The sequence below is a fragment of the Vairimorpha necatrix genome, chromosome 5 (genome assembly GCF_036630325.1).
Source record: "Vairimorpha necatrix chromosome 5, complete sequence".
Lineage (NCBI taxonomy): Eukaryota > Fungi > Microsporidia > Nosematidae > Vairimorpha > Vairimorpha necatrix.
In genome coordinates this window covers 895,036-955,983 of record NC_088820.1, presented here as the reverse complement: position 1 = coordinate 955,983, position 60,948 = coordinate 895,036, and the positions used below count along the sequence as shown (strand labels likewise).

Here is a 60,948-nt window from a genome sequence, read left to right as displayed (position 1 = left end):
TAAACTGTCTTGCATTTTTATATATTTTGTGATAAAAATTTTTATTACAGGACCTCATGAAATTATTTAAAACTTTAAAAAATTAAATGCAAAAAAAATAATTTTTTACAGAATATCAAGATGATTATTACACAGCGTACGATTGATTTTAAAGAAACTTGTTTAATAGTGTTCTATTTTATTTAATTATGGTCTAAATACACTTGAGTTAAAGAATTTTTAAATGGTTGTTGCAAAAATATCATAAGAAATTTAGTTTAATAGAAAAAATTATTTTTTAGATTTTCTTATCGAACCAATAAATAAAAAATACGGCTAATTTCAGCATTAGTATAAATGTAGAGAAGAAAAATTTTAAAAAAAATGTAAAGGAAGAGACAATTTCAGAAAAAAAACAAAATGCAATAAAATTAACATTAAAGTAAGTAATTAATATCAAAAACATAAGTTTCTTATTTTGCTTCGATCGTGTTTTACATTTATTATCTTTTTACTCATATATAGAGTTAAATAGATTTCTGCTAGTTCATATGTTCTACAACTATTGTGTATAGAGGCTTTTAAAGACCTCTAATTCTCTTCGATTGTGTTTGTTTGACACCTGTATTTCTGTCTTTTAATGTTTGACTGTGATTCACAGTTCTATGGTCAGCATAATGACTTTTTAGTCATATATGCCTTCTACATATCAGAATGTATGATTGATTACAAATTAACATGCCTAAAGATTAGTGAATGCTACTTATCTTTCTTATTTTATTTTTTATTACAAAGATTATCTTCTTTGCTTCTGTTCTTTCTACCATTCCGAAGCACCAAACCCCCTTAACAACCATTCCCTTGTGCTATTTATTTTTATTTAATTTGCTCTCATTAATCTCAACTAAAAAACCTTTGCCCGCTGTTTAATTGGTCTTTTATAATACTGCTCATAATTTTTTTCAGGGGTGTAGCCTACTTTTTTTATATTTCATCCCAAAAATTCTTGTTGTACGAATTACCTTAGAACCTATTTCCACATTTTACTATTTTTAACATAAGTAAGCGTTCTACTTTAGGGTTTAAAAATAATTTATTATACAAAATTGGAAAATTTATCTCTACACTTTGCAGCCTTACATCTTAAGTAAGCTGTTTAGTTAGTTATACTTGTACGCCAAATCAGTTTATACTATTTTGTTTGTATTTTTTTATGTAAGTGATATATAAAAATCTATAATCTCGTAGTTACTCGGCATTCTTTTCCTTTTTTGAAGAAAGGGCAATTTTTTAAACATTTTGACCCCCAGTTTTTTTACACTAAAGGTGAAATTAGCCAAAAATGCAAAGCCTATTAGTATATCAAGAAAAGTAAGTGTTTAAATGATTAAAAATCAAATAAATTTGTTTATTTCTGTTTTTGTCTTTCAAATACAATCAAACTGTTTTTTTATAAGATTTAATTATGTTTTATTTCAATTTTGATAATTCGTATCTTCAAAACACATTTGGCCGTACTAAAAGTTACTTTGCGATAAAATTTCTTTAAATTGAATATAAATTTATTTCAAATTATGTTTCTGTAACTATTATTTTTTTTTGTTTTTTTAAATTTACCTGTCAAAAATCTAATATACCTTATTTTGCCTATTGCAAACATAAAATTTTACTAAAAAACTATTCAATATCGAAATATTAAAAAAAAGTTTATAAAATTTTTAAAGTCAACTTAATTTATAGATAAATATTTTTTTTTTTCTACTACCCATAATGAGATATCCATTTTATGTAAATGCAGTTATATTTTTTATAAAATCTATAAAAACTAGTATAAATGTTGATGATTGTCTGAAAGAAGCTGTTAATAGCCCAAATGTTTGTGAACCATTGGTCACACAATTGTATGTAAATTACTCGTATGATTTAAACGCCCAAGTTTTTCACGATTTTATTTGGAACGCAATTACAAATCATGAAATAATTGCAAGAATGACTTCAAATGACACTTCAGAAAATAGTTTTGTCAATAGAAGTAATATAATGAAAGAGAAATTCTTTGAATTTTTAATATACGGCGATTATAATCCTAATGTAACTATTTCGAAACAAGAAAAGGATTTTTTAGCTGAAATGATATCTGATTCTACAATATTATATGATATATTACGTACGTGTTATAAAGATGTCATAAATGATGCCAGTTCTACTACAGAGACTATTAAAGAAATTATTAGACAACATACTTGTTTTATACAAGATGGCATAAGTGCTAAACTACCTTTGCCCGTTATAAAATTTTGTAAAGGCCAATTAAAACCTTCTGATGATTGTCTTAATGATGCGGAAGATTGGGATTGTTTTAGAAAATATTTAAAAATGAATGGTGATCTATTAACCAAAGCGGAATGTACGAATTCAAATGCATCTTTTCTATCAGATGATTTTCTATCTAAATACATTAGAGAAAATATGATTGAAAATATTACTGCTGAATTAGATAACATTTATGGGGAAGTCGATAGCAAATGCGGTAATTTTAGTAGCAAAGAGACTCTTACTACTGAATTAAATAAGATTTCTGTGGCAACTAGTGAAGAGTTTGGGCATGTTACTGAAACAAATATTGCGGAAATAAATAATATAAATGAAATAATCGATGAAAATTATGATATTTTTACTGAAACTATAACTGCAGAGCTTTATAATTTAACAGAAACTAATGAAGAATTCCTTAATGTCACTAAAAATATTTTTACAGATATTAATATTAGTAACCTAATTGAACAAAATGAAAGATTAGAAAACATCACTGAAACTTTTAGTATCGAGACACAGAAACTTTCTGAACCAATGAAATTAAAATCAGAAAGTCTCGTTTCCGCGCATGCCCCAGAAATTAATACAGTAATAAATGAAAAATCTTCCAGACTACAAACAATTCAAACTACCGAGACACCTAATACTTTTGATACAATTGCTACGGAATTTAAAAATATAATTAGCTATATGGGAGTTTGTGGATCTATCTCTGCTTTGATTTTTTTAATTTTTATATTATTTGGCATATTATTTATGTTATTTAAATACAAATGTCGTAAGCGTGGACATTTAAAAGAAAACATAGTTTCTATAAACTCAAAAAGTTAGGCTTTGAAATATTTATCTACAAGGATTCTAAGCATATTTAAAATTTTTTTAGATAAATAAACTTGTATATAGCATTAATGAACTTTTTTAAAAAAACAATGCAAAATTGAAATTAATAGTACCTTGTCATTCTATTGTTTATTTTTTTGTCTATTAACGAATTAAGTAAGAATAATTACAAAAAAAATGATGACAATTCTGTTTGGAAATATTTTTATTCTTTTATCCAAAAAAATGTTATACCCTTAAATTACTTTTAAATAAAAGCGCATAGTTTTAAGGAAAAGGTCTTTTTGTATATGATGATGTTGTTAGTTTTGGCTTAGTATTAAAATTACAAAAATAAAAAAATTTTAAATAATAAAAAATTATGTTCTATAAAAAACATGGCTATATTACAAATTAAAAATTTATATGAGCTCTTAAAATAAAATTATTGTTCTCTAGGTCGAAATAATGCAGTTCTTTATACTATAACTATAGATTGAAATTTATACATTCTTTGAAGATTTAGCCTTTATGCATTTTCTCATATAAATGATCTTATATATTTGCTTAAAATATTATAAGTATATTTCAATAATAAATAGTATTTTTTAAAATTTTGTGTACAAGTCCTTAACTATTAAATGATTTTGATTTATCATGAAGATAATACGTTAGAAAAGATTTTATAATGTCAAATTATTGAAGAGTGTTCAATTTATATTTATTATGTTTTCAACATTCAAATATCAAATTAATAAAAACAAATTTTTTGTGTCCATTAAACAAGTTACCACCAATAATTAGGAATATGCACAAGATTTAATCTGATAAAATTTAAATAGTAGTTAATCAATCATCTATAGTAATAATTTTATCTTTTAAAACAAATCTATGCAATGTATGGTTGAAAACTATAAACAAATACATAAAAAAACTAAGATTTTGCTTTTATTTTTTAGATGCTAAACTTTTTAAAATTTTTAAGAAAAAGTTTATAAAGTTGTTAGTTTAAAATTAAAGCCTTATGAAATTGTTTATAATTTTTTAATATTTTAATAGTATTAGTATTTCTTCTTACTATTGTAAGGCGCAATTTTCTATCAAGCATCTGTAGTTTTATATGATATCTATCTGAATCTTCAATTGAAAAAATTCTTTATTTCGAGAAATATCTAAAATTAACAACTAGGTTATATTTTTCATGCAGTATGTCATGTTAAAAATTTTGCATTTTTATATAGTAAAATCTATTATAATAATATCCCTGGCGACTTGTTTATTTATTTACTTCGTATATAATTTTAAAATTATGTAAATGAATAAAAAAAAATTATGTATTTTATTGTTTGTTTTTAAAAATGAACCATATTCAGGTTTTACAATATCACAAATCTTTTTTGTGTTATTACTTAATTTATTTGGTCTTTATTCTTCTTCTATGCGAACATATATTTTATTAGGGAATTAAATTTACTTAAACATTTTTTATGTCATAAAAAGAGAAGAGCAACACATAATACATATAAGCGAAAAACATGTACGTAATAAATACTCATGATAACTATCAAAATGGAATTTTAATGAGTTTGTGTGATGATTATTCTTGAAATTATTGAACTCTGAATAAATTTTATTGATATTAAGGACAAAACATAAAATAATTTTTTTTGGCGGCGGAAAAAGAACGAGTACTTATACATGAAGTGTTTTAAATGCGATGTAGATCATTTACTAGTCTATTACGTTTTAAAAATTTTAATGAAGTTTTTCGGGGATTATAATTTTCTAAGTTTATTAAATAATAATGTGATAAATACTTTATGATAAAAAAAACTTTTGATTTTTTATAAGCTTATAAAAAAGCTTAAAATAGATTATTTGCATTAGATTCTTTAGTTTTAGTCAAATTGTTATAAAGTGTTTTTTTAACATATTATCACAATTTTTCAAAATTTTTTTTATTATCCAATAAATAACAAATTTGTTTATCTTCCAAAAGTGTGTAACGGTTACAGAACAATAATCAAGTAAGCAATGTCTGAGTTTCACAAGTAAATAATAAAAAAATTTCATTATGTTTAATAGAAGACTATAGTTGCTAACATATGGTATTAGTTCTCTTTGCAAAATATTACAGTAAACTTATTAGAAATTTATGAATAAATATCTACTTATATCTAGATGTTTCATTAACACGATAATTATCTTACATCATCGTTGGCTTTCGCCATAAACTAGCTTAAATTTATACAAATTATAATTATTAGCATATTTTTTTTTTTGCTGGCATATAGAGATGAGTATTGTTCATGAAAATAGAATAGTACATTAAATTCTAAAGAGATATTTATTTTATAATTTTCCAACAACAATAGAATTGAAATTTTTACATATTTTAGCATTTGAATATTTTGGTGTAAAATATATTTACTTTGATTTTTTTTGTATAAATAATTATGAAATTGTCTATAAAAATACTATGTATTAACCTATTAACGATATTTCATTTTTAAAATTTTTATAATGTAATTAGAAACCATTAGCATGTAATGTATTGTTATTCTCGTTCTGAATAAGTGAAACATTCAATCTTAATATATTTAATTTTTATGATTTGTTTTTACAATGACCGAATATCATAATCATTTAACGTTAATTAACTTTTTATATGTAAAGAATAAAAATAAGAATAATTAGAAAAATCATATTAGTTTTGAAAAACTGGAACCCGAGAAAACTTATTTTTACGCATTATACAAGTCATTAAAGATTAATAAACTAATTTTTCAGAATGCGGGCTGTTACTAATAAAAAAATCAAAATAGGATTTGTCATACACTATGAGTTGATACCACTAAATGTAAAAAATAAATAATAAATTAGTTCAACGAAAAAATAAAACGTAAAAATTAATACAAAAAAAATTTACAATGCCCATTCATAATTACTTTTTATTCTAATAAAGATATATTTGAGATAATGTCTAAAATTAGTACAATATTAAAATTGGTATCAAATGATGCAAAAAAGTGAACGTAAATGATAAAAAAACATAAAAAATAAAATTTTATTTCTATCATAGAAAATTTAAGATTCAAATACTTATCACATGTCAACAGTTACGTTGTTTTTTATAAATTCCCCAAAAGGTTTAAAACTGATTATACGTACATTTTTAATTTCATTATATAATTCATGATGTATCATAGTTAAGTTAGGAATTATGTCAAAAACACTAGAAATGTTAAGTATTTTAATATATCAAAGTACTTTGACGTGTCTTTTTTGACTTAAACAACATAATTTCATGTATCTCTAACATATAATAAACAAAATCTTAAAAATGTCTACCTCTGTAAGTGTTTTCATATTGACTTAATTTCAAAATTCGGAACAAAGCTCATTAGATACATAATTTCAAAAACTAGTTAAAAAAATTACTTTTATTCTTAATCTTCATTGATGTTGATTTGTTAGAAATTATTTGATTCATATGAAAATATTTACTTTTATAATAATATATAATATTTTTTTAAGAACTATAATGAATATTTTTTTAATTTATATCAGGAAATAATTAATTTCTCATACACTAAATATTTGTTATGTCTACAAGATATTTCAAATGCGCTTTAAATCAAGTCAAAAATCGGTAACAAAATTTTTACATTGACTCGTCAAAACACACGTCGGAAACGTTACTAATTTAGTTTTACAACAAAAACACTTGTAAAATTTTAGAAAAAAACAGTATACTTTGTTATCAGATGATGGTTTTTTAATACATTAGAATGTAAATTACAAAGTTTATATAAACATATGATAATATAACCAATTATACCTGTTATATATTTATTTGAATCAAAAGTTATTATGAGACTTACTAACTTTTAATATCGATGTACTTACACTAAATCCTCTTAAATTTATTATTTATGGAAATTATGACGATTCGTGATATTCTACATATTTGTTTAAAATAATTTCTTTTTTTTTTCTAAAAAACATTTTCAAGAAATCAAAAAATGTCTTCAAAAACTTCTAATGTTAATTTTTATGTAATTTAAATTTGTATTGTAGTTTACTCTACATGATGAGTAGTTTTTCACATAAAAGATGTTTGATATTTCACATAAAAGATGTTTGATATTTCACACGTTTTTAAAAGTTCTTGTATAATTTATACAAAAAATATCATAATTGCATTTGTTTATTATAGTCTGATGCTAAATTTCAAAATTTTATTAATTATATTGCAAAAATAATTTGTGGCAGGTTTTTTATGAATAAAATATAATATATGTTTACAAAAAAAAAAGTAAGAATATGTCTGCTGATGCATCAAAACAAGTTGAACAATCTTATGAGTGTAAAACATACTTGTAAAATATTTAAATACATTTAAATTAGTTACTTTGATTTTTATACATGTCAAATCTCAATCTATAGATTAAGCTATACATATAACAATAGTTATTTTTGTAAATTATATTGTAGTACATAGTTTTTATTTAAATTTTTTATTATTTATATAAAAAAAATTATGTCCCTTCATGATTTGTTCTAGTAATATTTTGTATTTACTATTTATGACAATAGCAATTCAAACTATTAATAATGAAGAATTTGTTTTAAATTCTTTAGTTTTTTATAGTAACAATTGTGATGATGTAGTAGATACACAGTACAATCTTGCATTGTCAGAATCAGATATTCAGATTTTTTATGATCTTATTTGGAACATAATAACGAATCATTACATTTTTAAAAGAATAACACAAAATGATACCGCGGAACATAGTTTTGTTGTCAGAAGAGACATAATACACAGAGCATTTGACCAAAAATTTGGTAGAAAAATAGTTGATTTCAGTCTATGGAAACAGGTTATCGCCCCCGAAGAATTATTTGTTAATGAAATTCTAAAAGTTGTTGATAAATTTTATATAATGCTACGACTTTGTTATAAAGATACAATAAAAAGCGCAATGTCTGCTAAAAATGCAATAAAAGATATAGTTAGTAGAAATATTTGTTTTATACCAAAGGGTATAAATGAAAACTTGCCAACTATAGTTTATAAAGAGTGTAAAAATCTTACTTCTTATTACGATGATTGTTATTCTTTAAAACATTTTAAAGAATTTCAAAAAGAGATACTTAAAAATCAAAATCTTTTACTAAAGGCAGAATGTTCTAATGTAAGTAATAGTTTTTATGATTTTACTACTGAAATTTATAGTGTAAGCGACACTACAATTTCTAATAATAACAATACTACCTCTTTTTTCAATGATATTATTAATAATAATATAAAAAATATCATTATCAACGAAAATTTATTTGCAAAAACTCATGATTTAGTTGGTGTATTTGCTATTAATTCTAACAATATTACTGAAAACGATAACATAACTGATACTGTATTTCAAAAGACTTCGGACATTTCAACTGTGAACATTGGTAGTGACTTGATAATTGGCATTGTAAGTTTATTTATTTTTATTTCCTTCTTCATTTTTTTCGGAATAATGTGTTATAAAAGAAAAAGATCTCAAAGAAACAGTGATTCTGAAATAAATTAAAAGGCCTTTTAAGTTCAATCTTTATAATATAATTAAAAATAGAATTTTTTATTTTTCTCAATAAATTTATTCTTGTTCTTCATGAAAATTGGAGGTTTATAAAGTTTCAAAATAAATATCAACACTGATGAATATTGAATAAAATTCCATATATGATAAAAGCTATTATAAAAAAAAAGTATTTTGCAAAAAACATTTTAATATTCAAAAATTCATGTTTATTTAATTAAAAAAATAAAAATTAATATATATTTCATTTAAACTATTAATATAGATTTTCAAGGTCTGTTTTTTGTAGGAAATTGATTGTAGAGTATATACATATAATGCCAACCATAAAAAGCAATCTTTTTGTTTACAAACATTAACAACAGTCTTTTTACTGCCTCGTGCTTTATCATTTTCCGTAAATTTATGTTATTTTTGCATGATGTTTTCGCCATATTGAAACAAGATGTTACTATTATTTTTCATTATAATCGACTTTTAGAATATAGCCCGATTCATAACTTATAAAATTATAAAGATCATATAAGTAATATATGGTATTTGTAAAACATTTACAGGGCATTAATTTTATACATAATCTTGAAATATAGTGTATAAATCAATTTCATTAAAAATGAGTGTTTTTTTGTTTGTTGATTCATCAAACACATTCTCCAAAATACAAAATACGTTTTAAAAGAAGGTTGAAAATATATTTGATTGATTTGAACTTTGATATCAAGCATATCAAATCAGTTTGACAGCTTTAAATTAAAAAAAATTAAAAAAAATTAGTAACAAAAGTACATAAATTCAATTGTTAACCATATTTTTTCAAGTTATTTTTTTTATGTTTAGACCAAAACACATCAGAAACAATGAAACAATGCAATAGAAAAATGAAAAATTAAATTTGATAAATCACTAATATAATCATTAATAAGAATTTTTTTATTTTACTTTTCTTTTTTCAAAAAATTTGTTTCAGAAATAAATATAAATATAAAATTTTATGTAAATAAACATGTTATTTGTAGTCCTGTTCTTAATTAAAACTGTCAGCATAAGGAAGCTTTTATATCCTCCTACAGAGATGGATTTGGGAATAATTCTTTTACAAAAGATACAAGAAGAAAAGAACGAAGAAGTGTGTGTGGTAAGATTTGAAGATCAAATCTATGTACTTCTAAGTAATTCACCATTAGATTGGAAGAACATTAAGCCGAAGAAAAAAGTTTCAGAACCATTGCCCGGGCACTTTAAAAGATTCAGAAAAATCGTCTATGAGAATATAAAGAGAATAAGAGAAATAATTTCTTTGGTATTAAGAAATGTTTGGTCGTGGATTTCTCATATATTTTCTAAATTTAGATGTAAATTATCGAGTCTATACACCAATATTTTATCATGGTCTTATAAACATACAAAAATGCGCTACAAGACATTTATACGGGGTTATGAAGTGTGCAAACAAAAGTTTGAACAAGTGTTAAAAGTTCACAAATATATAAGAGATTAAAACAATAACTTTTCTATAATTAATGTGTTTCTTTTTTTTATATTGTGTTGTTTTATATGTAACATCATGCTGATTCTTGTTTAATATAGCTATACATAAAAAAATTAAATTTTTATCGTTATATTTAGATGAATTAAATAATTTGAAAATATTGCAAAAAAAAATTGGATATGTGTGTCTATTACAGATTTATATAATACAGTAAATATCGAAATATAATTATTTAGGCCCTCATTTTACAATCATGCCAATTCCCAAGCAATAGCTGCTTTCTGTAGGATAGAAATATTTTCTGTGTACAAGAAAGACAATGCCCAAATTTTGGATCTCATAGGAAGACCGTAGATCAATAGCTACCAATTGTGATCGAATGTTGGACATTAATTATATAAAAAGAAAACAAGGGGTTAGATGTGTCCATCTTTTACTATGTATTAAATATGGTTTTAAGAAGAGCAGAAAAATACATGGAACTTAGTAAAAGAGAAAATAGAAAATTATCGTGCAGAAATAGGAGTAGATACGAGAACATCCAAAATTTTAAAGGCGACCCATAAATAGCCTGATATAGTTGTGTTTATAAAGAAGAAAAAAGAAATTTTAATAGTTGAAGTAGGTATAACTAACCATTATCGACTTACTATAGTTGAGAATGAAAAACTAAGAAATTAAGACCTTCTTGCAAATGAACTGGGACTAATACATAAATCCCGGACAAGAATAGTTCCTTATATAATGACGTGGAGTGGTGTGGTGACCAAATATCACGGAAAATTATTAGGATGCTGAAATACAATTCTCTTCTTAAAGCATATACCCAGTCTATTGTGATGAAGAAGACTCTAGAGTCCATCTATTTGAAACGATGACGAGGATTCAATCAGGAGGATGCAGGAGAAGAAGAAGTGGCTAGAGCTGTATTCGCACTAGCAAATATAGCGTCTGTTAAGAAGTAAGTCATTGAAGGAGAATGAAACCAAAAGTTTGGAGTTTTAAAGCGAAAATAATTCCACAGAAACCAAAGTCTGTGAGCGGCTGAATCCCATGAGCGATACCGGGGCAAGCTATGTTGCAAGAATATGAGCTCAATGAAAAATAAACTCAATTATTAACTATACCCTTCGAGTTTTGTTTATTTTTTATACATACTTTGTTCATTTTAGAAATAAATAATTATGAGGAATTTATAAAAAAAATAAATGAATTTAATTAGGGTATGCTTATTGTAGTTTATATTTATAGTTTAACAAGGATAGGTTCCGCGTTGGCGTCTCCTGCTTGTAGGTGGCTTCTCGTCTCCATAGTTCTTTCCACATCGGCTTCGTCTCCTCTCCTTCGGTAGTCCAGAGAAATGCTTTCTAGCGTCTTCTTTGCGTGATCATCTGGATGTACGCTTCTACCTTCTTAGGGATTTCAAGTCTTGTGGTATAAGATTTGTGAAACTTAGTCACTATACAGTCCCAAGTGATTACGTAGGGAATTATTTCTGTTTATAAACCATATATTAGGCCCAGTTCGTTCGCAAGGTGAGGAATTTATTAATTTTATAAAAAGAGTATTTCTAATAAATATTCGAAATAAACAACTTTTAAAATTTATTTGAAATGAAAACAAAATTCTATTTAGTGATTAACTCTTATGAAAAGTACAATATATTATCGTTACATATAAAAAAATAATGAGCATAAAAAAATAAAAATTTGTTATTGATACAGAATTGTCATTGAATTTTCTTCAAGTCTATCAGTAGTGTTATGAGCTATTTTAGTTAGTACATTTTCATATAAATATACTTGTATATTGTCAATTAAAATATAAAAAAGAAATAATTATGATTTTTTGCTCCTGAGTTTTGTTATATAAAAAAAATTTAAACTGAGTATTCTAGGCTATTATTTTTAGATTTTCTTATATTTTGTTATTTTAAAAATTTTGTTTTTTTTAGTGCTAATTGTTACAAACAAGATAAAAGTTTTGTCTTTTACATAATTATTCTTCTATTTCAAGATTCAAACCTTATTTGTTAAAAATGAAAAATTTTTAATCTTTTGTTGTTGCTGATTTCATTTTATTGGCTTAATATATTATAAATATTTTGTAAAAATTGAACTTTTTATTATACCATGTTTTTTTATATGTTAAACTTTAAAAAGCAAGTTTTCTAGTTGTGTACTCTACTAGATAATTATTTATAAAATCCTAATAAGTTAACATATCAAATTTAGATATTAGGGCTTAAACAATACGTTTGCTTATGTAAATAACACTCTATAAAAATTTTTACATATTTGCTAATTATATAGTTTATGATAACTACAATAAAAAATTAATACAAATTATATAAGGCTTCTATTGGAAATAAACAGCTCTTTTATGAAATATCTGTAGCAATAATATATGATGATTAAACTAAATATTATGACAATTGTAAGTATTAGATATACTTTATACTACCAAATTCAGTATCAATAGTGGTGGTATTCTTTGTTGGAGTAACATCTAATATATAGGTACTAATTATATCAAATAAATTTTTAGAATCATATTTATCATTAGTACATTCTGCTCTTAACACTTGCTCGTGATCATATTTGATCTTGTTATAAATGATTTTATTACCAATCTCTTTATTACATTTATCATAATATTAAAATTATTTTCACATTTTTAATAAACCAATATATAGATTTGTTAAATATTTATGTCGCATATGAAACACAAGTCGTTTTAATAATGTCTTAAATTGATTTTATAAGAGATTTTGAAGTATATAAATATTCTTTATAAATAATCCGTATTTAAGCATCTAAAGCATATTGTTAATTTTCCAAGTAAATCATTTTATGAAATGAAAAGAATTCATTATTTCCCAATCCCATTTATAAAAGTTTGAGTGTGTTAGATAAGCCATTTTTATTAGCATTTTTCTATTAATAAAATCATATTCAGAAATATCTTTTTAAATAATTTTATTAAATATATCGTGATTGCTCCCATACAATTTCGTAATAACTTTGAACAATTTATATAATGTTTTATTTAAGTTATTACATATTCTATCTGAATCACAAATTACACCGTTAATGATAATTTCATTGAACAAACTTTCAAAGTGATACTAAATTTACGTATACCTGGGTGTAAAACAAACAAAAAATAATTAGTATATTCATTAATAGGGTAAAAATTTTATAATCGAACATTTTCAATCCTAACTACAGGAAGTTGTTTTTTATTCCAATTCAAAATTAATATTGTTGGTATTTATATTTGAAGTTTTATGTGTAATAAAATATTAAGTACATTAAAAATGACACAAAAATAGTTTCAGATATATGAAATATAAAACTAAATGTTAACCAGATATCAAAAAAGTGTAGTGTTTATGTTACTACGAATTAAAATGAAATTGAATATTATATTAAATTTTTTAGTTGTTAATCTACATCTTCAAAACCACACAAACATACAAACAAAAACATAAAACGTATATATTGTTTTTAATAAGACCTTAAATAGCATCAGCAAAATCTTTAAGTTTTGAATTACAAAATTTTGAGCAAATTTGGTCTTAAATTAAACATAAAAATCGCATTATATAACTATCAGATTACCATGGCATTTGAATTACGACAATTTTAGTCTTAAAAGAATTGTGAATAATTCTGCTTTGCAAAACTGTGATAAATAATTGTTAGTGGCTACTTAATTTGTATGTATTTTAACCCAAAGTAGTATAGGAAGTCTATATAAAAGATAACATTTTATTTTGTCTACAATTTGTCAAAATAACATTACTCTCGTTTGCCCACATTATTTTTATGACTTAGAAAGTATTTAAGAATCTTTTTTAGTCTTTACATCGAAATTACACATTTATAATTATTTAAAAAAGTTAAAAACCCCAATTGTAATAGTTTTAGAGGAGTGTTGTAAATTTGTAAAGGTTATTAAACTATTATCACATATAATGATCACATGTTTTAGTTAAATTTTGGCCTGTTGAGGTAATAACTTTTTTAGCCTGTATGTAAAGATTTTTTACTACGCAAAATTATAATGAAACTGTAATTAAGCATGTTTAGGTAAAAATTTGAAATGAAAAAGTAAAAATGATCAGATTGATCAAAAAGATTTTTTATAATGATAATGGGTTATTTGAAGAATATTGAGATGAAAAATAATAACACTAAAGTAGATCTTATGATTCATTAGTTTCTTTACTTATTTCCTTTAGTATTTATCAACGTTTAATTATTTTAAATTTGCGTTATTTATTAAACATTTTGTGTCTTGCCTGTATCTATTAATATTGTCTGGCTATAAATCTGCTTTAAAATATGAAAATTTGATTAGAATCTTTTTGCGTATTCTTAAGAATCCCAAGAATTTTTATAAGCAAAAATTCGATTCCGTTTCTTCAAAAAGATAACTAGATAAACAACAAAAAATTATAATTTTTTTTATAATGTAGTTATGAGCACAAAATCGATTTTAAATAACTATTTTTGTGCAAAAAAAATTATATACGCATCATACAAATGTTTAATCTCTATAAAATCATTTCTTCTTTAAAGATAATTCTGATGTAAATTATAATATTCTGATTATATTTCAGATACTTCGAATAAAGATAATATATTTTTAATATTCTTAATATAATTAATATTAATTTTTTACTACTATATTTAAAAAATATTTTTAAAAAAACAGGTTTTTTTATATATTCATAGATAAAAATTTTAATGTTTAACTTGTAGACGTCAATAAAACTTCATTTCTTTCAATCGGCTTCTTCTTCCAACATTTGTATTTTTTAAACATAAACATTATGCCTAATATTATAAAACATACAGAAATTACAGCAGCCGTTAACCACCAAATTTGTAAATTACTTGTCATATTCGTTTCCTCAGTAGAAATTGTATCAAAATAATTGTTTGTTTTGGATGTATTCAACGCATTTATCTTGTCAGTTTGTTCTTCGATAAATTCTGTTATATTATTTATCTCATTTGTAAAAGTTTCCGTATTATTGTCTTTTTTTGTAGCAAATATATCAATTGTGAGATAGTCTTCGTTGGAATTTATACATTCTGCTTTTGATAAATTATCGTGATTAATTTTAATGAAATCATGGAAATAACTTAATCCATCTTCTCCATAACAAAAATTAATATTAGTTATTAGGCCTTTGCATATTTTATAAACAGGTAGCGGAAGTTCCTTACTTGCACCATTAGGTATAAAACATGTATGTTGTCTAATGATTTCTTCTATATTCTTTATTGCAGATACAGCATTGTTTATAACATCTTTATAACATATACGTAGTATGTCATAATACTCTTCTGTTCCAAATAAAATTTTTTCAATAAATAATAATTCTCCATTTGAATATTTGCTACTTTCATCAGTGTTCAGTTTGTTAATCCTCAGGGATTTTAAGAATTTGTTTTTCAAAGATATATTTCTGTTATTAAAACTGTTTTTTGAAAAATCATTTTTGGTCATTTTTAAAAAAATTTCATGATTTGTTATTGTGTTCCAAAAAAATTCATAAAATATATTAAAATTTTTATCTGACAATGGATTATCATAAATTGGTCGAGTAAATGGAATACAAACATCCATACTGTTGACAACTTTTTTAAGGGAATCTTCAATATCTAAACTGGTTTTTATGTTTTTTACATGAAATATAAGAGCTGTAAGATAAGATAAATTAAACATAAGGGAAGATAAAAAAAATTTAATTTATATAAAAAAAAGAGTTAACCTAAAAAATTTTAATTTCTTTTTATTTTATTTTCTACATAATTATGTCATTGTATATAAAAAACAAGCTGTTACTAAGATAAAAATTCAAATATTAAAATTTGACATTTGTTTTTTACGAATCTTAAAGCTCGTTGAAGATATTTATTAAGAAATTCGTCATGAAGAAGCAATATAGATCAATATTATATGTTTAAATACGAACATTTTGTTTTTTACGTCTTATAAAGCGCTTGGCTGATATAATTAAATAAATTTGTCCATAGAAACTTTACAGATCGATATTATTAGGTTTACAATCACATTTTGGAAAACTTTCACTCCGAGGTTATTTTACATAAAAATACATGTAGAATTTGATATTAAAAAAAACAAGATGAGGAAGAAAGTTTATAATCCTAAATCAAAAAAATGAAAATTCAAAACTTATATTTCAACATAATAATCTTTGAGATAATATTTTTTAACATATTTTCCAAATTTTATCCTGTTACAACAATGTTTTGACATTAATTTTTTCGGCTTATCTAAAGTTATAATAGGAAATATAAAAACCTGTAAAAGAAGGTAGTTTTGATTAGAATTTCACAAGGTTCTTTAAGTTTTATTATTTTGTAACATCTGTGTTAAATACACAACAATTTTAATTTTTAAAAAATAAAACTGTCACACAAAAGAACCTTTTAATTATTGAATATAATTTATTTATACTTGTTTTTGGGTATTTATCTCTTATTTATAGCATCGAATAATTTTTTTTAGTATTAACCTTGTTATGAATGTTCTGTGATAATAATATAAATTATGTAATATTCATATTAGTAATAATATTGTAGTAGATTATTTGCTATATCTTACGACTTGTGAAGATATGACTGTTATAATATAATTAATTTAATTAGTAGTATATCAAAAAAGTATAAATTTTTTTAAAATTAAATATTATTTTTATAAATAATAATGATAGAAAGAACCCTAACATTAAATTCAGTATAAAATTAGGACTGTAATTTCTTTGGTGGAAATTTGGTTTTTTTACTATATAAGCGCAATCTCAAATTTTCGGAGTAATAAAAATCTAACAAAGATTTTTTAGATATGGATCAAAAGATCTATTGCAATTCTGTATATATATTAGGAAAATCCTCAAAAATGTATATTATTAGAGCCTTGTTTGTTTATAGGCACTTCATTGTTAAATTAATAAAAAATAGATCTATGCTAATAGGAATCATTACATTAAACAAGCAAACCGATAGTTGTACTGGCAGTCAACCGCTTTTCTTCTCTGCCAAACAGGCAATACAGAAACCTGTAACATTTTAATATGTTCTATCTCTTTTCAATGGTATTTAAACTGCTTTGAAAGACATCCTACTTTGAGGTCTCTCCATGTGCCTTTTATGTCTATTGTACTTTACGTACATATTGTAGCCACAACCTACTGTATTATTTGCCGTAAGGTGGCATTCTACAGAAATTAATTTTACGTAGCTGTTATACAACAAATAAATATGAGAAACTTTACAAAAAACCATGAACAAGTTTCTCATTCATGATATAGTTTCTTTAAAAATATAAAACAAAGGAATTTGTATGTATAAAAACAAAGTTCATAATGATGAACACATTGAATACATAAACACATTAAAAGCAAAACGACTTTAAATATGAATCCAATTTTAATAAATTTCAGAAAATATCAATATACCAAAACAAAACTTGTTATTAAAAAGTCTTTTAAGTGATGTTATAAATCATGTATTTTTTGTGAATAATATTTTATACTTATAGAATAAATACTATATTTTCTTTTGAAGCGTAATAAAAAAAATATAGTAAAATCCTCAGTAAATATGTCTAAATACACAAGAATTTATGATATTATAATCAAATTGTTCATAAGTAAATGTTTCCCTACAATATAAAGTAAATAGTATTAACAAATATATTCTTAACGCAAATTTGTTTTTGCTAGAATTTTTATTTTTTTAAATGCATAGCGTATTTAATTTTAACTATATTTATATCAATATAACTATCAAGATTTTTCTAAATATCTTTATTTTTGATATTAGCAAAGTCTCGAATGTTATCTGATGCATCAATATTAAATTGAGGGTTTATATTATCATGCATTAAGCGCCTGACATATTAAAACAAAATGTTTTAGTTCTATTTTTCTATAGAATCCTCTTATTAATTTTAAATAGATTTACAAACTGAGAACGATAAAAAAATTCATATAAGTAATATATGGTATTTGTAAAACATTGACAGGGCATTAATTTTATACATAATCGTGAAATATAGTGTATAAATCAATTTCATTAAAAATGAGTGTTTTTTTTTGTTTGTTGATTCACCAAACACATTGTCCAAAATACATTATACGACTTTAAAAGAAGGTTGAAAATTTATTCGATTGATATGAACTTTGATATCAAGCATATCAAATCAGTTTGACAGCTTAAAATTTTAAAAAATTTAGAAAAAAATTAGTAACAAAAGTACATAAATTCAATGATTAACCATATTTTTTCAAGTTCTTTTTTTAAATGTTTAGACCAAAACACATCTGAAACAATGAAACAATGCAATAGAAAAATGAAAAATTAAATTTGATAAATCACTAATATAATCATTAATAAGAATTTTTTTATTTTACTTTTCTTTTTTAAAAAAATTTGTTTCAGAAATAAATATAAATATAAAATTTTATGTAAATAAACATGTTATTTGAAGTCCTGTTCTTAATTAAAACTGTCAGCATAAGGAAGCTTTTATATCCTCCTACAGAGATGGATTTGGGAATAACTCTTTTACAAAGGATACAAGAAGAAAAGAACGAAGAAGTGTGTGTGGTAAGATTGGAAGATCAAATCTATGTTCTTCTAAGTAATTCACCATTAGATTGGAAGAACATTAAGCCGAAGAAGAAAGTTTCAGAACCATTGCCCGGCCACCTCAAAAGGATCAGAAATGTCGTCTTTAAGAATATAATGAGATTGAGAGAAATAATTTCTTCATCATTAGGAAATATTTGGTCAACAATTTCTTGTTTATTTTCTAAATTCAGATCCAAAATATCGTACTTGGCTACTAATACTTTATCATGGTGTTATAAACATACAAAAATGCGTTACAAGGCATTCACACGATTTTATAAAGTGTGCAAACAAAAGTTTGAACAAGTGTTAAAAGTTCACAAAGAAATAAGAGATTAAAACAATAACTTTTCTATAATCAATGTGTTACCTTTTTTTATTATATTGTGTTGTTTTATATGTAACATCATGCTGATGCTTGTTTAATGTATCTATACCTAAAAAATTACTTTTATAATTTTTAAATACTTTATTTAGATAAATTAAATGATACAAAAATATCTTAAATTTTAAAATGAGTTTTCTCGTTGAAGTTGATTTATATAAAATTACAATTCAGCATCACTAAAAAGTCGAGTTCTTTTCAGTTTTCGAAAACCATTATATTTATTGCATATATGTAATTGTGTAAAAACATAATTAGAGCATATAAATCTTTTTTCTATATGTAAATATAATAAATTTGTTGTTAAAAAAAGTTTACCTAAATAAATATCTAAAAACTTGTTTATAATTCATAGTTACTATTTATAAGTATTCAACTATTGGTTATAACAAAGATTTTTATATTCATCTAGTCATATGAAAAGAATTAAGATGTTTGTTAAAGAAGGCTTTCCTCGATCATCGAGGGAAAATTACTGTAAATATCTGAAATCGAAAGTCTTCGCAAAATAAAAACTTACACAAGTGCTTACGTATAATATGACTTTTGTATTAAATTACTAATTAAATAATTATAGATCGTTTAAATTAAATTGCGCAATAAATAAATAACGAACGTTCTACATATAATCTAGAAATCAAAAAATATTCGATCGTAAAGGAGCAGTATATGTTAATTTAACTCCTTACATTAAAAATTTAAAACAAAGAAGAGGTTTGTCGAAAATAATAAAAAATCAGCTTAATAAATTTTGGTCAATAGAAACAATCAGATTAGATTTGATGGGACCTTCGGGCCGAAATTCACCTTTTTTTGATGTCTTCAAATTTTCATTTTTTCACCCCAAAAAATGAAATTCCCAAAGTTGAGGAAAAGAGAGATTGAAGAGAAAATAATACAACAAATAAAAATCTTACAACTTAGCAATTGTAAAATATGCAATGAAGAGCTTACATCATACACAAAAAATAAGTATGAATATATGAAATGTACAAATAAAATATGTCCACTATATAAAAAACATATTAATGTTTGGAAAGGTACAATATTTAGTCATGTAAAAATTTCTAAAGTGAAATTATCGAGGTTATTGACCTCTGGTTATCAAAATGTAGTGTGGATACTATTTCATACGTAACCAAAATTGATAAAAAAGTTATATGGAGAATATTGAAAGAAACTAGTGAAGTACTAGTTAAAAAATTCTACCAAAACATTGAATATATTGGAATCCTGGTGAAACAGTTGAAATGGATGAGTCAAAGATTGGAAAGAATAAATATAATCGTGGACATCCAGTAGGAGGAGTTTGGCTATTTGGAGTAGTTGAAAGAGATGGTAAAAAAATTAGTCATATTATTTCAAGTTAGTGATCGTACTAAAAGTACGTTAAAATTTCACATTAAAAATAGTGTAAAAGAAGGTAGCAAATTATATTCTGACTGTTGGAAGGGATATACGGGCATTCAAAATGAAGGTTATAGTCACCACACTGTAAACCACTCTAAATATTTTAAAGATCCCGAGACAGGAATACATACTAATACTATCGAAGGAACATGGTCTGGTTTAAAACAGCATATACCATACAGATGTAGAACAAGGAAATTAATTAATAGGTATTTAGTGAGGTACATGTTAATAAAAAACTATAATACTCATCCTGTAATAAGTTGTTTTAACGTAATTTAATATGAAAAATTAAATATTTAAAACTTTTATTCTTTTTTTATTTTCTTCCTCAACTTTTGGAATTTCATTTTTTGGGGTGAAAAAATGAAAATTTGAAGACATCAAAAAAAGGTGAATTTCGGTCCGATCAACCGATTTGATGTAACTTTGGGTTTTTAGATGAAATATAATCTGTGGGGAAATGGCATCTCAATTTTTTTTATCTTGTTGGGAGTGTATATTAATAGCCTTTCAAGTCCGACCAGGGGTTGATATATGGTCATATAAACGATAATTTAGTTATTTTAGTGACTCGTTTTATTATGTATAAATGTAACAAAATTATCAAAAAAGTTACGCAATATATAACAAAGAATGTAGGCACAAGCGAACTAAGGGAGAGTAGACACGTGAATCTCTTGAAACACTATAATTAAAGATGATACCAGATTATTCTTTGCTATAACAAATAACTGAAATATATATTAGTTGAGTAAGTGTTTTCAAATAAAAAGAATTATATAATTAGATTTTCAATATAAAAAAATAAATTGTTTTTGCAAATATTTTGAAGTTATACAAAAATTTGATAACAATAGTGCCATATGGGTGCCCTTAGCACAGTGGTAGAATGCAATGCTCCCATTGAGCAATGGCTGGGTTCGATTCCCAGGGGCACCAAAATTGTTTCTACTTTCTATGATGCAGTTCGAACAACTCAGATGATGAAAATGTCCACGATAATCATTAAGTTGATTCAATGAAACTTGTGTGTGTCCAGCCACAAGGGGATTAGCATCTAGTGTATAAACGCACCTCAAGGCCAAAAAGCAGTATCACTCTTTGGTGACTTAATGATACATAAAAGTATCTAATGGGTACGGCCTAATTGGAGCCCATGGCTGGTGCACTCTAGAGTGGGATCCTAGAGCTAACTAAGAGACTAGACGAAGTAGGGCAATAGAAGGTCTCGTGGGCCCTATCCTACATGATTCTGTAACACGGTGGCCGAAACTAGTGGGAGACTGGTGGTCAACGCAGCCTAATAAAAACGCCGGGCTGGGGATGTGGTCGTGTAAGGAGCCGTGTGTGCAATACGGATGATTGTAGGGACCTTTGAGTCAGTACGATGATGTCTATCCTCGGGTTATAGATAACCATGCCCGTTAAGTATATCCGCTGTGAGGTCACTCTGGACGCGATTTGAGGTATAAATGGAAAGTGTTCTCCTGGAGCCAAAGTCCAATGGATACGGCGGAGCTTGCTGCACCGGCAAGTGTATGGAGGGAGTTTTAGTGAGTAAGAATCTCACAGTACCAGTTGGATGAGGATCACACTTAAATCCCTCTGGTCCCTATGTAAGGTTTCTCCCTACCTCTTACTTGCAAGAAAAAAAAAAAAAAAAAAAAAGTGCCATATGTGATGACGCAATTGTGTTTTGGCCAAATTTCACAGAAAATTAGAAAATATATCTCTTTATTTAAACATATTCTTAATGTTTCTATGAGGAAAATTTTAAGATTATCGAAGATTAAAGTATAGAAATAAATCATTAGGGACCGAAGAGGCTACTATATAATATACAAGAGCTATTTAAGCTACTTAAATAGAAGAATAGTATGATTGAAATGGCTATCAAAATTTTATACCGTTCTAAAATAATGCTTTTACAAAAAAAATATAAATATCGACGGAAAGAGAACATAAATTTGTTAATATGTTGTCTAGAATCATAAGTAAAATATAATTTATTTTTTATCGCAAACTAAATATTACAATAAAAAAAGATTTTTTTCCTTTCTATCTTATGATGTGATTAGATTGTATAGATTTTTATTAAAATAGTACTAATGTTTAATAAAAAAAAAAAATAGATATATAATATAAATATACCATAAAATTTAATATAATCTAAGGATTTATGAATAATAACAAATTCAATGTTATTTAATTATATAAAACATCAAACAAATTATGTGTCTTTTTTGTGACAATTATTTATAAAAATTCTGTATATTGAAGTAAATATTAGTAAACTTTTCATGTCAATAATAATACTTGTCCAAAATACATTGCCTTGTATTTCATTTCCACGTTTAGTAAAATTTGTATCAAAAATATAATTTTCTTATTAGTTTTACTTACAGTTATATTGTCATTGATGCATCCTTCATGTTGTCTTTTCTGTAGTTTTTATTGCAGTTATAATTCAAAAATTTTAATGTCAATATCATATAAGTCATTTTATTCGTCAAAATTTGTCCATTACGCCTTTAAAAATAGATCCCGATTAGTTTTTGTAAATTTAAATATTTTTTTAATCAATTTCCCCTAAACAATTTATAATAGTGTTTATTTGGTCTTTACATGATTTAATTTTAAACAAATGTAATTTATTATTCATACCATTTGGTACAAAACGTGTATGTTGTCTAATAATTTTTGAAATATACTATTCTGTTAATTTTACGTTATTCATGACTTCTTTATAACACACGCGTAAATATCAAAATATATATATATCAGAAAAATAATTTAGTTTAAAAGTTTTGTTTCTTCACTTAAGGTATTCAAGCTCATTTGGTTTCGATTTTTGAAATATATTATATTTCAAGAAGTTCTCTTCGATCGAAACATTACGATTGTTGTTGTAATAATTCGAACAAATTATTTTATATCATTTATTTTAAAATTTCATGATTCGTAATAGTATTCTAAAGTTAATCCCCGAAAATATAAAATTTTTTATCGGGTGGTCGATTTTCAAAAATTGGAAAAAACAATAGTTCACAATTACCAATACCGTTTACAGATCTTTAAGAAAAATTTTGCTGTTTATACTGGTCTTAATAATTTGTGGGGAAAAAAGCCTGAAAAAAATAAATAACACATTAAGGGTTAAAAAAAAAACTTTATTTATATAAATAAATTTTTTAAATTTTCGATTTTATTAAAGCAATATTGGTAAAAATAACTTTTTGGTCAAAATTAAGTACATAGATTTTTGACATCCTAATTCATACATATCAACAATATTTGTAGTTCTTGCGAATTATCTTAAAAAACGTTTCGCTGCTATCGATATTTTAGATTCTTTTTTGTATATACTGTTTTGTAACGGGCCTTGTTAGCAAAAATACATAAAAATGATGAACGTATAATTTCTTAATTTTTAAAAAACGACAAGAGAAAGAAATGATTTTAAAAATTTACGAAGAATAAAAGAAACTCGTCTTTACATTATATGCATTTTGCACAATTGATTGATTTTTTAAATTTTAAACATAATATAAGAAAAATCTCTAATATTATGAAATAAATAATCCTGAAAAAAAGTAATTGTTGTGTTACTTTAAATAAAAAGTTTTTTAACGATACATAGTTTGTAGTAATTTTGTAGCAATTCAACCAATGTGATTATCAAAAAACAATGCGTAACAAATCAAAATGTTTATCTCGATTTACATGGTTTTATAGGCAATTGATGTATAATATGGGCAATTCATGAGTTTTATCCTTTTGGGAACGATAAATTTTATTGTTTAATTGCATAATAATACTATCAAAATTATTTTTAATTTATCTACAGTGAAAAATAATAGTTTTAAAGATTTTAATACAAATAATAACAGAAAATGTTTTGAAGTATCTTGCAGTCATTTTGTATATATTAGATTTAACAAAAATAATTATAATTGTTTGAACAATATAAATTTATTTTTGATCCTTCAGATAAATGCATATTGCACTTCATATACGTGATTTTTGTCAATTTGTTTGCGTAAACTTCGATTTATAAAGTCTGCTCATTTAGCTTAACATAATTAATTAGGCCGTAACAATAATTTAGTTCTATCTGGACTGAAATGTTTTATACCATAGTAAAAAAAAACACAAGACAATATCATTAAAAACTTTTTTACAAGATGTGTGGCATAATTTGAGAAAAGGAATGTTTTTTACTATTGTCTTTCCGTAGAATCGCCCTGTCTCGCTATAGCCATAATTTCAATTATGGAACGTCGCCCAAAAATTTGATAAAGACACATAGATGCAAAAATCTTATATAATATATTCCATAAACTATTTTTTAAGTGTCAAATATCTCATATTTCTATAATGTATGATCCTAGGGATTATATGCACATATTGTCTTTTTGTCCATTAAAACTCGCTAAGCAACTGTATGTCGCACGAGATATTTTTACTAAATAAAGTCTTTTTGGACTAAAAATAAAACTCTTCTAATGTAATCTTTAAAATTGCCGTGCACAGAATTTACTGTTTATAATGATAAAATCTCTTCATATAATAGTAAACTTGAGGAGTTTGTTCGTAAAAAAACAAAGTTTCTAATTTTTCAAAACAATGCATTAGGCTTTTAGTTACTAGAAAATAATGAATAACCCGGTACATTTTAGAAAATATTTACAAAATTATGATAAATTTCTGAATATGCTTTATAATTTATTCAGATCATAAATTATATCATTTCTGTCTGTTCATTTAACTTACTCAATGATAAATATCTTTTGATGATAAATATTAAATTAATATAAGAATAGCTATAATGACAAAGGAGAAAATTTACGTGCAAAAAAACATTTTATTATTTAAAAAAAAACCAGAAATCATTTTTAAAAAAAAAAATATTATTGATTACATTTAAACTATTATCATAGATTTATAGGGTCTATTTTTAGAATAAATTGATTGTAAATGTATTTATATTTTACCGACTAAAAAAAGCTATTTTTTTATAACACACATAACATCATGTCTTTTTACTGCTTCGTGTTATAGCATTTGCTAAAATCTTGAATTGTTTTTGCATGATGTTTTCGCCATATTGAAACAAGATGTTTCTAATTATTTTTCATTATAATCGACTTTTAGAATATAGCCCGAATCATAACTTATAAAATTATAAAAAATCATATAAGTAATATATGGTATTTGTAAAACATTGACAGGGCATTAATTTTATACATAATTGTGAAATATAGTCTATAAATCAATTTCATTAAAAATGAGTGTTTTTTTGTTTGTTGATTCACCAAACACATTGTCCAAAATACACTATACGTTTTAAAAGAAGGTTGAAAATATATTTGATTGATAAGAACTTTGATATCAAGCATATCAAATCAGTTTAACAGCTTTAAATTAAAAAAAATTAGTAACAAAAGTACATAAATTCAATTGTTAACCATATTTTTTCAAGTTCTTTTTTTATGTTTAGACCAAAACACATCTGAAACAATGAAACAATGCAATAGAAAAATGAAAAATTAAATTTGATAAATCACTAATATAATCATTAATAAGAATTTTTTAAAATTTACTTTTCTTTTTTCAAAAAATTTGTTTCAGAAATAAATATAAATATAAAATTTTATGTAAATAAACCTGTTATTTGCAGTCCTGTTCTTAATTAAAACAGTCAGCATAAGGAAGCTTTTGTATTCTCCTACAAAGATGGATTTGGGAATAACTCTTTTACAAAAGATACAAGAAGAAAAGAACGAAGAAGTGTGTGTGGTAAGATTGGAAGATCAAATCTATGTACTTCTAAGTAATTCTCCATTAGATTGGAAGAACATTAAGACAAAGAAAAAAGTTTCAGAACCATTGCCCGGGCTCTTCAAAAGATTCAAAAAAATCGTCTATGAGAATATAATGAGATCGAGAGAAATAATTTCTTCATCATTAGGAAATATTTGGTCAAGAATTTCTCGTATATTTTCTAAATTCAGATCCAAAATATCGTACTTGGCTACTAATACGTTATCATGGTGTTATAAACATACAAAAATGCGTTACAAGGCATTCACACGATTTTATAAAGTGTGCAAACAAAAGTTTGAACAAGTGTTAAAAGTTCACAAATATATAAGAGATTAAACAATAACTTTTCTATATTTTCTTTATTTGCTATTTATAAAAATATTGCTTAGTTTAATTTTATCATGATTTATAACAATATTTATTTATGTCTAAACTGACAATAATTTGTATTATTTGATGCATAGTTTTTAAATCTGTCTACTATACTATTAAAAGAATTTAATTTAATTTTTTGCCCCTCTTTTCGTGCTTTAAAAATCTTCAATCTATTTATTTTATCCTTAGTATATTAAAGTAATGTCAAATACAGATTTTATGCTTCAATTTAAATTTTTAGGTCCATATCGTTTTTAAATTTTTATTTTGTTAAACTTAGTATCAATATGTCGTAAAAAACGGTTTGGAATAATTTAGATTTGCACAAAAAAACGAGAAAACGAAAAAGCTGCTAATTTTACAGTAAATGGGTATTAAAAATGTACATAAGGATTTTGAAGACAAGTATTAGATTATAGACGTTTTTACATAACTTTACAATTTTTAACTTACTTAAAAAACGTTATTCTGATCTATAAAATCAACTTTAAAATATTTTAATACAAATTGGAAACACAAAAATTAGCAACAAACGTACCACAAAACATAGATTTTTTTTCCAGTTTTTTGAGAGGGGTGCCTTTCGCAATAAAAAATATAAATTTTCAGTCATTTTTGATAAAAAGATCAATATGAGACAAACGGATTTAGCTATAATAAGAAATGTTTATTTGTTTTTTTTTAATTATGAATGAAACTCGCAAGAATTAATATAACTTGCATGTTAATCATACCTTTATAAGGATTTTTATGGAAAAATTCTAGTTTATTTTGGTTCATCGAAATAAAACGTTTATAAATGAGAGCGATAGAAAAATATTAAATTCACGAACCGAGTATATTATAATTACATGTAAATAATATTTGTAATTTCTTTAGCAATTATCTACAGCCGATGGCATAAAAGAATTGGAAAAGATTCACCATAAAGCTTGCTCTTAATCCAATTTGTAGCTACTATGCTCCAAAACTAACATTTACCCTGTTTTAAGATGTACAGAGGGATGTAGATACTAAAATTACGGTTAACTTAAGGTAAAGTTGCAATACTATTGTAGAATCGGTGCTATAATTGTTACATATATCATATATAACAAATAAAAACCCTTTTTTTAAGTCAGAATTTTTTTTTTTGAAAGATTATATAGATAGTTCAAATTCCTGAGGTTTAGTTTATCGGTTTGTTCTGCGATACTATGCTCCTGTAACGCTTTATTTTAAATTATTTAAAATAACAGTTGAGTTTACAAATAATATTCGATTTAATAGATATTCAATAAAAATAGAGTGTGTGCTTTATATGATATTTTCTAAACGGAATTGAATTTAATTATGTTCCATGCTTTACATATATTTTATGAATATGTTTTTAACGGCAAGGTTTATCATTGAAGTTTCTACAAATCAAATATTCGTCAAACTTTGTTAATTTTTAATAATAGTCAATAAATAGCCTCAGATTTCAATAATGTTGGCCAAAAATTCAAAGTAAATCTTCTAAAGATTTTTTTAGAGACTTTACCAATAATTTATATTCCGACTGATTTTTCCATCAAACAGAACTAGATATCAAAAAATCTAACAACATTAAATCATTTTTTAAAAACACTTAAAAATTGTCATACGAACGATTTTACATACCTATATCGTCTATTTACAAGAACTAAGTTTAAAACTTAAAATATTAAAATGATTGTAAAATAAAAAATTTTCACAGATTTAAATAAAAAATAATTGAAACTTTATATTTGACGTTTGATAGTTACCACATATTTTATTTTTAAAAATATTCATAATTGTCACAATTTTATAATCTTGACTATACTTTTACAAGCATGTAAAATTTACAATAACTCTTTAAATTTAAGGAAATTTGTTTTATTTACTTTAAACTGCCAAAGATGTTATTATTAATTGAAAAAATGTTTTTTATATATTAAGTCGAAACTCTTACTAAAAACAATTTTGTCGATTTTTATAAATTATAAAATTTAAAAAATTATTATCTAGATTTAATTGCGGTAATCAATGATATGCTAAAAATAAGTTTTTATCGGGGTTAGATATTTTTTTTTATGATGTCGACATTAAATATGTAAATTACATATGAAAATAATTTTTAGGGCATCTTGCAAGCCTAGGTTAAAATAGACTAATCATAGTAGATTGTCTATGCTTAGAAAACTACGGATTAATTTCAACCCAAATCTCCTTTTCGATATTCTTTGCAGGTTCTATTTTAATTTCATAGTAAAAATTTTTACTCAATCTTACTCAAAAAAAATTTTTTTTATTGTTGCCAACCAATATAATTGAGTCATAAGGGTATATTATTCATAATATTTTGAAGTCAAAACTGATTTCTAGTGTATAATATTAGTTTATGTAATCTTATATTATAAAACTTAACACTCAGGCTCCTATTTTCTAGTTAACGATGTTATTATCAAAAAATTATATTAAGCATTCTAAATTTATTAATAAATCACAATATATACAGATATGTAAACTTTAAGAATATATTACTTCCAAATTTTGGATTGATATTTTTATATTGGTTCAATAATACTTTATTTTAAGTTACTGCTTATATATGAATTTCTTAACGAAAACTGTGAAGATTTATCTCATTTACCTAACCTTATAATTACATTGAAATGACCTTTGATTATACTCATTTTAAAAATGTAAAACTATTGCACTTATACAAAATTTATCCCGCACATTAACATGTTTATTTTACTAAATCGACGGATATTACTAAAAGATTCTTTTTTAGTTAACATTGTTTTTTGCCAAAATGTACATATGTCAAAATTGCAATGTTTATTAAACTTATAGCTTATATATTTCCTTAAATATTTCAAATAATACAGTCTTGTGTTTAATTCCAGATTATTTTGCAAAAAAATTAAGTTTATCTTATTTTTTTATATATTGATAAAAAATTTTTATGCCCCCAATGAAATTCTTATTATTTTTTACTAATATAAGTATAATTATGTTTGGTATTATAAATACTAGTGATAATGTCGAAACTGTATTAAAAGAAATTATCAATAACGATGAAATTTGTGAAGAATTAGATTACAGAATTGTTACTTATAAATTATCAGAATGTCATGTACGTGTGTTTACTAAACTTATATGGGACACAATAACTAACCATGACATTTTTCAAAAAATGATACAAGATGATACTTCAAAAAACAGCTTCACTAGAAGAAGTTCGCAATTATACGACGGATATTTGGAAACGTTGAGTCTTAAGAAATGGGATAATAAATTAATGAGATCACTGTCAAGAAAAGAAAAAACTTTTATTGATAAAATTATACTCGGAATATTTGAATATCATGATATGTTGCGACTTTGTTATAAGGATATAATAAATAGCAGTACCTCGGTTATAAAGACAATTGAAGGCATAATTAATCTACACACATGCTTTGTACCAATTGATATAAGTGTTAATCTACCTTCTCCTGTTTATAAAATGTGTAGAGGTCTTATTCCACATTTTAAAGCATGTTATGGTAAAAATGGAACGCAATACTTACAAGAAGAATCGTTTAAAATACACGAGCAGTTGATAAATGCCAAATGCTCCCCCGAAAAACATTTTAGTCGGATGCCGGCAGTTACTCCTGATTATAATAGTATAATTGATAACATACCATATTATAATAATATATCTCCTGAAACTACACCTAAATATGTTAGTGTACTTGATAATCTGTCAGAGTTTTATGACACTGTTCCCGATTGTAAAAATAGGTACAAATATCCTTCAACAGACAGTGGTTTTATTTACGATAATTACAGCGATTATATTGATATAAATGAAGATATTAAATACGATCGTCTAGTTGGTCGAGAGAATGGCTTTTCTGTTGTGGTTCTTTTTGTATGTTGTTTAATAATCGTTTTTGTTTCTGTGATTTTAGGATACATGTGTTACAGAAAAAGCCTTAACCAAGCCAGGCGCAATATGATGAATGTCTGATGTAAACAAAATTAAATTCTTATTGTTTACATTAGTTGTTTTATTATATAAAAAAATTTCAAAAGGTTTTTTTTTAAAAATTTTATTCGTCAGAATTCATGATGTTTAGGATATTTATATAGGAAAAGTGGTCAATGTGGCAACACATTAAAAAATTTTAAAAGACATGTGTCATGATGCTTTAGTTATCACAGGGCGGCTAAAACGAAAAAATATGCTTTGTAAAAATAAAGAATTTTTTTCACAAATCATTGCGTAATGCTTTGTAATTAGACCACGAAAAAATGAAAAGTCAAAAACAATTCTACTTATATTTGCTCAATGTTTTTTAGAAAACCTCAAGAGAATATTTTTCGACTATAAAAAAATTAAATAAATCAAAGTAGTAAGCGTAAGAAAAATACTCCTTGGCAAATAATTGCGAATTTAATGTTTATATTGTATATAATTAAATTTTAATTTTTTAAAATAAAAGGTTTTAAATAGCAGTTTGAACATAAATACATCGTACTGTTAGTTCTCATTACGAATAAAAACCTATTTTTTTCCTATGTGCCTAGGATGTAATTGGAACTAATTTTTACCGGGCACATATAAAGCTTAGATATAAACCCAAAACAATGAAATATTTACAAAAAAGAGTTTTTAAAATAACATAATAAAGTTCAACTAATTAAACAATAATGGGCTGTTATTGATCAAAAGTTTATTGAAGAATCCAATGAAATAAAATCTCAAAAAACATTGAGATTATAAAAGATGTGTATTTTGTAAAAATTATAAACTAGTTTTATTTAATTAACAGTTTTATATCCTCCGTCGTCGGCCATGATAAGGTGGCAATTATCAACTAAAAAATCAATATTTTCTCTTATCATTCTTTCATTATATTCGTTCTGTAGACATTTAAGTATAATGTTTATAGGCAGTCCTGTGTCATCGTCTTGATTATTTCTTATACATTCAAGAATATCTTTCTGTATTTTCAGCAAGTCATTTGTCACAGGCACGTCTTTTTTCATAAGATGCTCCTTCACAGATGAAGCCATGTGGTACAACATTTCATTATAATCCTCGATAACATAAAGACTAGTGACATTTACACTTTTCTTGCCTAAATATTCTTTCAGAGTACCAGTCACTTTGATAAATAAGCCATCTTCTATAAGATTTGCAAGATATTCTTCGTATGTTTTATTTGACCACATTGTGCACTCAATTTCACTAGTCCCGTCTTCTAATATAAAGACTTTGCCAGTGTTAGTGGTTTTGACACTACAAGTCCATCCTATAAGTCTGAATGTTGTCAATTCTTTATTGTCTACGTACATGACAGTAGAGCCTTCTTCGTGTTCAGCAGATTGTAATTGTTTAATAGTCAGAGATCTTATAGTTTTTATACCAGTGTATTCTTTCTTGGGAGATGATGGATTATAGCCGAGATCGGACATGGGCTAAGAAAAATAAGAGATTTAAAAACAAGTAGGGGAAAAAAATAAATTTATCAAATTTCATTTAATCATAAAAAAATATATAAAATTTGTTTATTACTTTTTTAAATTCATTTTAAATAAATTAATAACGACTTTTAAACTTAAATTTATTTTAGTTTATGAATTAATAACGCATTTTTTTAATATTTAATGCATCTTATATAATTCTCAGTGTATTTATCACTAATTACTATATATTTTTCATATATCTCCCTTAGCTTGCCTTTGTCTATTTCCTTATAATATTTCTTAAGAACTTTATTAAGAAGTAAATTATATCTTATATAATCATCCTCTAAGTTAAAGATTATATCATCTAACAAGTCGTTAATACTAAATTCATTATATTTAATATTGAATATTTCATTAATATTCCAATTTGCTGATACTGGATTTGATTCTAAATTTAACATATCAAGATTGATATTATCTTCAAAATGATCATATTGGTCAACTTGGTAGACTTTAGTGCACAGTAGCAAAATCTCATCGATTTCTGACACTAAAACAATAAAAAAGTTGTCTCTACTAAATCTAATAAACTTCATTTTAGATTTAGTAGAAATTTCATCTATAAGAAGATTACTTATAATTTCGTATATTAGAACTTTGGACTCTTGTAATATACAGAGAGTTTTATTATTGATATCCCAGTCTAAAATATTAGATATGGAATATTTTCTAAAATATACTGTCTCATCAAAATTATAAAATAGCAAAGAAGATTTTGTTTGTATACAAACAAACTCTTCTTTTATATCTATTTTTATAATATCAGATATTTCAATCTCATATTCTTTTTTAGTAATGTAGTTTAGTACATTGACTTTGTTATCTGTGTAAGAAATTACATAATCTTTGTGATATCGCACATTTTCATATCTTTTATCCAATTTATAATGTATAAGTTTACTGTTAATGTTCATTATATTACATTTTTCAGTCAAAAATAGAACTCTATCTCTATATAAACTCATATTCCCTATTTTATGTCTTAAAAGTGTCTCAGATCTATTATTTAATAAATCTACTCTGTACAATGTATTATATTTATAACAGACTACATTATTTTTATCTACAGAAAATTTCTCAAGTTTCGTCGAATTTTTATTATCATTAAATTTATCTAGAATTGTAGAATGTTTATTAATTTCTATTTTCATAGTGTCATTATCATTGTATAAATTGTATCTAATCACCGAATTATCAGATATTATGACAATGTTCTTATTATTAATAACATCTAGTCCTCTAATTTCTGGTACATTGAGGATTTTATTTTTTATTATATTGATTTTAGAGTTGTTTATATCACATATTGATATTTCAGTACCAGTACTAACTAATAAATATTGATTGTCTATAAATTTCGCATTTTGTACACCGTCTTTACTAAGGATTTTGTATTTGTTCATCAAGTCAAAGACATGAAGTGTTTCATCTTTCACATATAAAAGTTTATCATCGGAGAAATCAAGATTTATAAAATTTTTTTGATTTTTTAGCTCAGTTGAAATGTCAAGTGTGTACAGAATTTTATCTTGTTTTAAATTTATTATATCGATTTTATCTTCATATAAAACTCCTATAAGGTCGATAGTTTTAGTATCTATGATTTTAATGTACCCGGGCTGTATATTTTTGAGCTGATACACGATCTTTTTCTTTATAAAGTTGTAAATAATTATTTGATCTTTTTGTTCTACTACAAATTTGTTGATATATGTCATAGGGTGGTGGATATTTATGACATCTTCTAACCTACCTATTTCTTCAGTATGACAATTTAGTGCCATGTCTTCTGAATAAGTCAGTAATATGTCGTAAATATTCATTTGGCCACTTAAAAAGACTACAAATAAAATATTTCCTAACCTCCGCACATATTTGATCTTTTCTTCATATTTTAGTGTGTAAATTAAAACTCCTCTTTTGTACAATAAAAGCTTCTCGTTACTAGTAATGTATAAGATATCACCATAAAAATACATATCATTCATTTCTGAAATGTATGGACCAATAAAAAGAGTGTTAAGTTTCTCTATGTCGTAAATAGCAAAAGAATTGTCAGTTTGAAGAATGAAAATATTAGTAGATCCAAGTTTGTCAATTAAAAAATCATTCTGGATTTTACAGTTTAAAGATCTGTAATATTTGTAGACTAATGAGTTTATCATTTTAAAGGGGGTATTAAAAAATTAAATAAATAAGAAAAATAACTAATACCGTTAAAAAATAAATTAATAACGGTTTTCTATTAATTCATATTAAAATAAAAATTCAATAATAAAAATTAAAAATAAAATCCATATACATAAAAAACTTATTTGAGAACTTCATTTGAATTATATAAAAAAAACTTATTGTCCTTGCCAGGAGGTTGGTGTGTATGCGGGAAACAATTTGTTTAACGGCATATATTTTTGATAAATTTATAATAATAAAAATAAGTAACTTACATTATCAATCATGCATATTATATAATAGGATTAAGACCCAGTTGATTTGCCTAATACACTTTTTTAATCGGTTTATTACGACAACAAATCTACTTCAAATCAAAGGGATTTCGCTTTATGTAAAAAATAATTTACAATATGAGAGTATTATATTATGGAATTGAAATTTTTTGAACCTATTGACATATTACTATTTGTGTTAGAGTCTTTTTTTTCGATTTTGAGTTGTATCTCGCATAATATAAAAATTTATAGATTAGTTATCTCTTGCATCATCTCTGTGTGTTTATAATTATTGTGTTAATACTTCGAATATTCGCCCCTCGACATAATTACGCCTTCGTCACTAATACATCTTTGTATTTTAAGACTTTTATAAAACTTAATTGGCGATTAATATGCTCTAGAAAATTTTGTGTTTGAAAAATAAATTAGATTTTTAATACTGTATTCTCTTTATTTTTATAATATAAATTGTTCTTTTATTTGCTTGTATTTTTACATTAAAAATAATATCATTACATAAGTATGATTTTTTTTTGCAAATTTTTTTCAATTTTATTAAAAAAAAAGAATTGCATAGAAACATGTTTTATGAATAAATACAAAATACATGATATATTTAAGAAACTAAATCTCTTGCCGTTCATAATTTAGAATTAGAAGACTCGAGAATTTATATTTTTCAAATTAAAGACCTTTGAGTTGGAGGACTTGGCTATCTAAATTGCAAACACTGAGATGTCGACTTCTAAAAGTTTTGCGCAAGAAATTGAGGCATTATAGTTTTAGAGCTTATACATAAATATCAAAATATACTTTAAAACGTTAGGCTAAAAATATCTAAGATATCATAAATCAACTAATTCAAAATAACCTGCTATTTAAAATAATCTGAGTAATACAATATTTAATAATACATATTATATTTTTATTAATATTTTATTTTATAGAATTTTATTACTACGACATGATTAAATTTGTTTATGATTCATAAATACATTAAATGGATTTTAATGTTCTTTTAAAAGTTTTCAACTGCGTAAAAAAGTTTTTGTTGATGTAAATATTATTTTTTCTAATGTTCACTATTGGAAATTTTTTTATACAGTTCCTTCTTCTAAAAAAAAATTGTGTATGTCGATTATCGTCCATAAAAAAGTTAATTTTTTGATGCAAGCTTTATATTGAAAAATACTCATACTAATTCTTCATATTAGGAATAAAACTACAATGACCTATAGCTTAAAATACTATGTACAAAGCTAAACTTGGTCATTTGAAATAGCAAAAATACATGATTTCATATTAATATCACATTATCGAAAAAACAAAACAATTGCTGATAGAAATTGGGCGTTGCATGGATAAACATTATATGATTATTCCACATGTCCAAATTGAGCGATGTAGCAAATTACAAGATATCTTTGGAGATTCTAGACAAATGAATCTTATATTAAAGAGATTACGATTCATGAATTGCTAGAGAACATCTTTTGGTGTTGAAAAGAGGAGACGGCATGTTTGATAGTGTCGATGAGAAAAAAAATATAATAATCCACCGTGTAATCGATATTATAAAATAAACAAAACCAAAATTACATACACGTCAAATATTTTTTCTTATAATAACTGCTAATGATTAAGAAATTCCCAAATTTATAATATTTGATACTAAAGGTTTTTAATATAACGAGGGGTATATTGTTTTGTAAACAAATAATATACAGATTTACCAAAAAAACCTAAACTGCAAATTTCATAAATAAAGCAAAAAATATATTATCAGACTAATAATAAAAAAAATTATGACCCCATAATATGTTATTGATTTCTTTAATATTTATTTGGTATGTGCAAAAAACGAAAGCAAGCAATACAAATAATATGGGAATATCCACTGAAGAAATTCATAAAGTTTTAACGAATTTCGGCAAATTGGCTTTAAAAGACAATGTACAATACAATTCTAAAAAATTTAATCTGGGAGAAGAAGTAAATTTGATAAAAATGATGTTTGAGAGTTTGTTAGACAAAATGACTTTTCCAATAAAAATGAAATCAATAGGGTCGGAAGAGACTTATGGGGTTGAATATGAAATATATAGAGACGATATGACCTTTGAGTCATTTTTGGATGTTCTGTATGAAATTTATGACAAAAGAAAGCGCTTTGGCAAGGAAATTGCGGCTTATATCTTAGTATATGATCTTGGTAATCGTGTTAGAAATCTCTGGAAAGCGTTGATTTTTGTACATTTTTGCGTAAAGGAACTCAATCAAAATGATGTTAAACAAACAATTTATAAATTAGTGAATACTAAAACAAATGAAAAAAACGATCTATTGCTCGATCAAATTATTAGAAATGGTGAATATGAATTACTTCTTGATAATATAAAACACATTTATGAAATACAAGGAAAGAATAATAATAATAGTATTGTAGACAAAATGCTTGACTATAAATATACTACGATGTTTATGATGAGTTCAATAATAATGGGTTTTATTGTTGTAATTTGGGGTTTAAATAAAATTTTGTATTATTAATTTAAGAAACTATAAAATTGTTAACGATATACAAAAATTACAATATAAAAATTATCTTTGTAATAGTAAAAAAATTATAATGTAAAATTTCTAAATGTAATAGTAAAAAGTTTTAAAATTATTTTTTAACAAGTTAATTACTAAAGCCGATTGAAAATAAAAAAATTAAATGTTTATACGTGGTTGTTTTACACCACATAGATTGAAATTATACTTTACTATTAAAACTTTTACGATGAAAACTAGTTAAATTTTTTAGCCTCAAATATTAAAATATAACATCTGTTTAAAATAATAAAAATTTATAGATTTTAATGTGACACAACAAAACTTCCAATTTAACAACTCGATTTGTGCAATTGCGATCGTATTTTCATATTTGATTAAAAATATTTTGACATGTTCTACGTCAGATCGGGAAAAGTCATGTTTTGTGCGACACAGATAAAACAAATTTTTGATCTTGGTTCTCTTATACCAAACAAAGTCCTGCGTAATGGTATCAAACAGAATAATTTATATATTCTTTCTGTAAATCAAATCATATCAAAAAAAGTACCTTAAGATTTGAAGCTACTGCGATGCCGAATTTTTGAAATGAAAAAAAAATTATTTATACGATTTAGTTTTTTGGATAATACATGCTATGTTTTCTTGATTTTGTGAAAACAAAAAATGATTTTTAGTATAAAAAACCATTGAATGTTTTTATAAATTTTTTTAAAAATTAAGAAATTAACTATTGATCCTTTTTCTATGCCCAATAACATATTTTTTTTGCTTGATAAAATTAATAAAAAAATATCAACATTTGGCAAAAACTCAATAAATGCGTTTAAGATTTCTAACAAATTTGGCTTGTTTTATTTTAGATAGATATTTATGGATCACATAAACAACAATACGACATGGGAAATGTAAAATTTATGCGAATGTCCTAATAATGATTTATTAATTAAATTTCTAATTTTTTTGGGTTTAGTTTTCTTTGATACCTTCATGTTTATTCAAACTAAAGACAAGATATAAGACTTACAACGACAAAGTGTTCAAATCATATTTATCTTGACATTTCATTTTTACAGCCACACACATAATATTTTTTATATAAAAGTTCTATTATGATTTCTTCGCATGTCTAAAATGGCGTGACTAATTAAAATTATTGTTACCTAAATTCGTTAAATATATTTTTTAATGTATTCATAAAAAGATTTTACATTTAATTTAAGCTGCTTATCTTTAAACAATTATATTTTGGAAAAAAAATTAAAATTTTTTGAGATTTATTATAAATTAGTTTTTTTATTAATATATCATATTTTATTTAAATAATCGTTTTTTGTTTTTAATCACAAATTTCTCAATATCTTTTACAGACTTCTCACTCAACAAGACTTTTTTATCATTTTTATCTAAAAAATTTTTATCCATCAAAAATCCATCTCCTTCTTCATCATGTGAACTTCCAAGTGTGTGTAAAATCTCATGTACTAAAACTTTGGCTTTATAAAATATTGTATCTTCCTGATCAAGGTTTACAATTATGTATTTTGTCTCTCTGTCTTCTAATCCATTTAAATAACTCATTCCTTCTCTATCATTAAATTTATCATTTGTTATTAAGATAATCAAATCACTATCGTACAATTTATTATTTATACTTTTTATTTTTGATATTTTAGACTCAAGAGTTGTAAGTGGATCTTTTAACTTGCTGGATATTAAATTTGATGTCGTCCTGTTAAGATTTATCGACAAGAAGATGTCGACCATAAAATCTTTGAATTTTAAACTGTTTAAAATTTTTCTCGTCATATCAAATATTTCTAATGTTTCGTCATTTGCCTTTTTATTTAGACTTTTGTATCTATCGTAATCATTTATTAGTGCTATTTTTAGTTGTAAAATTTTTTTATCGACAAGCCTTAGTTCATTTTTTATAATAAGCCCGTCATCACTCAGTTTTTTACTAATATTAGTTATTTCTGACTTATAAAAGTTTTCGAAATTAGCTGTCACTTTATTTAATGAATATTTGTCGATTTTTACACTATAAGGATCTGTATCTTTGGTACTTTCAAGTTTCCAACATTCTTTTAGTGTACAGATTAGACCTAAATATTCATCGCAAATACGCAAATATCCAAAAGAATCTTCTTGTTCTAGCGTGAAAACACATGGATTTGTTATGTAGTTTTTTGATCCATTAGTAAAGATAAATTTTTTATTATCTACATTTAATTTAAACTTCCGTCTATCAAATTTAAATTTACTAAGAGGGTTATCGTCCATATTTAGGTATTTTACTTTGAATATTTCGGCAGTAATGAAGAGTAGAGGAAAAAATATCATTATAGTAATATTATTGTTTTTTTCACATATTAAAAATAAACAAATTGACACAAAACAATAATAAATAGAAAATAAATTAATAAAATGACATTTTTTAATTTAAAAATAGAAGACTAATTAAAAAATATTAAAATGAGCAAGTCTAGATAAAATATGTCATGTGAAGAACTTATTTCTAAATTTCTAATTTTTTGTCTCATTATATACTCTTTATTGAAAATACAATGTTTTCTTTTTCATATTTTCTCTGACATTTCTCAAAAATCATAAATAAATTTTCAAATCTTTTTTCATTGGATCTTCATTTTGTAAATTTATGCACATTTTTTTACCCCCAAAATGGTAGCTGAAAATGATAAAGATTTTTTAAAATATTTCAAATCAGAAATCCCTTCTTTTACAAACATTACCTTACAATTTACTGGTATCGGCCACTTAGTAATCCACGGCAATGGCTTGATTTCCTACATCTGTACCACATACAATTTAGATATAAGAACTTTACCTCTACACACCATATTTCATGGTTTCAATTTTTTAATATCAAATTTAAGATCTAGTGGGTTTGAAGATATTTCTATTTTCTTTGATTATACAGATTTAGACTGTTTTTCTAAAATTTGCATAGAGTTTATTAAGAGTTTGTTTGTTTGCAAACAAATTTCAGAACTAAATGATTTTATAAAAAATGAGAGAGTTGCCCTAGTTTTAGGCGACAGTTCTCTAAAAAGTCTTGATTTTTTATACAAATGTGCTTTTAAAAATTTATACGTAGGAGTTTTAGATAATTTAGAAATTAGAATTCCGTTTATTTATACATTTGTTTTTAATCCTTTAAGTATTAGAAATAATGATGAAGATATTTTTAATAATTATTTATTAAATGAAAATTTTAAATTTAGCATAAACAAAGTGAAGGAGAAAATTCAGCATGAAATTCTGAATTTTAGTAAGTCTCTCGATCTTCAAAAAATAGAAGAGATGTTTGATTTTGAAATGGATGATAAGATTTTCTCAGTTAATGAGAAATATCTTAGTGTCGAGTTTGTTGAATTATTGTACGAATTTGTTGTACAAAGCAAACAAAGTCAAGAAGACTTTATTTTCAAATTTGATGGTCGATTGCTTCTTGGTGCTAGTACTGATATAAATAGTGTAAATCTCAACAATATGTTATCTACTAAGAATAATACAGTTTCAGACAATAATAAGTTAAATCCCACTGGCTTAAAGAAATTTATTCCTGAGAAAGTTGAACTTGATTTTCTCGTCTCCGCGAAATCTTTAAACGAAAAGTCAAATTTAATCCATTTAAAAAATATTCAGAAATCCGCTGAATCCCTTTTTAATGGTAAACTTCTTTTCGCCCCAATTATAAAATCCAAACCTTCTAAAATATCCAAGATTTCCAAAAAACAACAAGAAATAATAAATCAAAATAAAATCAGATTAGAAGAGAAACAGAAAGAACAAGACAATTTATGGCTTAGAAATTTCTATATAAAATATAGAAATTCTGATTCCCAGAATAAGAAGTTTTTATTAGAAAATGTAGTAACAAATAATGAGTCGATTTATAAGAGGATTTTATTATTAAAAATAGAGTATTACTCAGATATATGGAATTTAGAGAAGAGAAGCGAAGATTGCGACGAGAAGAAAATTGTACCCTGTTATTTGGCATGTTTAGAATATTGCGAGAAATATTTGGACAAAAATGAAGAGACGGAATTTGTACTGCAGAAACTTATAGATTGTGGATTTGAGGCGACAGTACACGAGATCATTGAGACAAAACTAGAAAAATCCAGTGAAGATTTGAATGAAGAATCTAAAGAAGATTTGAGTGAAGAATTAGAGGATGACAAAGAAAAGACTAGTAGTGTAGACAAAGCAAAAACCAAGAAAAAAACAGAGGACAAGAAAATAACCAAACAAGACAAAATATTCAAACATAATACAAAAGATATTAATAATGAAGAATATAAGTTAAATTTGGAATTCTTTACTGAGGACACCTCCAAACCAAGTGACTACGACATTTGTTTCCAATTAAAATACACAGGAGACAAACTCAAGAGAAATTTAGGATCTAAAAAAGACCCCCGTGTTTTATTTGAGCCAGACGCCTGGCAGAGACGCCTTCTCGATCTAGTCGACGAGAACAAGAGTGCGATCATTGCAGCCCCTACAAGTTCGGGGAAAACATTCATCTGTTTTTACGCCATAGAGAAAATATTAAGGACCAGTGACAAAGACATGGTCATCTTCTGCCTCCCTACGAAGGCACTGGCCAATCAAGTCTCGGCAGATATTTACGCGCGATTCGCGCCTAAATTAAATGTCAAGACTCACATACAGGGATTATTAATGAAAGATTTCATTACAAATCCTTATAATTGTCAAGTCCTCATAACAATCCCGTCTCTTTTAGAATCCCTTCTAAATTCCCCGCCTGAGAATTTATTGCCTAAGATTAAATATATTATTATTGACGAAGTACACAAAATAAGCTCAGAAGAAATGGGAAGTCCTATAGAAAGAATAATCCATTTAAGCCCTTGTCCTTTACTAGTGCTCAGTGCTACATTGGGAAATTTAGAAGGGTTTTATGACTGGGTCTCAAGAATAGAAAAATCTAAAAATCGAGAATGCGAACTTGTGTCGCATTCTACGAGATACGCAGATCTAAAGCCTTTTGTTTACTCTGAGAAGATAGTCCCAATTAATAACCTCTTTTCTTATTCTTACGATCATATTAAGAAATTCGGATTTGGAAACGATATAAACTTCCTGCCTGAGGAATTATTATCTTTATTTGATTCCTTATGTCTAGTACTAAACCAGAAACAGAAGGAATTACTGTACCCTTTGGTACCAGAAAGATTCTTCAAATCAAACATATTAACAAGGAAAAATATAAAAGAGTACCAGAATTATCTTCTGAAATATTTTGAAGAATTAATAAAAAATAATGAATTAGGAGAAAAACAAGTAAAAAAGATCTACAAACTACAAACTAAGGAATCTAAAAAGGCCTTTGAAAATATCCCGGAATATTCTGAATCTTACATTTTGGAAAATATAAACACCCTACTGGATGACTTAAAAGATAAAGACATGTTGCCCTGTATAATTTTCAATACAGACAGGGATTTTATAAACAAAATGGCCTTGAAAGTTTATAAAAATTTAGAAACAAAAGATAAAGAAATAAAAAAAGACAAGGAAATTAATAAAATAAAAAAGGAACACAAAAGGACCAGAGACCAGGAAAAATCTAAAGATTCGTGGATTAATGAGTCACTAGAAGCAGAGAAGAATTTTGAATACAAAACAGACAAGAAAAATATAAAGTTCTCATATTTAGATCCAATGACAAAAGTGACAGACTACGAATTAGAAGAAGAGACGAAATATATAAAGAATACTAAGCATGAATTTGTAGACATGTTTTACAGGGGCATAGGAGTGCATCATGAACAATTAAATAAGAAATATAGGAATGTAGCAGAGATATTATTTAGGCATAAACATTTAAGGGTCTTGTTTGCGACAGACACCCTGGCACTTGGGATAAATATGCCTTGTAGGACAGTGGTCTTCGCAGGGGACAGTCTTTTATTGGACCCTTTGAATTTTAAGCAGATGGCCGGACGAGCAGGAAGACGAGGATTTGACACTATAGGAAATGTGGTGTTTATGGGGATCCCTCAGAGAAGAGTGCAGAATCTTATGGTGTCTCAGTTGCCAAATATAAAAGGGGTGTATACGTACACAAATACAAGCTTCATAGGATTTGATATAAAGGAATCTTTGATAAAATACCCTCTTTTAGAGCAGACATTCTCCCACGAAGAAAAAGAAGTAAGCGGAGGTGAACAAGATATGAGAAATATAGAGGAAAATATAAAAGGACTGTCTATTAATAAAATAAATTACGACCTGGCGAATATTTTTACCAGTGAAGATCTTAGAAGAAACCTCGTGGACTCACAGATGAAAATCCTTGAGGAATATTTCCATAAGGAAAGCTACTTGAATGACCTCATAATCTCAAACAGGGACTCTGATCCCCCAATCTTCATTTTGGCCCTTCTTTTAGAAAACAACCTCGTGAACTTAGAGCCCTCAGTCTTCATGAACACTCTTTCTCATCTCTTCGAGATCAGGCCTCTTCTTCTCGAGTCTGAGCATGTCCTTCCTCCTCTTGATTCTTCAGTCTACGCTTTTATCAAAAATATAAACAACCAGTCAATAATCTCGTCTTCTTCTTTGTACAGCCCCGTACTCAAGGGACTACAAATGTATTCTAAGAGGAATATCCACACTATCTTGTCTTTCTTACAAGTGCCTTGTCTTGACTCGCCTAAGAACTCGTACTTACTGGACTTTTATAATGGGAAAAATGTCCAGAAAATAGTGAATGAGAATAAAATAAGGTCTGTGGATTTATTTAAATCTCTGAGTGTCATACACTGTGTATTGACTAGTATGATGAAGTGGTATAATAAATATGATGGGGATAGTGAGATGAGCAGAAAACTGAGCATATTTTATGGGATATTTGACCCGAAATTTAAGTCTATATTTGCATAAAAAAATAAAGATAATTTTAATTTATTTATAATTAAGTTTATGCATAAATATTATTTCAATTTATTATGTTTTAAATTAAAAATATATATAATATTTATAGTTTTTATGCATAAATTAAGATATACTTACTTATAATATAAAATAATTCATATTATATACTTAAATTAATTATAAATATCTGCATAAAGAGTTTTTTAAGAATAAATTAAAATATGCACATATTAACTATAATTATCGTTTATATCGTTCAATAAGTATAAATTATCTGTGCATATATTAAATGTAAAAATTGAATTTATTCTTATATTCTTTATTTTAGGTTTTTAAGTCTATTTAAGTTTTGTTTATTAGCAAACAAACAAAATAACTCATCGATCAAAATAAACCAAATTTATTTTCCCATGACAAAGGTAACACACATCTTCGAATTTCTCTTACCACTCAACAAAGACGAATTCAACCTTGCCAACAGATTCGCCATTCTCCACAAATACAAAACTGACAAATCTTCAGGCTTCAGAATCAAATTGATCAAGAAAGAATCATTGACCCATAATGTAATGGGAGATGTTGAGTCTACGACTAAACATCTTCATCTTCATTCTAAGATTCCTTACATAGTACGACAATGTATACCAGATGCAGCATGTATATTGACAGAAATATCTCATTATAATGACTCATTAATTCATACTTCATATAAAAATAACCATTTTGATGAAGAAATATTTCAAATAACAGTGGAGACACATTTGACAAATGAGAACCCTTTTCCGGGACAAGAAGTGGAAGTACAAGATCTTAGTAATGGAGAAGAAAGCATAAAAATATTTAAAAAAGTGGATATAGAAATAAATAATTGGATGATGGGGTGGATAGCCCATGAGATAGCGAAAGATATGAAGAAAGAACTCATAGAACATCATCATATAATAATGAGGACAAAAGAAGAATGGAAGAATACCAACCTAACAGAATTAGATAAATTAGAACACGAGATATTCAATTAAAGGAAACAAATTTAAAATAAACAAGTGTTTTTAACAGAAGGCAAAAAATTTATACATTATTTTATTTTTTAATACCCGCATGAACGAGCAGAACATAGACAAAAAAATCAAGCGCAAATAAATGGAAGAAGCATTGTTTCTTCGCATGATTATTACACACGCCACTACAATAAAGACATAAACAATAATCTTCCATCTCTATTGCAGGGAGGAGCATCTTATAAGACTTTTTAAATCTGGCAATGACAAACATAAACTTGTAAAGGGTTGACGCTTCTTAAATTCAAAATCACAGATACAAAAAAAAGAACATTTTTTAGCTATAAATAATGCAACTTGCTACCCTATTTAGTTTTCTGTCAAGTTGGATATTTTTACTTTCCATTCCCCCTTTTGGAAATGTTTTTAAATAGTTTTAGTGGCCAATGCAAATACGCAATTGTCGAAAAATGATTGGGTACGACATTTTCTAGTTAGGACTTCACAGGAAAATCTTATAATTCAATCTTCAATATTACTTGATCTTAGCATAGTATCGATATATATATTATAAACATGATAGCACTAATAACATAATGATTAAAGACTTTATAAATAGATTCAAAGCAACAAGCGAAGGAAAGCTATAATGAAAAATATAATCTATCATGTTAATTTCAAAACATTCTTAGAATACATCTTCCTCTTCAAGTGTTAATATTATTTGAAACATGGAGTTATCTTATTTTTATACCTCCTACCAAGCACTTTTTAAGATATATCATCTTCTTTTGTTATAAGAAGATGATATACGCCCTTTTGTCTTAATTGGATTCTATCAATTCGAAAGTTTAAACTTTCATTGTAATTTTTAAAATTAACTTCGAGTTAAATATTGAGGCCTAAAAATTTTTCCTATGTTATATTTTAGAATAAGTGAATAAATATTGTTTAAAAGTACAAAATCCTAAGTCCTATATGTCAAATTCCTAAAACTTCGTGAAAGAGAACCACTTTCGATACTTAGATTTTTGTACATGAAGATATACTAAATCGTAAACATTTAAAAAATTTGTTGAATAGTTGATTTTATAACAATAGAACTCAAATATAGCAGTATCTGTAGAAATTAAAGCTTTTTGGTATTTATGGTTGTCATATTACATCAAGCTGTATGTTGAAAAAAAAATATTGTTTTTTGACAGAAAAAAAAAAAGTTAAAAAAATTTTCATTCCTCATTAAAAATAGCTAGGCATTTTTTTATAGTATATTTACAATACATAAGACGATTTTATTTTTAAAATTTAAATTTAAATGAAATCCGAAAAGAGATTTTGTATAACGTAATTAGTAATTAAAAGTTAATACCTAACTTCATATAAGGTTGTTTATTATGCGCAAAAAATTTAACACTTCAATAGATTCCTCTTTTTTTTTATTTATAAGATAATACTATGCTGTAATTTCTTATTTATGGGTTTTTAGTCTCTAAAAGATACCACAGAGATGATGCTCTACGGTAATTAGATATACTTATTTTTTTACAACTAATGATATTCATAATATCTTAAAGACAAAGAAGTCTAAATTAAAAATGAGACATTTAATGCGATTCTTGTTTGTCTTTAAGTTACTTTAGTGATAAAAGGATTTGGCGCATATCCTTGGTGCTCTAGAGAAAGTAGTTACAGCTTAAAACATAATTATTTAGTAATATTAAGAGCATATACTACAATATCTTAGAACGTGTTTTGATATTAGCGGAAATTATTTAGTAAAATTCACTTTAAAAATCTCAATTATATATTAAAACATTCAATAAAAGTTTTTTACTTTAATAATATGTTATAAACATAATAATTTATGCTAAAAACAAATTTACAATATAAATAAGCAACACAAGCTTGCTTGTCAACGAAACCATGGAGCTTAGATTAAAGCTCAATGTTGTACATTGATTGTTGACGCTTTCTTCGATGCGACACTACTTTTTTATTTGAAAAAAATTATTCTGCGTATTTTAATCAATAATTCTGTCACTTGATCATAGCAACTCATTATAGTTAATATTTACATATTTATCCACAACCATTTTAAGCTTATCTAATCAAGTTTTGAAACATTAAAGTTTATATATAAAGGCATGATATAATCGACTTGTTTAAATTATTAATATTAAATTTCTGCTGATTGCTTTTGTTATACTTAAAAGGTTTTCCCTATACGTTGACCCGCAAAAGGAATCTGTGAAAAATATTTTAATGCATTTCTTTTTTGGAATTTAATAACGGCCTCAAGGACTCTTTTCAACAGCCAGGAGCAATTATATAAAAATTTAGTTAACCAAACAGATCAAATATTATCTTTAAAGTTTGTTTTGTTTTGTCTAACCATTCAAATCATGAGCGTAGTGGAGATTATTTTCTTTACCAAACTTTTTACATTTATGTAATGTTTCATTTTGTCCTCAATCGTGGAAATAACTAATGATTTTTGAATATTTAAAATAAAAAATTTCAAAACGCCATATCCTATGTGTAAAAAAAATTATTTTTATAAAAAATTCATTCTAATCCTTTAAAATATCAATAAATATTTTTTATGGTTATTTTTTGATACATTACATATAGAAATAATTTACAATTTTTTAAAAAAAAATAAAAAAAATTTTATTAATCGAAAAAAACGAAGTCGAATGAGCATATATCCATTTTAGATATATTAAAAGTATAATAAAACATAAAAATAATTTAAAATTTTTAAAAAAAAAATGAAGTTGAAGATGCATATATCCATTTTTAAATTTTTTTACTAAAAGTGTAGATATAAAACATAAAATTTAAACATTTATACGCGTTTCTATGCATTAATACCTGCCGTTTGAAATTTTTTAGGGCCGAAAAAATTTCGGAAAAATGCTAGAAGTTCACATAAAATTCTGCTTACTAATATAATAAATACATAAAAATAAATTTTTCATGGCTCTTATACTATCCAACATAATACATTATTTGTAAAGACAATTATAGTTTTATTTTATAGAAAGTTATTAAACATCCAAGCATGTTGTTACGAAAATTCGATATTTTTCATACTTAAACACAAAAAAATAAAGACATTACAATAACAGTTGGGATTTTTATTGTCAAATTTGTGTGGCCATTGAAAATATGAAAAATAGATTTATGCATTTAAGTCTAATTTTTGTTGAAATTGAGCACGTGTAATGAATAGAATTACGCAAAACTAACTCTCTATTGGACGAATATACTATAGGCAATGATTTAAGTTATTTTCGATGCTAAATTTATAAAAATAGTTATTTTAAAAATAAAATGTCTAATTAGATATGTAGAATTCTCAATGAATAATTTTATATTTCGTCGAGTTTCTTGTTATAAGCTTATATCTAAATATGATAAATAAATAAAAGGCAATGAACTCGATGGTTTTGAGTTTGGTCAGTAAACATTGTAAACAAAAAATAGTTTTATTAAAATGCACGATAAAATGGCAGATAAATCAAAAAAGATAAAAATATGTATGCCTGAAAGGTTTAAGGATAATAAATCTTGTAAAGCATTTTTCACTTTAGATAAATCATGAATACTAATACGCAGACAATAATTCCAGCATAAGGGTTGCAGATTTAATATTATGTCTTTATACGCATCAATTAAACATCTTTTAAAGTTTTTATTGTTAATATTATAAACATTAGAACATTAAAGATATTGTACAATTATGTAACTTTTCTGAAATTTTTAAGCAGTCATTATATTATCATCTAGGGGAAACGATACATATTGTGTAAGTTTAGGCGCTACTTAAAAATTCGCACCCCCCTAAAAAAAATTACATTGACCAATTAAATTTATATAAAAAAAATATTTTTAACCCTTAAAATTATATTTAAAACAATATTTTTATGAAAATATGAATTTACAAAAGTTAAAATATTTAAAAAAACAGTTATAACATATTATAAGTTCAAAAATTTAATTACTTTAACATAGAACTAATATCAATTATTTTTACGAAGGCTAATTTGATTGTTAATGGTTTTGAATATTCTATATTTTCTTTTTTCCATTTAAACTCATCTAACCAACATTTAATTCTTATTTTATTTATTCCACCACGCTTTCTATAATCATGCTTAAGATGCGACCACATATTTTCTACATAATTTGTATTTTGTCCTTCTTCATTACAAAATCCCATAGAGTGATTTACCACACTATGGTGAGAACCAAATTCACTTATAGCACGTGGATAGGATGGATAACCATCAGTTACTATATCCGTGCCTACTTTTACATATTTTTTTAATATTTGTAAAATCGTTTCCCATTTTCTATTGGGTATTAGTTCCACAAAAAACTCTCTACAATTTCCTTCCAATACACCTCCTATTATCCACTGAATTCCAGGTTCAGAATCCAATCGACTAGACGGATTCGATACTATAATTCCATTACAAATAGCTGTTTCGTCTATTTGTATCCTCTGACCAACTCCACCTATCATTGTAACAACAGTAGAACACTTGGAAATTGTTTCTATTAATATTTCTTTTCAAGAAATATATGTTGGTTTAGAAGTTTCACACATGTTGATGGCCTGAAAATTAGTATATGACAGACACCAACAATAAATGCAACGAAGAATTTTTTTTAAATTCAATATCTAAAGATTTAAATTTAGAACCTTTATTTTATGAACATCTTCGTTTACAAATTTTTTTGCTACATTTGTACCCCTTTCCTTGAGAAAACAAAGATATGTTTTGAATAAACATAATTCCTTTGCACTGATCATTAGTACAGGGAATACAAGGATATAACAAGTTGTTCTTCAATCCGTAGTCGATTGCCCTGTCATTATCAGTGAAAATAGGATTGTATGGATTGAATTGAAGCATTTCATCCATCATCATGTTCATTATAAGGGATAGATAAAATAAAAAAATTTCACGTTCAAAATACCATTACTTAAAAATTCGCACCCCCGGAAAAAAAATCCTTTAAAATTTGATTTTATCTCATTTTATACCAAATAATTTTTTTTCAGTGAACGTATTTTTTAGGGGGGTGCGAATTTTTAAGTAGCGCCTAAGTTTAAATAGATTCTCCACATAATACATGTTTAATTATAATAATTAAACATATTGCCTGCCTTTTTATCAAAATAACACACAGTTTTGCATATGAGGATCTCGATTTTTTTACTTTATCTTAAAAAATGGGCTAATATCAGCATCTGTGTAAAAAAACTGGGGGGGTCAAAATTTTTAAAAAATTGCCCCTTTTTTAAAAAAACGAAGGGAAGAGAAAACTTCAGAAAAAACAAAAAATGTAATTAAGATATAAAAATGCATGAAAATTAACTTTAAAATAAATAAAATATATTAAAAACATAATTTTAATAATGCTTTGAAGATGTCTTCGCTCTCATTTCTTTTAATCATATATAGAACTAAATATATTTCGGCAAGTTCATAAGTCCTACACCTATTAGGTATAGAGGCTTTAAAGACCTCCAATTCCCTTCTATGGTGTTTGTATGCACACCTGTCTCTCTGTCTCTAAAAGTTTGACTGTGATTCACAGTTCTATGGTCCGCATAATGATTTTTTAACGTTGCATACGCCCTCCACATATCCGAATGAGTTACGGATTCAAAATTTACATGATTAAACATGATTGGAAATAATGTATCCCTGTGCTATTTTTTAAAATTACGAATACAATCTTCTTTGCTTCGGTTCGTTCCACCATACCGAAGTACCAAAACCCCTTAACTAATCTTCCCCTATGATGATTATTTTTGCCAATTTTACTTTCATATATTTCTACAATGATATCTTTTTTCGCTCTTCTGTTTCAGCTTGTTCAAATACTTATCATAAATTTTTAATTTATTTAATTTTTCTAGGGTGTAACTTACATTTTGTACATTACATCCCAAAATCTTTGATATGAGAATTACTTTAATTCCTAATATCAACAAATTTACTATTTTTAACATCAGTAAATGTTCTAGTCTAGTGTTTTCAAAAAAAGAATTTTTCCAAATTGAAAATCTGTGTTTGCAATTTGAAGACTTACACCTCAAGTAAGCAGTTTCATTTGATACAATATCTGTATCCCAACCACATTTAATACATTTCTGATTGTATTTCTTATTTGTTAAAGATATATAAAAATCTTCAATTTCCTCATTGCTCATCATTCCCTTCGTTTTTTTAAAAAAGGGGCAATTTTTTAAAAATTTTGACCCCCCCCCCCCAGTTTTTTTACACAGATGCTGATATTAGCCAAAAAATGTAACAAAAATTTAGAATACGAAACAAATTAAAATTTAATGGACATTTTTATTTTAGTGATATAATAAAAATAGAAAATATAAAACAATTTACCATCATATAGATTATAAATATTCAAATTTATATTTTCTTGCAATAATGTCAAGTGTTAATTAATTTTTTTTATAATTTAGTAAATTATTTACCTTGGATAAAATAGAATCTAAATATAATGAATTAAAATGTAAAATTTGTTTATATCTTATGATGAAAATAAAATCCTAGACCAATCAAATTTAAAAGTACTCATATAATTTGTAGATGTAGCTTTTATAACTTGTAGTTCTTATTTAATAATTATATTACACTTTTGCTTTTTTAATTGCAGAACTAATTTAAAGGAGATTTTCAAATGTTTTATTGTTAGAACTCTTTATTTATTTTACATACAGGGGTGTTTTACCCCTGTATGTAAAATCGTAATTAATTATTCTGTATGCCGCTAGGATGTAATGTATTATCTATACATATTATACAAGATAAGTTTACTTATAAACAAAAAATCTCATTTTGAGTATCGACCTATACTTTTTAAAAATTTTTGAAAAAAAACAACTTTACGAAAATAGTAATTTGACATGTCGTTAATATGACAGGCTGAAACGCATTTTAGTAGAATATTAATTAAAATATATATATATATATATATATATATATATATATAGTGGAAATATTTATCATGTCATTATGTGCGCCTTCGACTTATATTAGGAAAAAAGCAAATACAATTTTTTTTGAAAAAAAATACATTTGACGATTCATTCGATGACAGGCATCAATACATTATAGGAGACTGTCAAAACAAATCAATATGAAAATTGCTTTTGACATGTGTTTGATTGAAAGGGTCTAAAAAAAGGAGTCCACAAAAAAAATTTTCTATAAAATGATTAATAATTATAATACCCTTGTATGAATAATCTTTCTATACTTAGTTTAGGCATTTTGATCTTAAGTACGTTCTTAGTTTTAGGTACTTTTTTAATCTTATATATTTATTTTTCTCTAAAACGCAAAAATGAAAGGATTACTGAAAAGTCTTCTAAGAATCTAAATTTTGATAAATCTTTAAGATTATTAAAGGCGAAAGGCAAAGATTTTACGAAAGAGCAATGGGAAAATATATTAATAGCTCTCGAAATATATACTGAAGAAATAACTAGTTGGCTGCATGTTGGTTTCTCGGATTTTCCAATAAAAAGAGGCTTCGTAGATGAATATTTTAGTGATTTAAAAATTTCAGTAAATCAATTAATTAATGGGTTAACAGGATTTGATAATGAGATACTGTATCGTAATTCTTGTGTTCAGCTTATAATAGACGCAATAATTCCAATTAAAGATATAGAGGGATATAAGGTATTATTTGAGGAATATAGTAAAGAACCATATATATCAAAAAGAATAGAAGCAGAAGAATCGTGTAGCGAAGACATCAAAGAGAGACTTTACAATTATAAAATAAAATATATGCACGAAGGTGAAGAAAAGTATATACTTCTCGGAGATTATGTTTCGGGATCTTTGTTTGAACGAATAAAGCTGTTAAGAGAGGTTTAAACTAAGTTCATCTACAATAAAAAATAATATTTTTTTAAAATTTTTTGATAACATATACATAGAAAATCTAATTTTAACAGTTTAATTGAAAATGTACTTCTAGACCATTTGTTACGAAATAATTATTACTTACCAAAGTCTCTTCTTTTACATCTGATCTTTATTCAAATGTACACTATACCACTGTGGTTACATAAAAAGTATGCTATTTAAGGATCTTTCAATACATAAAGACAGGTGGTATTATAATTCATATATCTGTTAATTAGAAGAAAAAGAAAAGAAATCATGTTTCTTATCAGAATCTGGACATTATATAAATTTTATATCGAGCCAAAGTTTTGTAATCGAATTGTCCAAAATATCTTCGTTTGTTTCCTTAAACAAAACTAAAAAAACATTTTATCTTTCTAAAGTTTGTTATAAATAGGTTGAGATTCGTGAGATCTTTTGTTTGTAGTTATACCCATATCTGGAATATCTCCGAACTCCTACATTGAGATCATTCTGACGTTATTTTGTCGACTTGACGAATAACGCAGGATCTTTTACAATTTAATCTAATTATACTTAAAATATTAACAATTAAATGATTTTAGAGCTCATATCTTAGCATTATATGTCGCGATCCAGCTGGTTACCCGAGCCGACTGGTTACCAGAAAATGAAATTTTTATTTTAAAAAAAATGTTAAAAGAAAAAATCTAAAATGCTAATTAGAGTTGCTTATAATGTTTATTACAAAAACCTATGTTAATAACTATAATATTCCAAATATCATAAAATATATTTCTAGGTATTTCCCTCCAAATTTCTCGGTTTCACCTCCTAAAATTATTTTAATATTTTATCCTAAGTAGCCACGATAATGACAACGAGAGAAACTCCAGGTAACAATAATAAAATAAACAGTAATGATTAGACATGTTTCTCAGCGATGGATACCACAAAAACAAAGATTTTTGAATTTATTAAAAAAAAATATTATAAAATATATAAAAATACATTATTCTTAAGAATTTTCTTTACTTTTATTATCTAATATTTATAAAAATTTATCTTTTAATAGAATATACTAGAATTAAAAAAAATTACAAATTTTCTATTGAACTTTATTTCCGACTGATATTTATTTAAATACCTATTTTAAAATTATACTAATATTTTCATCTAATAAGTTGTTTGTAATAAATTAAATATTTTATTAGCAAAACTATATATATTATTATACACCCTGTTTAAAAGTACCAATTTTATGCTTACGGATATTTTAAGAGAGTTTGTAATTGTCGAAAATTAAAAATATTATTTGCAATAAATTGGAGAATATCAAGGTTTAGTCTTGGTCAATGTATGCCAAGATTGCAATCTAGATAGCTTAAACAATTTATTCGAACAATAAAAAAATAGACAATCTACATATGAATTCAATCGTTTTTTTTAATTAATATACTAATGCCACATACTTGTGGCATTAGTATATTAATTTAATGTTAAAAAATGTTAAAATGTATTGAAGAAAAAAAAATAAGTTGGAATTTAACCATAAAATAAAAAACAAGTACCCAATTTTTCAAAGCTTTACGTTTTTTTTATTTTTTACAAAATTCATTGATACAATTTCTTCAGAATCATTAAACTAACTTTTAATCGATTATTAGACAAAATCGCTATTATTTCTTTTGTTTCAAAGTAAAAAGACTTTAATTTTAACTTTTTGTTTGAGAATTAGCATCAAAATCATTTTAAATATCACATTATCGCCTAAAACAAAAAACTAATGGAATTATGGATACTTTTTTTGTACATTTTTAAGAGATTTTTTGCCTAAACTCAAAACTCAAGTTTTCTTCGTTGTTTTCTGCGTCGTTGTTACTGCTTTTACAAGTTTTTTCCTTTTCTTCCATAAAAAAATCAAATGGAGATTTTCTGCTGCAGAAGTACTGCGATGCTGTATTAAAAAAACGACAGTGTCAATTATAAGACCCATTTATATTATTTGGACCAAATTCTGCGTAGAGATGTTTTTGCAAGTATCAAGTAAAAGTTTGATTTAATCTCTCAACTTGACCTTGATTCTGAGAATGTCAGGGTCTGCCAAAGAAACGAGTAAAATTTTATTCCGCTCGCAGAATTCAGATAGAAGTATACTTTAAATTTTTTACCATTACTACACTAAAGTTTACTATGTAACAATACCGATTGTAGTTATATTTCAAATATAGTAAAACTTCCTAGGCCGTTTTAGATTTCATAACACTAGTAAATGTATACTTCAAATGAATATCTATAGCTGTTAGTAACCTATGTCCTAAGTTATGGTTGGCATAACCCTTCATATCTATAGGTCGACGATAACCTTAAAGGGCCTGTAATCTAATATAAGCTTGTAGGTTTTGGGGGTTTTAGAGATTGTGCCTGTGTATAAACTTTGCACTCTTTGCAAACCTCTAAGACAAGGTTTCTTGTGATATTGAAGTAAAATTCCTGATACAACTCATATAAAGGATTGTCCATAGTGATACTTACTATGTCAAGTTTGGATTTCCAATTTCATGGACTGTGCCACGTTCTCAACAATTACCCTTTTGCGCAAGCCAGAAAATTTTCACAGAAAGAGCATATTATCTGCAAGAAGTAACTTTTCGGCACTTTTTAAGCTCTTACCTTTCTTATTTGTTGATGATTGCATTCAAATCATCTTCTTGCAAAATTTAACAAAAAGATCATACTTTTATAAGTTTTGATCGATTTATTGAATTAATAACCAAATTATATTTTAATAACTTATACTTGGATTTTATATTCTAATATTTTTTATCACTATTTGTTTAGCTCAGTGGTTTTGTCATGCAAACATTTGATTCGAGTCGCATATACTAAAATTTAAATGAAGAAAAAAGTTTACTGTAAAATAGTTACTAATAAATATTGGTATAAATCATAGAATTTAAATTAAAAATAAAAAATTGACCTAAAAAATCGGGCAAACAGCTGTGCTCGCGATATATAATATGAACAAAGGTTTAAATAAGAAAAATTTGTTAGATTGCAATTTGTATTTTATATTTCAACATGCTTTTTCTTAAAACTCAATAAAGGAGTATAAATGAAAAGTTGTTATTGTGGCACCGAAAGACTAAAATTATAAATATTATCTTCGTCTTTTTACTAATGTGTTATTTTATATATTCTTTTCTAAGATATACATGTCAAAATATTTGTAATTTTGCTTTTATGATGGCGTCATCCAATTCTTTCATTGAAAGGTGTCAAACTTGTTTTTGGAAATTCAAAGATTTTTGTTATTTAGTCATTTTTTAGCATACATTTTTTTTAAAATTATTTTTTAAATAAAAAATATTTTTTACACCCAATGAATAGTTGTAAATTAATGAGCTTTTTTATATTTATACATTCTTGGAAAGGTGTCTATGATAGACTTAACACTATTTTAACCAACAAAATTTCCAAACGAGATTATTATGTTATTGACATTAAAAGGCGATATTTAAAAGTAGAATTGAAATATACAGATTTACAGGAATTGAATGCAAAATTGATGATAGAAACCTTTCCATGGGATGAGAGTAAAATTGTTAAAGACATAAATATTAATTGTAGAGGCAAATCTGTTAGATGTATTGTAAAAGAATTTGAAGAAGTATTATTGCTTGAATATGAAAAAATACTAGCTGACTCAATAATTTTAGTATATAACTCAAATTTTTATGTAGTAGATCCAATATACAAAAAAATTATTAATTATTTAAAAGAAGAAAATGCCAAAAGAACAGAATTGAGTGTGTGTACTAAAATTTTTTATGATATTATTGATGATCATTATTGTCTGTGGAATAGAATAGTATGTAGTATAAAACACAAATTAAAGTTTTTAGGCAGAGATCCTAATTATTATATAATACCACTTGAAATATTTGAAAAAAACGATGAGTGTTATTTGAATTTCAGTATTTATTTGGATCATGTTTATTATTTATTTGAATTTAATTTGAAAGAACTTAATGATGAGACATTTTTTAACATAGTTGAATTTAAGTCATCAGATACTAATGAAACAAACAAGATTATCAGTAGATGTTTTTATGATTTATACAGGTTTATTATCCTAGAGGGAATAAGTTTAGATAGTCATTTGCACTCTACAACCTTCGAACTTGATAGAATCATATTATTTTCTCAGAACTTTGAGATATTTATGATAAGTAACGCGTTGCGATTTACAAACGATAAGGAAAATTATGTTTGCCATTTGAATAGCATATCATGTTCAACTGGAAATAAAAATTTTAAAAAGAAAAAAACTGTCATGATATTAAAGGAGTTTTTTAAAAAAATTCGTTTATTGGAGCTGGATTTTACTAAAGTTGAATTATTTTTTAGATTAATAAAAAATAAAAACAAAGTAGAATATCTGGTAAATAACATTTTAAATAGTCCAGACAACCCTTGTTGCATCATATTTTCTTATCTTATGTTAGATCAAGAATTAATAGATGAAAATGAATTAAATATATTGTTAAGCGTAGATAAACTTTGCGCGGAAAGAAAAACACAGATCACAAAACGATTTCTAACCAAATTTGTACATCGTGAATATTCATCATATACGTATATCATAAAATATTGTTTGTTCTTAGAGGCCGAAAGATACTTAAACGAAATTTTTATTATTAATGATCCAATATTTAGTGCTTTAAAGAAAATAGGAATTTTTATTAACACCAAAAATCAGGTCGAAATTAATGTCCATGCAAATTCATTCCATTCATCGCAAAATAAAGAAATAATTGATTTAAGAAAAATATATCAAGAATTTATAGAGCTCCATTTTAAAGATATTAAAATGTTTAGAAAGCAGATATGGTCTTATATTCTAAAATTATTGTCGTTGTTTACAGGATTGGAAAGATGTGTCTATAAATTAGAATTTGATAAATGCTTTACGCAAAAGAATAAAGTTCTCGATTTGTTTAGATTATTTAGAAATGAAGTTGATAAAAATAATGAGGCAATAAGAAAAAAATTAACTTTAAATTTACAAGAGGACGCCGAAAAAGAATACAGGAAATATTTTTACCAGATAAAATATTTGCTAGAAAACAAAAGCGAGAAAAGTATATTAAAAGAAGAATTAAGAAATATTTTTGATAAAATTCACAAATTTAAGTTAAATGAAGCGTTAAATGAAATAATGACTAATGCATTAAATGAAAAAATAGACCATTTATATGATGAGGAAGTAAAAAATGCATTTTTAAATGAACTGAGCGAACGTGCAAATCAAGCTATAAAAAATGTATACAGACATGATATCATAATGAAAGAATTGGCGAAAATGATAAGGAATTGGGATGAAGAATATATGAATGAACTTTTTAATGAGATAGTAGAAAAAGTGCGTATAAGTTTATGGACTAATATCGAAAAAAATGCGAGAATATGTTGTAAACGGGAATTATTGCAGGTTTTAATAGTAAAATACGAAGATAATTTTGAGTCTGATTTAGACATAGACCGCAATTATGGAAATTATATTAAACAAATAGTTAAAGTCTTAAGTGATAAGGAAATTTTTGAAATTTTAAATGGAGTGGAAATTAATTTGCACGATGTTTTGGTGAAAATTTACAAGGACCAAGAAAAAGAGAATTTTAATAAACTTATTTGATAAATCAGCTTTTTATGGCATAAATTGTTACTATTATCATTCATAATATTTATAATTGTTATTTTAAAAATATTTTTTCAAACAAAAGATACCAATATCCACATATTATGGGATGACAAGAAAGATCTTATTCACTGTAATTTTTTAATTCCACATATAATTATTTAGTGGCAACCCCCAAATAAAAAAAATTAGTAATTATTTAAATACCAGAAAGCACAAACTAAAAGCTACAAGACCCATCAGAAAAGTTCTTTCTTACGAGAAATAACGAAAAAGGCACAAATTTTAATAAAAATATCGCGTTGTTTGAAATCTAATAAATACTATAATAATTGTGATATTTATTTATTTTTTTATTTTAGATCATAATGTTTGATAATATTCCAATTTTGAGATTTGTTTTTCATTATTTAGGATAAAAAAAATGTATGGATAAAATTTTTGTAAACACATTCAATACGTAAAATGATCAATGATTGTTTAGCGTCAGTATTTTTATCGGTTTCTTTTCTGTTAAAGCCCGCAAAGCAACACCGTGTAAATAAATGGTTTCAATCAAAATGTTAAAAAAACAATTTTTTTGAATTAAGAAAACATGCCATTATTATATTTCATTCACGTACACAAATTATATTTCAGTCAAAGAAATTTATAATAAATTAAGTAAGAAATTAAATACAGTTTATTATAAATATTATCTCATATAAATGTATGAGGCTAAAAAATTTAACGTAATTTCACTTTAATTCACGAACATATAAGTTAAATTTTTAAATCATTTATTAGGCTAGTCTAGATTTCGTTTTCAAATTGTCATACAAAAGTCGCCGGAAATGACAAAAAATCAGATCTATAAGGATACTATGTGTCAATGCAAAGATTAATATAGAAGTGATTGGCGGATAAATTCTGCACTGCCCTTTGTATTGAAACAAAGAGAAATATATATACCATAGTATTTTATGAGAACTGTGGTTATTTTGACCTATTTTTAAATGTATATAACGCAATAAAAAATTAATCAAGACTTTAGGCGCTTCTCCGTTTTGCTGCCCCCAAAAAATGGGGCAGCAAAACGGAGAAAAGCAAAAATTTAATAATTTTTATTTTTTTATAAAAAGCCCCAAAAATGACAAAAATAAACTTTTATAATTATAGACATCCTTTGTTTTCCAGTCTTGCCTCATGTAAAGACTACATGATAGAGACTGGAATTATTAATTTGATTAGACGATGTGGTTCTTGTGATCATATTGTTGCAAAGCTTACAATATTATTGGAAAGGGGAAAGGAAAGATTAGTTTATAGGTGTATGAGAGAAGAATGCAGGGCAAAAAAAAGCTTTTTACCTGGCATTAAATTATCATTTGAAATTTATCTTTTTGTTGTGTTCTTGGTCCTTTGTAACAGCAATTATAGATTAATTAAATGTTTAACGTGTGTGTCAAATGACACTATTTTAAAAATAAAGCTTAAATTGAGGGAATATATTAGAAAGAAATTGGAAACCGATTGCAAAATCGGTGGATCGGGAGTTCAAGTTGATGAAACTGTACTGTGTAGAAGAGGAACTATTAGAGTTCCATCTAGAGCAGATGATGGAATTAAAGATACTGTATGGATTTTGGGGTTAATAGAATCTGTAGATAGAAAAAATATTTGTATAGTACAAGTTCCGGATCGAAAGATAAATACTTTAACAAATATAATTGAGATATAGTCTTACCGGGATCAGTTCTTATTTCGGATGGCCATCCTAGTTATCCCGGTGTAGCAGCGAATCTAAAACTCAAACACATTATTGTAAAACATTCGATAGGATTTACTAATGAAGAAGGTTTTCATACTAATAATATTGAGAATTTTTCGTCTGGTATGAAATCTGAAATGACTAAACAGCACGAAGTAAAACGTGTGAATATCGAATCTTGGCTCAAAGAATTTACTTTTAGAAATTTTTTTTAATAATGTATTGAAGAATGAGGAAATGGATGTTC

At 25.3% G+C, this 60,948-nt stretch overlaps 15 protein-coding genes across 15 annotated transcripts; 11 read left to right on the top strand and 4 right to left on the bottom strand.

Moving 5' to 3' along the window:
* Positions 1–1,749: 1,749 nt before the first annotated feature.
* On the top strand, positions 1,750–3,126 carry VNE69_05191 (putative SP-containing membrane protein; the record flags this gene model as incomplete). The annotated part of the gene is made up of 1 exon (XM_065473675.1): positions 1,750–3,126. The coding sequence occupies one exon, from the start codon at positions 1,750–1,752 to the stop codon at positions 3,124–3,126; it is 1,377 nt and encodes a 458-aa protein (XP_065329747.1).
* Positions 3,127–7,667: 4,541 nt separating this feature from the next.
* On the top strand, positions 7,668–8,699 carry VNE69_05190 (putative SP-containing membrane protein; the record flags this gene model as incomplete). Its single annotated transcript, XM_065473674.1, has 1 exon — positions 7,668–8,699. One exon carries the CDS (start codon positions 7,668–7,670, stop codon positions 8,697–8,699), a length of 1,032 nt encoding a protein of 343 aa, XP_065329746.1.
* Positions 8,700–9,780: 1,081 nt separating this feature from the next.
* VNE69_05189 (uncharacterized protein) lies at positions 9,781–10,206 on the top strand (the record flags this gene model as incomplete). The annotated part of the gene is made up of 1 exon (XM_065473673.1): positions 9,781–10,206. One exon carries the CDS (start codon positions 9,781–9,783, stop codon positions 10,204–10,206), a length of 426 nt encoding a protein of 141 aa, XP_065329745.1.
* Positions 10,207–14,955: 4,749 nt separating this feature from the next.
* VNE69_05188 (uncharacterized protein) lies at positions 14,956–15,840 on the bottom strand (the record flags this gene model as incomplete). Its single annotated transcript, XM_065473672.1, has 1 exon — positions 14,956–15,840. One exon carries the CDS (start codon positions 15,838–15,840, stop codon positions 14,956–14,958), a length of 885 nt encoding a protein of 294 aa, XP_065329744.1.
* A 2,876-nt stretch (positions 15,841–18,716) lies between these two features.
* VNE69_05187 (uncharacterized protein) lies at positions 18,717–19,211 on the top strand (the record flags this gene model as incomplete). The annotated part of the gene is made up of 1 exon (XM_065473671.1): positions 18,717–19,211. One exon carries the CDS (start codon positions 18,717–18,719, stop codon positions 19,209–19,211), a length of 495 nt encoding a protein of 164 aa, XP_065329743.1.
* A 7,195-nt stretch (positions 19,212–26,406) lies between these two features.
* VNE69_05186 (uncharacterized protein) lies at positions 26,407–26,832 on the top strand (the record flags this gene model as incomplete). The annotated part of the gene is made up of 1 exon (XM_065473670.1): positions 26,407–26,832. One exon carries the CDS (start codon positions 26,407–26,409, stop codon positions 26,830–26,832), a length of 426 nt encoding a protein of 141 aa, XP_065329742.1.
* A 3,001-nt stretch (positions 26,833–29,833) lies between these two features.
* VNE69_05185 (uncharacterized protein) lies at positions 29,834–30,877 on the top strand (the record flags this gene model as incomplete). Its single annotated transcript, XM_065473669.1, has 1 exon — positions 29,834–30,877. The coding sequence occupies one exon, from the start codon at positions 29,834–29,836 to the stop codon at positions 30,875–30,877; it is 1,044 nt and encodes a 347-aa protein (XP_065329741.1).
* A 794-nt stretch (positions 30,878–31,671) lies between these two features.
* Positions 31,672–32,328, bottom strand: VNE69_05184 (replication protein A 32 kDa subunit; the record flags this gene model as incomplete). The annotated part of the gene is made up of 1 exon (XM_065473668.1): positions 31,672–32,328. The coding sequence occupies one exon, from the start codon at positions 32,326–32,328 to the stop codon at positions 31,672–31,674; it is 657 nt and encodes a 218-aa protein (XP_065329740.1).
* Positions 32,329–32,510: 182 nt separating this feature from the next.
* Positions 32,511–34,547, bottom strand: VNE69_05183 (U3 small nucleolar RNA-associated protein 21 (UTP21); the record flags this gene model as incomplete). The annotated part of the gene is made up of 1 exon (XM_065473667.1): positions 32,511–34,547. The coding sequence occupies one exon, from the start codon at positions 34,545–34,547 to the stop codon at positions 32,511–32,513; it is 2,037 nt and encodes a 678-aa protein (XP_065329739.1).
* A 2,106-nt stretch (positions 34,548–36,653) lies between these two features.
* Positions 36,654–37,385, top strand: VNE69_05182 (putative SP-containing membrane protein; the record flags this gene model as incomplete). The annotated part of the gene is made up of 1 exon (XM_065473666.1): positions 36,654–37,385. One exon carries the CDS (start codon positions 36,654–36,656, stop codon positions 37,383–37,385), a length of 732 nt encoding a protein of 243 aa, XP_065329738.1.
* A 1,323-nt stretch (positions 37,386–38,708) lies between these two features.
* On the bottom strand, positions 38,709–39,740 carry VNE69_05181 (zinc-dependent metalloproteinase; the record flags this gene model as incomplete). The annotated part of the gene is made up of 1 exon (XM_065473665.1): positions 38,709–39,740. The coding sequence occupies one exon, from the start codon at positions 39,738–39,740 to the stop codon at positions 38,709–38,711; it is 1,032 nt and encodes a 343-aa protein (XP_065329737.1).
* A 339-nt stretch (positions 39,741–40,079) lies between these two features.
* Positions 40,080–44,339, top strand: VNE69_05180 (exosome RNA helicase MTR4; the record flags this gene model as incomplete). Its single annotated transcript, XM_065473664.1, has 1 exon — positions 40,080–44,339. The coding sequence occupies one exon, from the start codon at positions 40,080–40,082 to the stop codon at positions 44,337–44,339; it is 4,260 nt and encodes a 1,419-aa protein (XP_065329736.1).
* A 401-nt stretch (positions 44,340–44,740) lies between these two features.
* On the top strand, positions 44,741–45,349 carry VNE69_05179 (phosphatidylinositol transfer protein; the record flags this gene model as incomplete). Its single annotated transcript, XM_065473663.1, has 1 exon — positions 44,741–45,349. One exon carries the CDS (start codon positions 44,741–44,743, stop codon positions 45,347–45,349), a length of 609 nt encoding a protein of 202 aa, XP_065329735.1.
* A 7,259-nt stretch (positions 45,350–52,608) lies between these two features.
* On the top strand, positions 52,609–53,256 carry VNE69_05178 (uncharacterized protein; the record flags this gene model as incomplete). The annotated part of the gene is made up of 1 exon (XM_065473662.1): positions 52,609–53,256. One exon carries the CDS (start codon positions 52,609–52,611, stop codon positions 53,254–53,256), a length of 648 nt encoding a protein of 215 aa, XP_065329734.1.
* A 3,376-nt stretch (positions 53,257–56,632) lies between these two features.
* VNE69_05177 (uncharacterized protein) lies at positions 56,633–58,948 on the top strand (the record flags this gene model as incomplete). Its single annotated transcript, XM_065473661.1, has 1 exon — positions 56,633–58,948. One exon carries the CDS (start codon positions 56,633–56,635, stop codon positions 58,946–58,948), a length of 2,316 nt encoding a protein of 771 aa, XP_065329733.1.
* Positions 58,949–60,948: the final 2,000 nt, after the last annotated feature.